At 38.1% G+C, this 59,423-nt stretch overlaps 1 protein-coding gene across 6 annotated transcripts; it reads left to right on the forward strand.

Annotated features, from left to right (window-relative positions):
* The first annotated feature begins 281 nt into the window (after positions 1-281).
* On the forward strand, positions 282-55,779 carry LOC117337827 (protein MTSS 1-like). 6 transcript variants are annotated; one of them, XM_033898949.1, is made up of 16 exons: positions 282-680; positions 10,571-10,632; positions 15,859-15,932; positions 17,479-17,563; positions 18,134-18,225; positions 19,279-19,359; positions 22,058-22,215; positions 23,075-23,230; positions 24,272-24,415; positions 29,573-29,698; positions 32,390-32,792; positions 36,428-36,558; positions 37,633-37,746; positions 41,974-42,157; positions 46,534-46,659; positions 48,632-55,779. In XM_033898949.1, exons 1-16 carry the CDS (start codon positions 612-614, stop codon positions 49,387-49,389), a joined length of 2,763 nt encoding a protein of 920 aa, XP_033754840.1. In that variant the 5' UTR covers positions 282-611; the 3' UTR covers positions 49,390-55,779. The 6 variants fall into 6 exon arrangements, with proteins under 6 accessions (XP_033754840.1, XP_033754842.1, XP_033754841.1 ...); XM_033898951.1 differs by having other exon boundaries at positions 46,552-46,659; XM_033898950.1 differs by having other exon boundaries at positions 29,576-29,698.
* The last annotated feature ends 3,644 nt before the right edge of the window (positions 55,780-59,423 follow it).

Genomic DNA, 59,423 nt, shown 5'->3' on the forward strand with positions numbered 1-59,423 from the left:
CTCCCAAGAATTCTCTCGTTCCGTTGTCGGGGAAAACAAAGAAGCTGTACCAGTGAGTGGTTTTAAAAGTCATTGAAAACTAATAGCTGGAGCCTAAATATGCACTCCAAATGCTCATTAAGTCCTTAATAGACCGCCAATTGTTTGTGTCGAGTTATATATATATATATATAATTAACAGGCCTACTATTGTACGATGAATGAGAGAACCCGTCTTCACGTCACTTTAGACTCAGCCAATCAAAACATCACAAAATGTCACGTGGTTTACAGTCGTGTGTGTAATTTTTCACACAGCGGAAACGGAGGAACACGAACCGCTGATTGTTCAGAAAATGTGGATAATCGCTGTGTATCAGATATGGCCGACCTGTCACTCTGCCTGTGTTGGCAGCGCAGCTCCTTGAGGTGATTCAAAAACTCAGCTGAATCATACAGTGTAGTGTTTGTTGAGAGTGGATTATTACGTAAAAATCATCGTCTTCATCTTTGTTTAGAACGGAAGTGTGTGTTAGGACTACTGCATATGTACACGGATCGAACGTAAAGGGCTTCAACAGTTTCCTTCGGGTTTCATAGTAACACATACACATACTTTAAAGCGATTAACCATGGAAGGTATAGACAAAGACTGTACAGCACTTGGAGGGCTTTTCCAAACCATAGTCAACGACATGAGGGTAGGTATCGCATTTATACAGCAGATTCCCTTGATTTTTCTCCCCGCGGGGGTCGCGCTGCACGGGTGCCGCCCCTTTTCAGATCACGCTGAGAATCCCGGGGGTCGAATGGGGAGAGTTATCTTGTGACATCGACAGCGCCCGCAGCTATCTCAAAGCCGACTGAGACACGACTAGGCACCATTGATTGTGTTGATTTTGGTGGCATTAATTTGACCCCCCCCCCCCCCCCCCCAACACTCTACGTAACGTTAGACAGTAATACTTTGTGTAATGCTATATTCCTGTATAAATCCATGATTATCTATATAACTCCCAAGGTTTGCAAATTTCCGGTGTGCGTTAGGGACAAAGCTTGACTTGACCAGAATTATTTACAGACCAGGATGGGAGGTTTCCGGAAGTCTGAAGTGCCTGTATCCCTATAGCTAGTCACTTCAACCCCAGACACATAATTTGCTCTCGTTTCACCAGTCCCCCATGCCAGTTTTGGATGATTCGTATACCTTCTGTACATGTATATATAGGACCTATTTAGGAGGCAATCTATAGTGACTGCATAAATCTAGATATTTGCATTTTGTTATAGATATATTCAGACCGTTTATTAGCTCCAATGAATATATGGTACATAATCTTCATATGTGCATATAACCAGCTGGGGGTATTTGAGCTAGCTATAATTGAAAAGCCAGCAGTTGAGGACCAAGCACTAGAAGAATTGATTTATACATTGCACGTAGACGTTGTGACAGGTAATATGGGTAGTCAGAATCTTTTCGGGTCACCACTGTTTTGTAAATAAATGAATGTGTTCACATGTACAGGTGGGTAAAGATATAGATTACAGGTGAGACAGCTGTAAGAAAACTAGGTCACAATGACAGTCACCACAGGTAGCTTCTAGAGGCTGATCACTTCAGGTGTGCACGCAATAACTGGGTATATATATATCTGAGAGGAGAGTTAAATACACATAACATGTCTGCAGTATCCAGCGTTTTTCTGCCTATAAAACCTGAGTGCCAGAGGACTCATTGTTAGCAGTAGGAGGAGTCGTGTAGGCGACTAGGCGGTGAACCAGTAACTAACTAACTAGCAACTTCATTCCCATGGCCAGTTTAAAACTCGCCTAAAACACACAGAAATATGTAACACAAGTATTACAAAATTGATAGAAATAAACAGTCAAGTGTCACAATTGGTGTGTGCATGCATGCACCATCCATATATCATGTAAAGCTAGAATTTACACTGCATTATTGAATTGGTAAACATATCGGTTTACGTTTATTGGATTTTCCCAGAATACCCAGGGAAAATGTAATTGGTGTCGGAGTCATAGGCCATATTAATTTGACTATTGCTAAATGCAAGTTGTTGTTGAAGAATTTTCCTTTGTGTACCTGTACGTGACTACAATAATTTTCAATCCATTTTCTAGCTTTTAACAATTAAAAATTCACTGAATAAGTAATTTTGTCTTCGACATTTCTTATTTACTAGTAGTTCAGAGAAATTATGCATGCTGCATTGCCATTTTAACCAAATACATGATTGCAAAATATTTGAAGATAAAAATATATTCAGCATGTGAAGATGTGCAGTCCCTCTTTTTGTTTCTGATTATCAATAGAGAATACATGGTCAGTATCTTAAAATATAAGCTGACCATGTATTCTATTTATCCTGCAACAATAAAAAAAATAATCATCAAAAATAATCATTTTGAAGTGAAACGGTGTCAAAAATGACAGAAATGTGTTCGCCTTTTAAACGTTGTTTCACTTTGAAGTAGGTCAGTCGAATTGACGCACGTGCCAAGATTCCAAAATACAGCTGTTTTCCGTCACTGCCGTATACAGCAAAAATATATACGGTGGGTGTATTCCGACAATGCGGTGACAGTTGCAGGATAAATGAATATATAGAGGATATTGAATGGTTTCCTGTTTAATATAATACATGTATATATTTCATGAGTATGACAGAATATACCGTATTTGACCTAATAAGGGCGCCTGCCCTAATAAAGGGCGCCCCTACCTTTTTTCAAGGAATTAAATCTTTGACCGATTGTCAAAATGGTGTTCAAAAGTAATAATTCTTGTGAAATGTTTTGCTACTTTATGTGTTCAATTTTCTTCAGCAAATTAAGTAACTGGAACACAAGTTTTCGCCTCTTCTTCAGTTCTTGTCTATTCCTACAGATGACATGTTACAAAGACTGAAAGAGATGACGTCATTACTGATTCCCGCACTTTTTGACACTTATTAATTTTCTATGTTTTTGATTTTGTTTTTAAGTTTATGAAATGCAATAAAAAGAAAATTGAATGGTTTCCCATTTAATATAACATATATTTCACTTGTATGACAGAATATTTCGATATTTTTCACTCGTGCTTCGCACTCGTGAAAATATTGATATTCTGACATACTCGTGAAATATATGTTATATTAAACAGGAAACCATTCAATATCCTATATATATTTCACTGGCAAAAATGCAATAAAGGATGCTGTCTGTTCTCTGAATGATTGAAGTCACTCAACTTATTATACGATAACTATGTACAACATTGAAAGTCTGTTAATTAGAAATGTATCTAATATGTATACTAGAACAGTTTAAACAAGTGATTCTTTATGATAGTTCTTGCCACAAAGAGGGTTTGTCGAGACAGGAATTTTCTCCAATTATGCATTAGGCACTTTCAGATTTTGTGCGTTATAGTACTTTGGTCTAATAGGGCTGTCATGGGTACATAATTTTGGCCCCAGTTACATGATTAATTTTGATCATATATATGCAAATCTTTTTGTTTATAAATAACAGATAAGAGATACATGTATATATAGTAAAATTAACATTTTGTGGCTTTTGTTGGCGATATATATGATACTGACTTTTTTTCATCCTATGTTAAGTAAGTACTGTAAAACTTTGCACACATAGTTCAAAATTTTTTTAGGTAAAACTTATCAGTTTGTAAATATTGACTGCATTTGCAGCAAGAAGCAGTGCAATATGTCATGTATAATCTCATGCAGACACCCTCTGGTGTTATATATATATATATATATATATATCCATATACCTTGGGAAAGATTGGCAGCACACATGTCTGGAATCAAAATGATAATAATTTTGCATTTAGATGTACATGTATATACATTTTGCAGTAAGATTTATAAAGCATATTTATCTGTAGTGATTAAGTGAAAACGATTATATTATGGGATCGATACCGTATTTGACCTAATAAGGGCGCCCCTACCTTTTTTCAAGGAAATAAATCTTTGACTGAGTATCAAAATGGTGTTTAAAAGTAATAATACATGTGAAATGTTTTGCTACTTTATGTGTTCAATTTTCTTCAGCAAAATAAGTAACTGGAACACAAGTTTTTGCCACATTTTGTCTATTCTTACATATGATCACATGTCAGTGCAAAGAGCACCCGAAACTAAACACACATACAAATAATAACTTACCATCTTTATTTGAAGATTAAGTAAAAGACTTCATTCTTGTTGATAAACAACTTTTGTTCAGAACAGAAAGCTAGTAAAAGACATTGTAAATCAATTATTAGGTCAAAGAAAACAATGTCTGATATGATCTGGGAAATCACCTGTGTCTATATATATATAAATAGAACACAAAAGAGTTCCATTTGAACACAAATGGTGGAACACACATTCTTTGGTCTAAAGATCAGCTGGCATGGTTTAAGTTTTAAACAGGAATATTCAATTTGGTTTGTTTGGTTTGTTTTTGTTTAACGTCCTATTAACAGCCAGGGTCATTTAAGGACGTGCCAGGTTTTGGAGGTGGAAGAAAGCCGGAGTACCCGGAGAAAAACCACCGGCCTATGGTCAGTACCTGGCAACTGCCCCACGTAGGTTTCGAACTCGCAACCCAGTTGTGGAGGGCTAGTAATAAAGTGTCAGGAACACCTTAACCACTCGGCCACCGCAGCCCCTAGGAATATTCAAGTGATATACAAGCTTAATATATAAATGATAATGAATAGATATCTTCATCTGGAATATTTTTATGACTGAATATTTTACCGTTTCCACAGCCTTGGGTATTCTGCTATAAGGTATATATAGTGTGTTTCATAAAACTTCAGAATAACTAATCTTAATAAGGGCGTCCCCCCGCTGTCAATTATCCGTGCCCTGCGCCCTTATTAGGGTCAAATACGGTATATTGTAGTTTTTTTCTTTTTTGACCTTTGACACACCAGAAGAAAGTGAGTTTACTATTTGAATGGATATCTATAACTAGCTGGTGCACACTTCAGAACCTGGTTTCTTGTCAAACCCCGACCCATGTCTCTAGATCTTAACAGCTCATGCAGTGCCACATGTAAAGGAACACAATTTTTACTTTTGACCATTTTGACAGGAGTTATGCCCTTTGTTGAAATTCTTTACTTCCACAAAATGCTTTAACTGTTTGGATATATAGTTATTAACAAGATATATTTGTACCCCTTAATGCAACATTTATACTGTCAAATTTTATGGGAGTATTATGGGATTGGGTTTATCCATCCGTCTCTTCGGCCAGCATAAACTTTCATTTGTCCAACGATTTCATCCATCATTTTAGGACCATCTCATTGAAACTTTGTATACATTTATAATCATGATATGAAGTTGTATTTCCCTGAAAATAATTTTGATGTGGATATTTTTTAAAGAAAATATTAAAGAAAATATTACCCCTTGTTTATTTCAGTATTTGGTATTTGTCTGGAAATTTTTACCAATTTCTTTTGAAACTTTATAATATATTGTGTTGTCTGAGAAGAATTTTGTTTTGATTATTTTTGCTGGAGTCGCTGCCCGCTTTGTTCATTTCTAGTACTTGAATCTTTGAAACTTCAAAGGCTTTAAAATCACGAAATAGAGAACTTTGCGTTTATTTTAATGAGTTTATTTTGAGACTTTTGATTATTTGTTTTCCTCAAACTGTTAGGAAATTGAACATTGACTTTGTAGTGCAAGGTGAGATTTATAGCATGCTATAAGCTAGCTAGTAGCCACTCTTAAGGTGATTCATATAATACTATATCTATAAGGACTATATACTGTAAATCATTTGATGGGCATATATTGTTCTGTGCTGTACATATGTGCGTACAGTACTCTTGTTTATTTTTGCTCTCTGAAGTCTTGGGTCGGCTATATATAGCATTTAGGTAATGTAGAACCTTTTACCGGACTAATCATTAAGCTGAAAATTATTGTCTGGTCATCCATTTTTGTTTTCGATGTTTGTGACATCATGGATCATCAATTGATTGGTTGGTATGGTATCTTTTCCGCCTCTAGTGAATCTCCTATCTGAGTCCTATCACACCATGCTGTACGTACCATCTTGGGTCTGGACATATGTCAGGGTTCACCCCAAGATTTCAGAAATATCTTATGGACCAAAACATAGAAAATTGAAGAAATTTGTTAGTTTTGGTGAGCCATTCTGGAAAATATGGGGCAAATGGCCCCATGGCCCCCTCCAGAGTTATCCCTGATATATGTACATGTACACCTTCCTGGAACGGACACACATAACGGACACACAGGACACACATAACGGACACACATACCATCTAAGGTAGACTTTTGTAGTCTTGATCTGCAGGCAGTCTTTTCCAATTCTATCAAACTTCCATATCAAATTATACTGATAAATTCATATATATATACAGTACTGTGGTACTCGGCTTAGAACTTGGATGTTGCATTATGATTCATATCCCAGGTTGGTGGTTCCTGTTGATAAGTGTATCAACATTCCAGATCAGCTCTCCACCACACATCAGCCTGTATAAGAGAGGCCACTGTTCAGACTTCTTAGCCACAGGATGTCAGCTGCTGTACAGCAACTTTCAAAAAGGGCATCTTTGTTTTAAATGCCATATGTTGTGTGCTTGTTAGATCCTCGTTTTTTTTTTATAGCAGTACTACTTTGTGTTAAGGTCCTTTGTTTAGAATGAGAAAGTATTTTTAAAAGTGTATTTGTATTTGCATTATGAAAATACTCTTTAAATGCTGACCCATATAAAAGGTTCAATAATAGAATTGTGTATACATATTTTGGCAGTCATAGTGATACTTATCACAGTACCAGGGTATAATGGTTGATATATATATCACTGTACCATGATCATGGTATAATATATATATCATGTTTCCATGGTTCCGATATATACATTTCACTGTACCAGGATTATGATCCAATACATACATTACAGCACCAGGGTAATAACGATACAATACATATCTGGTACCAGGGTTACGATATATATACCATGGTCCCAGGGTCAGGATAGTATATACCATAGTACCAGGGTCATGATAGATACGATATATACCATGGTCCCAGGGTCAGGATAGTATATACCATAGTACCAGGGTCATGATAGATACGATATATATACCACAGTACCAGGGTCATGATACGATATATACCACAGTACCAGGGTCATGATAGATATATATACCACAGTACCAGGGTCATGATACGATATATACCACAGTACCAGGGTCATGATACAATATATACCACAGTACCAGGGTCATGATAGATATATACCACAGTACCAGGGTCATGATAGATATATACCACAGTACCAGGGTCATGATAGATACGATATATATACCACAGTACCAGGGTCATGATAGATACAATATATACCACAGTACCAGGGTCATGATAGATACAATATATACCACAGTACCAGGGTCATGATAGATACAATATATATACCACAGTACCAGGGTCATGATAGATACAATATATACCACAGTACCAGGGTCATGATACGATATAATATACCACAGTACCAGGGTCATGATAGATACAATATATACCACAGTACCAGGGTCATGATACGATATATACCACAGTACCAGGGTCATGATAGATACAATATATACCACAGTACCAGGGTCATGATAGATATATACCACAGTACCAGGGTCATGATAGATACGATATATATACCACAGTACCAGGGTCATGATAGATATATACCACAGTACGAGGGTCATGATATATACCACAGTACGAGGGTCATGATATATACCACAGTACGAGGGTCATGATAGATACAAAATATATACCATAGTACCAGGGTCATGATATACAGTGTATACAATATATACCACAGTACCAGGGTCATGATAGATACGATATATACCACAGTACCAGGGTCATGATAGATATATACCACAGTACCAGGGTCATGATAGATATATACCACAGTACCAGGGTCATGATAGATATATACCACAGTACCAGGGTCATGATAGATACAATATATACCACAGTACCAGGGTCATGATAGATACAATATATACCACAGTACCAGAGTCATGTTACAATATATACCACAGTACCAGGGTCATGATACGATATATACCACAGTACCAGGGTTATGATAGATACGATATATACCACAGTACCAGGGTCATGATACGATATATACCACAGTACCAGGGTCATGATATACAGTGTATACAATATATACCACAGTACCAGGGTCATGATAGATATATACCACAGTACCAGGGTCATGATAGATATATACCACAGTACCAGGGTCATGATAGATATATACCACAGTACCAGGGTCATGATACAATATATACCACAGTACCAGGGTCATGATAGATACGATATATATACCACAGTACCAGGGTCATGATAGATACGATATATACCACAGTACCAGGGTCATGATAGATATATACCACAGTACCAGGGTCATGATAGATACAATATATACCACAGTACCAGGGTCATGATAGATATATACCACAGTACGAGGGTCATGATATATACCACAGTACCAGGGTCATGATAGATATATACCACAGTACCAGGGTCATGATAGATACGATATATACCACAGTACCAGGGTCATGATAGATACGATATATACCACAGTACCAGGGTCATGATAGATACAATATATACCACAGTACCAGGGTCATGATAGATATATACCACAGTACCAGGGTCATGATAGATACAATATATACCACAGTACCAGGGTCATGATACAATATATACCACAGTACCAGGGTCATGATAGATATATACCACAGTACCAGGGTCATGATAGATATATACCACAGTACCAGGGTCATGATAGATACAATATAATATATACCACAGTACCAGGGTCATGATAGATACAATATATACCACAGTACCAGGGTCATGATAGATACAATATATACCACAGAACCAGGGTCATGATACGATATATACCACAATACCAGGGTCATGATAGATACAATATATACCACAGTACCAGGCTAGGGTCATGATAGATATATACCACAGTACCAGGGTCATGATAGATACGATATATATACCACAGTACCAGGGTCATGATAGGTACAATATATACCACAGTACCAGGGTCATGATAGATATATACCACAGTACCAGGGTCATGATAGATATATACCACAGTACCAGGGTCATGATAGATACGATATATACCACAGTACCAGGGTCATGATAGATACAGAGCAACCCGCTTATTTGCATAGCCCTTTTTCCATGACAAAATATGCAAATAACCGGAGTATTCGTATAGGCGGAGTTGGGTTTTGGCCCCTGTTATACACATGTAGATTGTCAGGTAGGTACTCAAAATGGGCGCTATATGATTGTTTACGTTATTTGCATTAAAAATATATTTAAAAAAAATACATTATTTAAAATATAAGAGTAAATACGAAATACATGGGTTGTTATTCTTTGTAAATGTACAAATATTTGCATACACTTCAAATTCATCGTTTACTACTTGTCACTCGGAGTCTCTGGGTCCAATATCGGTCATACACGCGTGGGTTGGCACTACGATATACAATGTCATCGTTTCAATTAACATTCATTATCGTCTCGAGATGCGTTGTGTTCCTGCTATGAGTATATTAGTTGTTTGGTCATAGATGATGAACTGCTGAAGCAATAGACTGTCTTAAATGACCGTGACATGTTATTGTCGTTCGGGTTTGTTTTGGAAAATGGCGCACACACAGAAAAGAGTTGTTGTTCATTACACATATGCCCCCACAATGCAACGCGCCTAGAAAACAATCATGGCGATCGCAACCTGCCTCAGCGAGTGTTCAAGTGCACAGAACACAGGTTTGGATCGATGCTATAATAAATAAACAAATCTCATCAAAAGATGAGGCATATAGATATTTTATTCAGTAATTCTTCTGCACATTGCTACTGATATGGTCTAAATAATAACAATGTCGATATCGATGCATCGAACGTAACCTGTAATGACGAAGTGTGAACCAATGATAAGATAACGTTGTACATCGTGTCAAATCAATAATGTAAGTTAAAACACATAAATTTCATAAAACTTTTATTACGGGAAAATCACAAAAATACCCTAAAATCAATTAAAATTTTTTGATTTTTTTGAATTTTTATATGCATGTAAGCGGGAGTCTGTGTTTTAGTCGATGCAAATACACGGGATTGAAATACAAAGATGAAGAAAAAAATCGGGACCTGAGAATTTTATGCAAATAAGCAGGATATTCAAATAACCGATATGCAAATAAGTGGGCTCCTCTGTATATACCACAGTACTAGAGTCATGAGATATGAAACATATCACTACTATAGGGTCATAATACAATACAGGATATAAGGGTCACATTACCGTGCACGTAACAATCAGGGTCATTTCTTAGATCTCTAGATCTGATAACAAATATAACAAAAGCTGCTCGTGACAGAACTCAAAATAATAATCTTCAATGTATGATTGTCATACATTTATAGTTATGTGTTTATTGATCATGTTAATCTTATGTTTCAGGGAAGTGCATTCATATGGGAAGATTTCACCAGTAAAGCAGCCAAGCTGCACTCTTCCCTCAAGTAAGTTGATGACTAGACCCAGTGTCTGACCATAGCAGCAGTAGTGCATAAGGCCAAATTCAATCTATTTTTAGCTTGCCTGTTGTAAGTGTGGCCATAATATAAATTCCAGGTTTCTAGCTACCAAGCAAATGAAAACTTATGTGAGCTATCTTTATTAAGTTAGTCTCACCAATATACTATGCTGTGCCATCAATACTACACTGTTTATACTGATCTGGTAATTATATAACACCACTAACTAGGACACTGTTTATACTGATCTGGTAATTATATAACACCACTAACTAGGACACTGTTTATACTGATCTGGTAATTATATAACACCACTAACTAGGACACTGTTTATACTGATCTGGTAATTATATAACACCACTAACTAGGACACTGTTTATACTGATCTGGTAATTATATAACACCACTAACTAGGACACTGTTTATACTGATCTGGTAATTATATAACACCACTAACTAGGACACTGTTTATACTGATCTGGTAATTATAACACCACTAACTAGGACACTGTTTATACTGATCTGGTAATTATATAACACCACTAACTAGGACACTGTTTATACTGATCTGGTAATTATATAACACCACTAACTAGGGCACTGTTTATACTGATCTGGTAATTATATAACACCACTAACTAGGACACTTTTTATACTGATCTGGTAATTATATAACACCACTAACTAGGACACTGTTTATACTAATCTGGTAATTATATAACACCACTAACTAGGGCACTGTTTATACTGATCTGGTAATTATATAACACCACTGACTAGGACACTGTTTATACAGATCTGGTAATTATATAACACCACTGACTAGGACACTGTTTATACTGATCTGGTAATTATATAACACCACTGACTAGGACACTGTTTATACTGATCTGGTAATTATATAACACCACTAACTAGGACACTGTTTATACTGATCTGGTAATTATATAACACCACTAACTAGGACACTGTTTATACTGATCTGGTAATTATATAACACCACTAACTAGGACACTGTTTATACTCATCAGTTGTATGGTTCTGGTAACACCAACACAACGCTGTTAAACCAATACCAGACAGCTCAAAGTGAATAATTTTACCAGGTGGCCTATTTGGCTACTAATTCATAAAATCTAGGTGCCAATTGGAAAAGTTAGTTGCCTGGCCTAGCTAGCTATATAGCTAGTTGCAATTGTCTTTAATTAAAAAAAAAAAAACCCAAACTTTCAATTCTTTAGATCAGTATACCATCTCTCTGTAACTTTTTCGATTGTGAATCATTTTAGCATTAACTGCAACCTTTGAAAGATTAACCAAATTGCAAAAGTTACACAATCTTTTTAATGGCCATGCAGGCGCCTTATGGGTCAATAAATGGTCGCCAATGGTGAATTTAAGGCACCATGGCCACTAAAATAGGTGCCACTTTGAGCCCTAAATACTATTTACAGATCAGTATACTATAACTCTGCAGAAAAGTTGCTGTTGAAAAAGTTTAAATAGATCAAAGTTACAAGATCATGATGGCCAACTGGAGTGGCCGTCAGCTCGTACAGGTATACTGCTCATCAGGGTGAAAGTTTAATGTTAGGTTCATTTTGTTAAATATTTAATTTTGACCTTGATATTATTTGTTATCACACACTTAAATAACTTATATTAATACCTGTTTATGTTAACACTTACCTGATGTCCAGTTATCAATGCCAAAAAAATTACTGTTTTCTTTTATTTACAGTACATTTTTAGGTCCCCACATTACGGGTGCAGGTGCCCCATTTTAGGGTTAGAACCACACAGCTAGAGTTTCAGTGATAGAACCACACAGCTAGAGTTTCAGTGATGGAACCACACAGCTAGAGTTTCAGTGATGGAACCACACAGATAGAGTTTCAGTGATAGAACCACACAGCTAGAGTTTCAATACTAGAACCACACAGATAGAGTTTCAGTGATAGAACCACACAGATAGAGTTTCAGTGATGGAACCACACAGATAGAGTTTCAGTGATGGAACCACACAGCTAGAGTTTCAATACTAGAACCACACAGCTAGAGTTTCAATACTAAAATACTAGAACCACACAGCTAGAGTTTCAATACTAGAACTACACAGATAGAGTTTCAATACTAGAACTGTAACACAGATAGAGTTTCAAAGAGTTTCAATACTAGGAGTAGGACCACACAGCTGGAGTTTCAATACTAGAACCGCACAGATAGAGTTTCAATACTAGAACTGTAACACAGATAGAGTTTCAATACTAGAACCACACAGCTAGAGTTTTAATACTAGAACCACACAGCTAGAGTTTCAGTGATAGAACCACACAGCTAGAGTTTCAGTGATGGAACCACACAGATAGAGTTTTAATACTAGAACCACACAGATAGAGTTTTAATACTAGAACCACACAGATAGAGTTTTAGCACTAGAACCACACAGCTAGAGTTTCAATACTAGAACCACACAGCTAGAGTTTCAATACTAGAACCACACAGATAGAGTTTCAATACTAGAACCACACAGATAGAGTTTTAGCACTAGAACCACACCGCAAGAGTTTCAATACTAGAACCACACAGCTAGAGTTTCAATACTAGAACCACACAGATAGAGTTTCAATACTAGAACCACACAGATAGAGTTTTAGCACTAGAACCACACCGCAAGAGTTTCAATACTAGAACCACACAGCTAGAGTTTCAATGCTAGAACCACACAGCTAGAGTTTCAATACTAGAACGTTAACCACACAGATAGATTTGTAATACTAGAAATTGAACCACACAGATAGAGTTTCAATACTAGAACCACATAGAGTTTTAATACTAGAACCACACCGCGAGAGTTTCAGTACTAGAACCATTTTTTGCTTTGACCTTTGACCTTCCATTGACCCACTTTGAAGCTAACTTACATATTATATGTGTGTGAAATATTTTGTGAACATTTATATTTAGTATACATGTGTGATGCACAAAGTGACATGCACACATGACATATAGCTATAGAGCAGCTCTTGTTTTGTCAAATTATCCGATCAGGAATATTTTAAAAACAATCTTATTATAAATATGATACGTGGATATGATTGAGATTTTACTGTGTATGTTCCACTCAGTGATAACTATATTATATGTCCTTACATGTATTGTACAGCCACTATTAAAATAAGATTGCCCGTTTGTACAGGAAACTGACATGTGATAGTTTATAGTGAGCCACTTACAAGTTCCGGTGCTGTTGGTGGTACGGCACACTCAGCCACACCAGTGTTCAGTATATATACCACAGTATGTAGATCAGAGTGCTCCAATGTTTAAACTCAAGTGTTGAATACTTCAGAATCAAGATCAAAAATATCTGAGCTCGCTTGGTCTAGAGGAGTCTGGATTGAGATCATGAAATGAATAATCATGTATATGACATTAAAAATCAGCAAGCTGTATGAAATGATACTGAGTTGTAGACATTATGTAACTTGATCAGCTTTGAGAAAAATATTGACCAAGGACAAAATTAAAGTTCAGACAGAGGTTGATATTGTCTAAAGGTTAAAACTGTGTAAGTTATATATAACAAAGTCAAAAGGCTATGATAGTTTTATTATAAAAAAGACTTTTTTTATATTTTAAAGTCAATGAATGTATATATGCATATGTTTATATAAATCTATGTTAAATATATATAAATAGAGGCTATATATAGCTGCTACTATATACATATATTTGTAAATATTATATTTTTAAACATCACATGACACAATCAAAACTGTAAATTAAACTTGTGCATTAGAAATGAATTCAGTACTATACCTTATTCTGAAATGAAAGAATTGCTTTATCTATTTACCTATTTTAAATTTGATGAATTTTAAAAGTATAATTGCTTTCAAAATTTCAGAGTTGTTTTTCATCTATTGCATGCAAGCCGAAGGTATAAGAAATTAATGGACAATCCTAAGGGGAAGTAATTCGGAATCTATTTCTAGAAACGCCCATCATGATCAGTCGACCAACGTTCTCTGCAAGTTTTGCTTGCTTGGGCGATCAATAAAACTTTTTATTGTGCATCGATCATGTGACACTAATATTAGCTTATCAGGAAGTGTGAAAAACATATTTTAAAATAATTCCCAATAAAGAGCTCAAGATCTACATGTTGGTGTTTACCAGGTTCATACTTTGAATAAACTCATTTGTATTTATAAGAAATTGCATTTTTTTTAATACACCCTCTGTCTTTTTCCTGGGGAAGATGATTGATGTGTTACACATAAATGTCCTGCCAGGTCGATGGAGCTGCCTCTTTAGCCGACACTGTTAATTTAAACAGTTACCAGGATGATCAATCTGTTCTGAGCTGGTACAAAGCAACTTCAGTCATTGTAATTTAACAGTATTCATACTAAACAACAGAAAATTGTGTTTATAAGTTTAGGCCTATATATATTCTCACAATATGTGTCCTAAGCGACTCACACTTGTGACATCCAGCTGGGAATCTGTATGACCAGCTCCAGTGCCGATTGGTTATTGACATGGCCAGTTTAATTTTGATAGCCTATATTATATCTCGGGACAGCTGTTTGGTTATTGATAGGCCGGCCTATTTCTCGGGACAGCTGTTTGGGTATATAAATATTGACAAGCAGGTTAAAATAGACAGTTTTGATGACCTATATGTCGGGACAGCTGATTGGTTATTGATATGAAGGTTAAAATAGCCAGTTTTGATGACCTATATCTCGGGACAGCCGATTGGTTATTGATATGTGGGTTAAAATAGCCAGTTTTGATGACCTATATCTAGGGACAGCCGATTGGTTATTGATATGAAGGTTAAAATAGCCAGTTTTGATGACCTATATCTCGGGACAGCCGATTGGTTATTGATATGTAGGTTGAAATAGCCAGTTTTGATGGCCTATGTCTCGGGACAGCTATTTGGGTTATTGACAGGTAGGTTAAAATAGCCAGTTTTATTATTTTTTTAAACGACCGTGATATATCTCGGGACAGGGAAGGTGGTTATAGATGCTGTTTTTCGACATATAGTCTAACAGAGAAGTGAATGAATTCACAGTTAAAACATAAAAAATCATTGAGGGTACATTTTAAATGCCAGTGAAGAAGTCTTGATTAAGCAAAATCAGATGGAGATGTCCAGGTACAATTAATGTTATATACTTTTGTCTGTTACAGAGCCACTCTAGGTGCTATTGGTGCATTTCTGGATGCCTTTCAGAAGGTTGCAGACATGGCTACAGGGTCCAGAGGTAAGTCTCAGCATTGTTATTACACCATCCCATGAATGTTGTTGATCTGGTCGAACGACTCCTGATCATCGGCTTATACCTGGGCCACGATCGCTCATTCGGTTAGAGCGCGGACCACGCAATAGGTGAAGATCCAAAATGCGTGGCTTCCCATGTCGGTTTGTGCTTCTTGTGAAGCTTAGAAATGGGCCGGTCTGTGCTGTCGTGGTTTTGTCCTTGGGCAAGACACTTTACCCTTATTGCTCTGGATGACATGTGACAGACCTCCCTTATGTTGTTCAGTGAGGAAATCACCAAATAATACAAGGAGACCTTGCCTCAAAATGACCCTGGCTTACTTATACTAGTACAAATTTCCTCATATAATTGACCTTGGGCATTTTTCAAGGCCACAGACTAGGGGTAGAATAGGTAAAAAAGAATCTTTTGAGAATCTTCTCAAATTGAATAGACCTGGAGACCTTGTATTTAGCCATAACGTACAGGCCTGCTATAGGATGCTGTGTCAAAGTTTCATCATAACAGTAACCTAAACCTATTTTCAAGGTCAACGGGGTCAAATATGTTAAAAGTCATAATCATTGTGTCATCAGGACAGAGTGCTACAAAATTTCCTCATTTAAAAGACCTTAACATATTTTCAAGGTCACAAGGGGCAAAACAGTGAAATATGTAAAAAACTTAAATAATCTTCTTCCCAGTTTCATAAGATCCTGCAGAGACCTGATATTTGGCTTGTAGGTACCTACAAGAGTGCTGAAAATATTCAAAGTACAGTGTTCAATGACCTTGACCTTTGTTCAAGTTTGCATGGTTCAGATGGTTAAAATTCCTTGGAGAATCGTCCTCTCAAGTTCCTGAAGACTCGATCAGGGTACTGATATTTGACCAGTTGGTACCAGAGTTTTGTCATATAGATGACCTTAAGTTCAAGGTCACTAGTATTAACATTCTTAAATATTTCGATGGCTCTTGTGCAGCTTTTAAATCTTAAAAGTATGGATGCTCGTGTAAAAGACTTATCCTAGAATCAACAACACACTTCTCGTTGTTATGGATATCATATTGGTTATGTATGATTGATCAAAAGCCAACAGAGGTAAATTTTAGTAAAATTGATTGACAAAACACTAGTTAATCAGTGAATCAGTGAATCATATATCATGTCATTGTTAATATTGTATTCTTCCTGAAACAATCAACAAGAAATCTGGAAACAGCTACTTTGCTATTATTCCTTATAAGTACAGGGCTTTTTCTGGGCACTTTTTAGGGGCCGTTGATGGGCCCCATTCTCAATTGAAATTATTTCATATTTAAGCCAAATTCCCAAAATTCGCAATTTACTCCTGAAAAAATCTTTCCCAATTCACCAAATTTTCTTCCCAAAATGAGACAAAAAGGCCCTTTCCCAGAGCAGTGAGAAAAATCCCTGAAGTATTTTACTTCCTAGCTTTTTGAGCAATTCAGGCCCTTTGGGCCCTTGTATTTGAGGTGTGTTTGTTGTGCAATTGTTTACCATATCGTCATTTCTATGTCTTTGCAGGTGCTACAAAGGATATTGGCTCGGCCCTGACAAGACTTTGTATGCGACACAGAACAATAGAGACTAAATTGAAGAGCCTTACTATGTAAGACATGATAACATAACCTGTCTTCCTGTCATGATTTAGCCAGGCAGTGAATTCAGTGTCTTGTAATGAACCTTCGAAGTAAGGTCCTATGGATCCAATTTATATGAGTTATCGATTATGATTTTTTTTTTACGTTGGTCCGTACGTGTTACGTCGTCCATTTGCCATCTGTCTGTAAACAAGTACCAATATTGTTTTTCTATTTTCTAAAATTTCACTGATAGGTCCTCCTTGGTCCTTTGTTGGACATGATCAAATTGAGACTGATTGTGAAAACAATATGACTGACAGGTAGCCATTTTGAATATTGACTGCTGAAGTTTGTTACAGCTATTTCTCAGAAAGTACTGAATGGATCTTTCTCAAATTTGATTAAGTTTTTGTGTAAGTTCAGCACCAATAGTTAGCCAATAGATCCTTTCAAAAAACCAGTAAAGAAATTATTATAAATTCTGATGAAGACAAACCTAAGGACGACAAAGAGGATCCTCTGTGATCTTGAATAGTGACCATCTAAGGTTATAAAGGTATTGTTACCGCTAATTATGACCTTTCACCTTTTGATAGGTCAATCATTGACAACTTGGTAAACCCTCTACAGGAAAAGGGAGAAGACTGGAAGAAATCAGTTGCACAACTAGATAAAGAACATGCAAAAGGTAGGTATTAAAATGGTCAGGAAGGTGGAAAAATGAAATGACCTTGACCTATTTTCAAGGTCACTACAGGGGCCAAATATTAAAAAATCAATTTACTAATCTTCTTAAGTTCTAGAAGGCCCAGGGCACTCATCTTTGGCCAGTAGGCTCCTGCTATGGAGCGCTCTAAAAATTTCCTCACACCAATGACATTGATTTATTTTCAAGGTCAAGGGGGGGGGGGGGGGGGGGGGGGGGGGGGGAAGATATTTAAGTTCTAGAAGACCAATCTGCATAATATTTTGCAAGCAGGTAACAAGGAATGAGTACATGTAAAGATTCAACATATAGATGACCTTAAGGCATGTTTTCAAGGTCACCATTGTGAATTGACATATGTGACCATGTACTTTATATATATGTATACTACATCTGAAAATCATCAGAATTGCAAAAATGTCTCTTCACCCCTTCTCCATTCTTTTTCACAAAAAAAGTAAAGTTTCTTTGTACTTGGGTGTTATCAAGGTGAAAATGGTAAAGAAAGTTATATTTGGAGGCTTCTGGTTGCTTATTAGAGGGTTTTTGTGATCACTGAAGAAAATATGCAGTAACTGGTATACAGGGGGAATTAAAATGGTTGCCTACAACAGAGGGTCACCTTAGAGATGGTCACTTGGACAGATTTGACTCTACCATGTGGCGATAGGTACAAAAGTTCAAAGTCATGGCATTAAAATTTGTCGCTCTTAAACCTATGTTCAGCTCACATGGGCCCTAATGATAAAAAAATGCATTGTTGGTCCTAGAAGGCAATTAAGCGAAGAGAGAATACGAGGGAAAGTATAAAAGCGACAGTCAGATTGATAACATATCAAAGATCATTTACTGGATGGAAATCTCGTATTTTGATTTTGATCAATTCTAATTTTCTTTGCTAACTCATTACCTTTATACTTGTTGTGGCATAATTACATGATAGACCGGTGATTTTGTCAAGATTTTACTCTTGATGATTGATCCAGTAAAAATTAATAAGTTAAAAAACGCTGATAATTCTGTTCTGACTCCCAGAGTACAAACGTGCCAGGCAGGAAATCAAGAAGGCAGCCTCGGACACCATGAGACTACAGAAGAAAGTGAAGAAGACTACAGGTAAATTTAACTAGTATTAATATTATGTCAGATGTCTAACTAATAATAATATTTTCAGACGCCAAAATAATCATGATATTATGTCAGATGTCAAACTTGTGATAATATTATGTCAGATGTCAAACTTGTGATAATATTATGTCAGATGTCAAACTTGTGATAATATTATATCAGATGTCAAACTAATCATAATGTTATGTCAGATGTCAAACTTGTGATAATATTATGTCAGATGTCAAACTGATAATAGTATTATGTCAGATGTCAAACTAATAATATTATGTCAGATGTCAAACTAATCATAATATTATGTCAGATGTCAAACTAATAATATTATGTCAGATGTCAAACTAATAATGATATTATGTCATATGTATGTCAAACTGATTATAATGTAATGTCAGATGTCAAACTTGTGATAATGTTATGTCAGATGTCAAACTTGTGATAATATTATATCATATGTCAAACTAATAATGTTATGTCAGATGTCAAACTAATAATAATATTATGTCAGATGTCAAACTGATAATATTATGTCAGATGTCAAACTATTAATGTTATGTCAGATGTCAAACTAATAATAATATGATGTCAGATGTCAAACTGATAATATTATGTCAGATGTCAAACTTGTGATAATATTATATCAGATGTCAAACTAATAATGTTATGTCAGATGTCAAACTAATAATAATATTATGTCAGATGTCAAACTAATCATAATATTATGTCTGATGTCAAACTTGTGATAATATTATATCAGATGTCAAACTAATAATGTTATGTCAGATGTCAAACTAATAATAATATTATGTCAGATGTCAAACTAGTAATGATATTATATCAGATGTCAAACTAATAATGTTATGTCAGATGTCAAACTAATAATAATATGTCAGATGTCAAACTTGTGATAATATTATGTCAGATGTCAAACTTGTGATAATATTATGTCAGATGTCAAACTTGTGATAATATTATATCATATGTCAAACTAATAATGTTATGTCAGATGTCAAACTAATAATAATATTATGTCAGATGTCAAACTATTAATGTTATGTCAGATGTCAAACTAATAATAATATTATGTCAGATGTCAAACTAATACAGTCAAACCTGTCTATAGCGACCGCCCAAGGGGAGGCAGAAAAACGGTCACTATAGACAGGTTGCCTTTATAGACAGGTCAAAATTATTGCACCAACCAATTTACTTAAACCTGCCATAAATAAATTGTCATTGAACAGGGCATTCAGAAGACCAGTCAGAAGTTAAATAAATGCATAAACTTTATAAATCTGAAGGGTTTGATATTTAATGATTTGTGGACCCAAACACAAAATATAACTCAAAATGGTCTTATGGATAATTTTTTTTTAAAAATATTTTGTTCTGAAATAATGCTATATGTATCTATCAAATTATCTCCCTTTCTTTCATAAATAAAGAAAAAGAATACACAATAATTAATAAATTAATTATATTTGTGTTACTACTAATTATTTTGTGTTATAGTCTTACCTCTTAAAACCAAAATATTTTTTTTTTCTGACCCAAATTGAAATCCGGATATTTGTGTCAGTTTACGACTTTTTATTAGTATTGACTAATTAAAGATGGCGGCAGTACAAACGCTAGTACCGACAGCTACGATTAAGAAAGGCTTTATTGGCTTTCATGTGAGTAAATCTTGTTGACAGATATGACCAGTGTTTGTTATTGAAGTGATTTATCCTAGTTGTAATCACAAAATTAACTGACCGTGTCAAATGAAGCCACCTGTGCACAGTTGCAATGTAATACCGACACGCATGGTGACCCGACTCCTCTCTTACCGAGCCCCAGGCCAGGGCAGCTACAGTAATTATAGGCTAACAGGTGGTAGGGGTCTTTTGTTTGTATACTCAGGCCAGGGTTGTGGTGGTCCTTTGTTTGTATAATCAAGCCAGGGTCGATGTGTCTGAATTTTCCGGGGATTTTATGAGGGATGACTGCCGAGAGCAGAAGATGGCCGACAGAAATCGGTCGCTATAGAAAACAAATTAGCGACCGCTGTTCCGAAATCACCGGTCGTTAGCCACATTAGACAGGTAGTCGCTATACAGAGGGTCGTTATATAGTAAAATCTCACGGGGAATCTTAAAACCGGTCGTTATAGACAGGCAGTCGTTATATACAGGGGGTCGTTAGAGCAGGTTTGACTGTAATATTATGTCAGATGTCAAACTTGTGATAATATTATATCAGATGTCAAACTAATAATGTTATGTCAGATGTCAAACTAATAATAATATGTCAGATGTCAAACTAATAATAATATGATGTCAGATGTCAAACTTGTGATAATATTATGTCAGATGTCAAACTTGTGATAATATTATATCAGATGTCAAACTAATCATAATGTTATGTCAGATGTCAAACTAATGATAATATTATATCAGATGTCAAACTAATGATATTATTATGTCAGATGTCAAACTGATAATAATGTTATGACAGATGTCAGACTAATAATATTATGTCAGATGTCAACTTATGATGACAATTTGTTGGAAGTTCCAGGTATTTTTTTTTTAGTTTTGTTGTAACATTAATTGTGTGTTTGTAGGGAAGAGCGACATAGACAATTTTTAGGAAGTTCCAGGTATTTTTTTTTAGTTTTGTTGTAACATTAATTGTGTGTTTGTAGGGAAGAGCGACATGCAGATCAAACTGGACAGCGCCATGCAAGATGTCAACGACAAATACTTACTGCTAGAGGAGACCGAAAAAAATGCTGTACGAACTGCACTCATTGAAGAACGGGGGCGTTTCTGCCTCTTCATAAGCTGTCTCCGACCATTTGTGGTAAGAGGTTATGGGTACAATGATATTAAATAATGTCCATGATAATTCATCTACTGACCAAAAAAATTAATGTTTTTTTAGCTCACCGGTTATGAGTAACCGTGAGCTAATGCTGTCACCCCGGTGTCGGCTTCAGGTCGGCGTCCCAACCCACTTTTAAGTTTTTGGGACCAGTTTTTGGAAAGCTTCTAAGTCCAAAAGTATACACCTTACACCCTTCTTATATGGTTTATACATTCATTAGAGGTCTAGGAGTAATGTTATGGCAAAATCATGCAGAAAAAAATTGTGATTTTTTCACATTTTACCATTTTGTGAACTTGACGTTTTTGGCACAAAAAACCCTCTTTAAAGATTTTTGGGGTAAGTTTTGGAAAGCTTGTAAGTCCACACCCTTCTTATTTGGTTTATACATCCATTAGAGGTCTAGGAGCGATATTATGTGACGTACAATTTCAAAATGACATGCTTATACATACGTAAAAAATGAATGCATAGTGTGATTGCTGCCGCCGGTGAGCTTTCGCAATCATTGATTGCACTTATTTTTATACCCCCCATCTCAAAGTAAAGGTAAGCAGGGATACTAATAGCTTTGTCTGTGTATCATTATAGCACAAGGCTTCTGTATCTCAACACCTGGGTTTGATTGGATTAGGGGAGGTGTTTAACCAAACATTTACTAGTATACATGTGTTTGATTGGATAAGGGAAGGTGTCTAGCTAAACTTTTACTATTGTACCTGGTAAGGTCTGACATATTGTATACAGGAATTTGAGATAGGGCTAACTTCAGAAATCACACATGTATGTTTTATTTGTAGGAACACGAGATCACACATGTATGTTTTATTTGTAGGAACACGAGATCGGCCTACTTACAGAAATCACACATCTACAGGAGATTATGGACAGTTTATGTTATGGAGCCAGTGAACCAGACAAACTGCCCACTGCTAGTGAACAGTGCATCATAGATGTTAAAGGCCAGGACTCTTCGACATGGAATTTCCAGGTATTGACTAGGACATCTTAAATTAAAGGAGCTTCCCCTCTCCCCCCCCCCTATTCCCTTCACCTTACAAAACTGGGTCAGGTAGCCCCCCCCCCCCCTTCTCCCTACTTTCTCTGATTTTGGCCATCCCTTCTGAAGCCCTACCTGCAGGAAGGGTGTGAGAATTGTATTTGCTGCCTCCATTGCATGATCATAAGAAGTAACTCTATTGGGATATTATGTTTTCTCTTTTTTCTAAACAAGTTTCTTTTTCCTCGTGTCTCCTTTGACACTGCCTCACTTTTGGCCTTCACTTGAGCGTTCGCCGCTGTGAGGAAGGCTTTGTGTTCTGTCCCCTGCTCGAGACATACCCGAGTCTATAAAATGGTAGTTTCTGCTTAACGCTCAGCATTTTGTCAGTATAATGTGACAGGGTGGGGTGTACTGATTGGTGTCTTGACAGTATGCTTCAGTGAGATAGCACTATAAAGTTGGCATCAGTTCTGCGATATCACAAGAAGACAAACACGACATACTGCAGCCTCTCACAACACTCACACATCCACCACATGCATGTAACCAGCATCCTTAAATGACCTTAGTTGTTGATAGGACATCAGATAATACTAAGCATAAGCCTAAGGTTGCAGAGGTCAAATATGCTGAACTCTTTTAACAACTTCTTCTCAATAATCAAGAGACCAAAGACCTGATATTGGACCTATTGTATGCTGTGAAGAAGGATGACCAACTGGTTCAAATATATAATTTTGATCTACTTTGAAGATTATAGGGGTCAAATGTAATTTAAATGATGATTTCTCGAGATTCTTATATTTGAATAATGTCGTAATCAGCTGAGCAAAGTTGCATTAGAAGCAGACAAGTGATACAGGCTAAATGGGAATCTGGCTTATGGAAAGAACGAAAGCTCAAGTTTCAACATTATGGAATCACATGACTGTCAATGTAGACCTGTAGATTTGTGCTAGATTTATCTGTGACAGTAAAATATTCAGATAGATTCTGATTGGTGACATTTTGTTAACATTATTTTTGCAGCAACAGTCGCCACCCAGCTCTCCCAGTTCGCTTGGCTCCAGGAAATCCAGCATGTGTAGCATCAACAGTATCAATAGTTCATCCAGTGGCTCCTTCAAGTCACACTCTCCTAGTCATCTTACAAGGAACCGTAACTCTGTACAGGTCAGTAGTCTTCAGGAACTATAACTCTGTATTGTCAGTTGTCATCAGGAACCGTAACTATGTACAGGTCAGTACAGGTCAGTAGTCATCAGGAACTATAACTCTGTATTGTCAGTTGTCATCAGGAACCGTAACTCTGAACAGGTCAGTAGTCATCAGGAACAATAACTCTGTATTGTCAGTTATCATCATGAACCGTAACTCTGTACAGGTCAGTACAGGTCAGTAGTCATCAGGAACAATAACTCTGTATTGTCAGTTGTCATCAGGAACCGTAACTCTGTACAGGTCAGTACAGGTCAGTAGTCATCAGGAACAATAACTCTGTATTGTCAGTTGTCATCAGGAACCGTAACTCTGTACAGGTCAGTTGTCGTCAGGAACCGTAACTCTGCATTGTCAGTTGTCATCAGGAACCGTAACTCTGTACAGGTCAGTAGTCATCAGGAACCGTTACTCTGTACAGGTCAGTAGTCATCAGGAAACGTAACTCTGTATTGTCAGTAGTCATCAGGAACCGTAACTCTGTAAAGGTCAGTAGTCATTAGGAACAATAACTCTGTACAGGTCAGTAGTCATCAGGAACAATAACTCTGTATTGTTGGTTGTCATCAGGAACCGTAACTATGAAAGGTCAGTAGTCATCAGGAACCGTAACTCTGTACAGGTCAGTAGTCATCAGGAACCGTAACTCTGTACAGGTCAGTAGTCATCAGGAACGATAAATCTGTATTGTCGGTTGTCATCAGGAACCGTAACTCTGAAAGGTCAGTAGTCATCAGGAACCGTAACTCTGTATTGTCAGTTGTCATCTGGAGCCAAATCAAAGATATGATCCAAAGAGTCAGGATGACCTAGCCATAGTCATTGTGTTTCCTCCATCATTGTACAACGTGTGTCATCCGTAAACTTTTAAATTTTACTAGGGGGATTCAGATCAAACTTACCTGAAATGATACTCTGTTGATCTAGACCAAGAATTGTTATTTTTTGAGTCAGTAGGAAATCTAAGGCAGCAACCATTACCACCATATTGAAAACAAGTTTAAAACATATTATCCGATTCCATTGTGTTATTGATTTTTGCCCTGTCAAAAGAATCGACATGACAGCCACGATGGCCATTTTGTGACATGATTGTTCAACTGAGAGGTAAATCACAAATTCCAATTACACCAGTGGGATTTAGTGTAAACGTTTTAGGAATGTACCTGAGATGGTCCTGAAAAAGTGTTTTTACTTTTAAGTCTGTTTCAAAATCCAAGATGGCCACCATTTTGAACAACATATTCAACTTCTCCATGTCTGTCATTTTAAACATCATATCTTAAAAACTTCTCCAGTTCACCAGGTAGATTAAGTTAATCTTGGCTGGAATGATCCTGAGATGGTCCTGACAAAGTGTTGTTATTTTTCAGTCTGTTTCAAAATCCAAGATGGCTACCAATTTGAACAACCACAAATTCAATTTCTTCTCCATAGTGCTCCTGATCAAGAGGGTTTTTTTTCAAATTGGTCCAAATTGCAACATGTATCCCATAGCAGCCATTTTATAACATAACTGCTCAATCATTGTTTTAGTTCATTTTATTGACAACATACGGTATTGAACATTTGTTTTGGGGGACCACTATATACTGCTACTGAGTATGTATACTACAATAGTACTAAGGCATTTAAAGTCAGATGACTGTTCAGGCCCATAGGCCTCTGTATCCTATTCGGCTATTAGTTTATCATAATTGATAGCATTTGCATGCCGTCTGCAATTTAGAGTCGAACCTGTTTGAGAGACCACTTTAACAGCTAATTCTTACTTTATACAAACCTGTGGTAATGTATTCAACACAGTACAACTACGACAGGAAATTCAAATCTTTATCTTCAGATCAACAACACGTAGTGCATATGATGCATTGTGCTAATAATTAGATATATTTATATAACACAAATGATGAAGGAAGACAACTTTTTGACTAGTGTCCTGACCGGGCCTTAAAATCATGATCAGTGGCACCTAATGGCCTAGCCAGAGTTACCATCAGCTTAAACCATTGTGCCACATCCAAGTTCCTGTGGTAATATATATACCATGTCATGAATAATTCTTCTAAGGTTGTTCCTCGATACAGGTTTGATGTGGTAGGAAGATTATGTAGGTGGTATGTCCCATATTACTTTCTGGTGTTTTTAGCATGTTTGCATTGAATCATATCGAGAAAGCATCTTGGAAATGAAACACAAGTACATATGTCACTTTGGAAAATAGTTAGTGTTAAATACAACAGGGACTTGCCTATATTTCAGAAAAGGTTTGTGGGTAATTAAAAAATTTCACTAGCCAGCTATTTTGGTTTAGTGAAAAGCAAACTGAATTTAAAGGTGGTCACCGCTAAAATAAATGAAAATTGCCCCCGATAAATTTGAAAAAGTACAAATTAACAATTGTCTATATCCCAAACTAAATTCCTCATTACGTCTTGAAGATGGATAATTACACAAATATTTCTGGAAATTTCTCTCTGATCAGACTCTTCAGGCTGAATAAAATAGTGCATTTGGATTTACAATTTGGTTAGATTAGAGCTCCCACAAACTAATCCTTTGTGAATATCATTATCTCATGATTCTGAATGAAACCATGATGTACAGAAATGGTTATAATTGTAATATACAAGCTACTAATGCTGAATAGTCATCGGTTTTCAGGTCAGTATTCCCATCCCCCTCAGTATTCAAAATATTGGCATTTTTGCTTTCATATCCATATTATTAATCATGATATATAAATATTTTGGTTGTTTAAAAAAGTGTTTTCACAGATATTCGGATCATATATATATATATATATGTGTGTGTTCAATTGGAGAAAATATGCCCAGTTGGATAGTGAAGTTGCTGTCACTTAAGTGCTTGACCTGTGACACTAACATCTGTCACACTTGACTAATCAACATGCACAAATTGCACCATAACCTTTAAAATAACTAGCAGGGGTCATGATCAGCCTATTTTGACAAAGAGGCCCTATGTCAGGGGCGTGTAAAGTGTATAAGTAGGATGGACTACCAACATGTTCTGTCCTAAATATTTAAGATCTCTGTCCTTAATATTTAGGATGGTTAAGCCTCCCCTCATGGAACTATATTAAATATAATAGAAGATTTTAATTTGTCTGTCAGTTACCAGGACCTTTATATAGTCTCCTGCCTTCCTCTGGGATCATCAGATGGTGGGCTGTTTAAAACTCCCTATCATTAATCCATCATTATTCAGTCGATCGTCGCATCGTCATTCCATCAATTGTCCATCGCCATTCCATCAATTGTCCATCATCATTCCGTCAATCGTCCATCTGTAAAAATAATCTTATTATCGCTATTTCTTGAGAAGTATGTATACTGGAAGGATCTTTCTGAAATTTCATTTGTCAGGTCCTGGTAGTTGAAATTTTGTTGGATTTATATCAAAATGATAGTTTAAGCACATTTTTCTCATATTTAATTTGAAATATTTTAAACTTGATTCAAGTAACAACCCTGAGATGAAATTTTGATGCTATGAATATTTGGGTCCTGGCAAACTTCTTGGATTCATTTGGAATTTGGTTTTGGAAGCGCACCAGGTGACTGTTAAGACACTAAAGCCTCTTGTTTAACTGAAAAAGTGTTAATTTTCCCGAGGTGAAATACTGCATTGTAAATTTTAAAAATGATAATGTTAGTGTGAAAATTTTTTTTTTTCAGTTTTATGTTTACTTTTGAATTTTTTGTTGGATATGTCATCAGGGGCTGACACACTTCACTAGCAAAAGATTGTTCCCTCACTCTTTTGGGAACATGTTCTTAATTGTCTGGTGTAAAAAAACAAATCAGTGTTGCCATATCTTCAGATCAACAATTGAATCTGATATAGCTTGATCGTGGAAAGTCCTAGAATCGCCCAACATTCCATTATCTTGGAATTAAAAGTTCAAATAAAAAGTTTGGAAGTGAAAAAATCTGAATGATATTTGAAAATAGTTTACAACTGTAGCATTTAAGAACATACAAATGCAGCTCTATTGAGTAAAATTGATTTAATTTGCAGTTTTTAAATTGTGATGCTATATGAACACAAGATCATTGAAGGTTGGTGATACTGATAAACACAAATGGAAACAACATTGGTATTTTTCCTCAACATTTAGGAGGATTTATAGATATATACCTTGGCCGCAATGCAAGTTCAACCAGATTTAGATTCTGTCCTGACCTCGCCATCCCCTCTCCTGATAAAGATACACCCCACCCCCGCTCCTGATAAAGATACACCCCACCCCCGCTCCTGATAAAGATACAGTCCATCCCCTCTCCTGATAAAGATACACCCCACCCCCTCTTTTGATAAAGATACAGTCCAACCCCTCTTTTGATAAAGATACAGTCCACCCCCTCTCCTGATAAAGATACACCCCACCCCCTCTCCTGATAAAGATACACCCCACCCCCTCCTGATAATGATACACCCCACCCCATCACCTGATAAAGATAGAGACCACCTCCTCCCCTTATAAAGATACACCCCACCCCCTCTCCTGATAAAGATACACCCCAACCCCTCTCCTGATAAAGATACACCCCACCCCCTCCTGATAAAGATACACCCACCCCATCACCTGATAAAGATAGAGACCACCCCCTCTCCTGATAAAGATACAGTCCAACCCCTCTCCTGATAAATATACACCCCCTACCCCCTCTCCTGGTGAAGATACACTTCCTTTCTTGATAAAAATACACCCCACGGTCCCCCTCTCCTTATAAAGAAAGATACACCTCTGTCTCCTGGTAAAAATACACCCACCCCCTCTCCTTGTAAAGAACGATACACCCCGCCCCCTCTCTTGGTAAAGATACACCCCCAACCCCTCTCCTGGTAAAGACACACCCCAGCTTCCTCCCATGGTAAACATACACCCCCAACCCCTCTCCTGGTAAATACACACCCTAGCTTCCTCCCATGGTAAACATACACCCCCACCCCCTCTCCTTGTTAAGACACACCCCCAACCCCTCTCCTGGTAAAGATAGTGTCAGCTTTGTGCATGTAGTTTACATCTATGTTCATATATTCAGAACTGTCATACATGCATGTATCCATTTTATTTACGTCCAGCAGCACCCCCAAGTAGGTGGGGTTGTACGCCTCACAAGCGTGTCATCACAAGACTCCGGGTTCACATCTCAAGACACATTGTTCCTGCGACCGACTACCCCAAACTCTCTCAGTATCCGACATAAGGTAGGGCTCCCCAGAACTGTCGGGAGTGGGCACCACGTACACTTGTAGCATGCTAGTCCCAAAAACTGTCTGACACCTGTTCGTAGCATGCTAGCTAGTCCCTGTATGTTTAACACCTGTAGGGAGTGGGAACCAGGTAGCATGCTAACTAGTCCCTGTATGTTTAATTAACACCTGTAGGGAGTGGGCACCAGGTAGCATGCTAACTAGTCCCTGTATGTTTAACACCTGTAGGGAGTGGGCACCAGGTAGCATGCTAGCTAATCCCTGTATGTTTAACACCTGTAGGGAGTGGGCACCAGGTAGCATGCTAGCTAGTCCCTGTATGTTTTAACACCTGTAGGAGTGGGCACCAGGTAGCATGCTAGCTAGTCCCTGTATGTTTAATTAACACCTGTAGGGAGTGGGCACCAGGTAGCATGCTAGCTAGTCCCTGTATGTTTAACACCTGTAGGGAGTGGGCACCAGGTAGCATGCTAGCTAGTCCCTGTATGTTTAATTAACACCTGTAGGGAGTGGGCACCAGGTAGCATGCTAGCTAGTCCCTGTGTAACTCTAATACCTCACTGTATGTACCCACAACTGTATGTATGTGTTAACATAATATGCAAACTTGTCTTTCCCTTCCATCTGTATGTGTTAATACCCAAACTTGTCTTTTCCTTCCATCTGTATGTGTTAATAACTTAATACCCAAACTTGTCTTTTCCTTCCATCTGTATGTGTTAATACCCAAACTTGTCTTTTCCTTCCATCTGTATGTGTTAATAACTTAATACCCAAACTTGTCTTTTCCTTCCATCTGTATGTGTTAATACCCAAACTTGTCTTTTCCTTCCATCTGTATGTGTTGATACCCAAACTTGCCTTTTCCCTCCAATACCTTCTACTCTTTGTTGGTGTATTTTACACTGTATGTATACCCTAACACCTAGGAGCTCTATGTATATATTTGCACCTTTAATACCTAAAACATGTTTGGAACCAGGCCATAATATAAGTGTTATGATGTGATTATTTCCTTCGTACCCTTTTAACTTTGATGAAAGGCTTTGCACTCCATTTTGTCTGTCAACCTTGTATTAGAACCAGTACCAATCCAGAACAGAGGAATTAAAAAGGACAAATCAAACCCTTCACCTGTACTGAGGGTTAATTACAGGTAATGTTTGACTGGGGCAGAAATGGGTCAGTCAGACTATGTATAGTTGTTTGTTTACCTCTCCGAAGAGCAATTGAACCAATTCGATGGTGCAGTGTCTGTCGTCCATCCGTCCAGCCAACAGGCTGTCATCTGTTCGGCATCAACTCTTCCATTTAAATAACATCTCAATAACCAAGATGCCAAGAAATCTGATAATGAACTTGTAGTATGCTGGGATGAAGGGTTACCAAGTTTGTTCAAATGAAAGACCTTGACCCTACGTTCAAGGTAACATGTGCTGGGATTAAGGGTTACCAATTTTGTTTAAATGAATGACCTTGACCTACATTCAAGGTAACAAATGTGATCAGATATTTAAATTACTTCTCATTAACTAAGTTGTCTAAAGACCTGATATTTGACCTGTAGCATGCTAGGACGAAGGGCTACCAAATTTGTTCAAATGAATGACGTTGACCTATTTACACTGTCACAGGGGTCATATATGCTGAAATCTTTAAATGACTTCCACTCAATAACCAAGAAACCCAGGGACCTGAAAGTATGCATGTTGCATGCTGGATTGAAGGGGTACCAAGTTTGGTGAAATGAATAACCTTGACCTTCATTCAAGGTGACAGGTGTCAAATATGCTTAAATATGTAAATGACTTCTTCTTAACTAAGAGGCCCAGAGACCTAATATTGGACATGTAGCAGACTTGGATGAAGGGCTATCAGGTTTGTTCAGTTGAGTGACCTTGACTTACATTCAAGGCCACAGGTTCAAATGGTCTTAAAATCTTTAGATGACTTCTCAGTAACCAAGGGGCCCAGGGAGCTGATATTGGGACTGTAGCAAACTGGGATGAAAGGCTACCAAGCTAGTTCATATGAATGACCTTGACCTACTTTCAAGGTCATGGGGTGAAGTATGCGAAAATCTTTAAACAACTTCTCATTAACCAAGAGGCCCAGGGACCTGATATAAGTCCTGCAGCATGTTGGCCTGAAGTGCTACCAAATTTGTTTAAAAGAATGACCATAAGCTACTAAAAGGTCACAGTTGTCAAATGTTCTTAGATATCCAAACAGCTTGTGATATGCTTGCATGAATGGCTGCCAGCCAAGGGCATTGATGTTAGAATGAATGACATAATACATTTTTAAGACCATTGATCATTTTAGAAGTTTCACCTTAAACCTTTTTCTTAGATTAATGCCAGGTGAGTGCTACAGGCCAATTGGGCCTCTTGTTAATACTTGTCAGAAACTGTTGTAATACATGACTGTTAACTCCAGAGTTGGAGTTTGAGGCTGTTGTTTCTTTAAGGACATATTGTGTACAAAATTAGCTGGTATATCTACTTATGAGAATGGCCACATCACAAGTTCTGACAAGGACTATTATCTGTAGATATCATTTTCAGTGTTTTAGTATTAGTAAAGTCCTCATCGATATCAAGATATCCTCGGTGGTGTTTGTCAAAAATTAGTATGCTAAATTATTGAGGTTAATTTGTGATAGTCTTGTTTCTTTTGTTAAAGGATGTGGACAGCCGTAGCATGGGAGCGGAGACTCCGGAGGATTCTACACCATCGGACAACACTCCGTCAGCTAGCTCAACATGGACAACATGGCCAAACCCACCAAATCCTGAAGCAAAATCTGAGGCCCAGCGCCCTCACACCATATCCTCAGCTTATGAGAAATCACAGAAGCGCCCTGCATTGTCGACCAAATTATTTGAGCCATTGCTACAAGAGGGCGAAGACCAGACAACGGAGGCGCCAGTAATTCGGAACGAGAGGTCAAACAGCACATCTAATTCAGTGAATCCCTACTCGCGTCCCCAGTCGGCCACCATTAACAAACTTCAGCCCATGCTGCCTCCTCTGGCACCAAAACCGAAGTCTCGTGCAGTAGCTCCCCCAAAAGTCCCTGTTGCAGGTGAGATTTGACAGAAATTCAACACTACTGTATTTTAAATGGTGATACTGTAAATGTCTTTATAATGGCATGCTTAAACTTCAGTGCAAAAGCTAATAAAAATGACTTAGCAGAATGATCAATTGCCAAGACAGTAAGACCCCTCCACCCCGGCCATTAAGTGTGACTGGCTCCCTCCCACAGTAAGACCCCTCCACCCTGGCCATTAAGTGTGACTGGTTTACCCCCACAGTAAGACCCCTCCACCCTGGCCATTAAGTGTGACTGGCTCCCTCCCACAGTAAGACCCCTCCACCCTGGCCATTAAGTGTGACTGGTTCCCTCCCACAGTAAGACCCCTCCATCCTGGCCATTAAGTGTGACTGGTTTACCCCCACAAGTAAGACCCCTCCACCCCTGGCCATTAAGTGTGACTGGTTCCCTCCCACAGTAAGACCCCTCCACCCCGGCCATTAAGTGTGACTGGTTCCCTCCCACAGTAAGACCCCTCCACCCTGGCCATTAAGTGTGACTGGCTCCCTCCCACAGTAAGACCCCTCCACCCCTGGCCATTAAGTGTGACTGGTTCCCTCCCACAGTAAGACCCCTCCACCCCGGCCATTAAGTGTGACTGGCTCCCTCCCATAGTAAGACCCCTCCACCCTGGCCATTAAGTGTGACTGGCTCCCTCCCACAGTAAGACCCCTCCACCCTGGCCATTAAGTGTGACTGGTTACCCCCACAGTAAGACCCCTCCACCCTGGCCATTAAGTGTGACTGGTTACCCCCACAGTAAGACCCCTCCACCCTGGCCATTAAGTGTGACTGGTTCCCTCCCACAGTAAGACCCCTCCACCCTGGCCATTAAGTGTGACTGGTTCCCTCCCACAGTAAGACCCCTCCACCCTGGCCATTAAGTGTGACTGGTTTACCCCCACAGTAAGGCCCCTCCACCCTGGCCATTAAGTGTGACTGGTTTACCCCCACAGTAAGACCCCTCCACCCCGGCCATTAAGTGTGACTGGCTCCCTCCCACAGTAAGACCCCTCCACCCTGGCCATTAAATGTGACTGGTTTACCCCCACAGTAAGACCCCTCCACCCTGGCCATTAAGTGTGACTGGCTCCCTCCCACAGTAAGACCCCTCCACCCTGGCCATTAAGTGTGACTGGTTTACCCCCACAGTAAGGCCCCTCCACCCTGGCCATTAAGTGTGACTGGCTCCCTCCCACAGTAAGACCCCTCCACCCTGGCCATTAAGTGTGACTGGTTCCCTCCCACAGTAAGACCCCTCCACCCTGGCCATTAAGTGTGACTGGTTTACCCGCCACAGTAAGACCCCTCCACCCCTGGCCATTAAGTGTGACTGGTTCCCTCCCACAGTAACACCCCTACACCCTGGCCATTAAGTGTGACTGGCTCCCTCCCACAGTAAGACCCCTCCATTCCGGCCATTAAGTGTGACTGGTTCCCTCCCACAGTAACACCCCTCCACCCCGGCCATTAAATGTGACTGGCTCCCTCCCACAATAAGACCCCTCCACCCTGGCCATTAAGTGTGACTGGTTCCCTCCCACAGTAAGACCCCTCCATTCCTGGCCATTAAGTGTGACTGGTTTCCTCCCACAGTAAGACCCCTCCACCCTGGCCATTAAGTGTGACTGGTTTACCCCCACAGTAAGACCCCTCCACCCCGGCCATTAAGTGTGACTGGCTCCCTCCCACAGTAAGACCCCTACTCCCCGGCCATTAAGTGTGACTGGTTTCCTCCCACAGTAAGACCCCTCCACCCTGGCCATTAAGTGTGACTGGTTTCCTCCCACAGTAACACCCCTACACCCCGGCCATTAAGTGTGACTGGTTCCCTCCCACAGTAACACCCCTACACCCGGCCATTAAGTGTGACTGGCTCCCTCCCACAGTAAGACCCCTCCACCCTGGCCATTAAGTGTGACTGGCTCCCTCCCACAGTAAGACCCCTCCACCCTGGCCATTAAGTGTGACTGGTTTCCCTCCCACAGTAAGACCCCTCCACCCTGGCCATTAAGTGTGACTGGTTTACCCCCACAGTAAGGCCCCTCCACCCTGGCCATTAAGTGTGACTGGCTCCCTCCCACAGTAAGACCCCTCCACCCTGGCCATTAAGTGTGACTGGTTTCCCTCCCACAGTAAGACCCCTCCACCCTGGCCATTAAGTGTGACTGGTTCCCTCCCACAGTAAGGCCCCTCCACCCTGGCCATTAAGTGTGACTGGTTCCCTCCCACAGTAAGACCCCTCCACCCCTGGCCATTAAGTGTGACTGGTTTACCCCCACAGTAAGGCCCCTCCACCCTGGCCATTAAGTGTGACTGGTTCCCTCCCACAGTAAGACCCCTCCACCCTGGCCATTAAGTGTGACTGGCTCCCTCCCACAGTAAGACCCCTCCACCCCGGCCATTAAGTGTGACTGGCTCCCTCCCACAGTAAGACCCCTCCACCCCTGGCCATTAAGTGTGACTGGCTCCCTCCCACAGTAAGACCCCTCCACCCCGGCCATTAAGTGTGACTGGTTTCCCTCCCACAGTAAGACCCCTCCACCCCTGGCCATTAAGTGTGACTGGCTCCCTCCCACAGTAAGACCCCTCCACCCCTGGCCATTAAGTGTGACTGGCTCCCTCCCACAGTAAGACCCCTCCACCCCTGGCCATTAAGTGTGACTGGTTTACCCCCACAGTAAGACCCCTCCACCCTGGCCATTAAGTGTGACTGGTTTCCCTCCCACAGTAAGACCCCTCCACCCTGGCCATTAAGTGTGACTGGTTCCCTCCCACAGTAAGACCCCTCCACCCCTGGCCATTAAGTGTGACTGGTTTCCCTCCCACAGTAAGACCCCTCCACCCCTGGCCATTAAGTGTGACTGGCTCCCTCCCACAGTAAGGCCCCTCCACCCCTGGCCATTAAGTGTGACTGGTTCCCTCCCACAGTAAGACCCCTCCACCCTGGCCATTAAGTGTGACTGGTTCCCTCCCACAGTAAGACCCCTCCACCCCTGGCCATTAAGTGTGACTGGCTCCCTCCCACAGTAAGACCCCTCCACCCCGGCCATTAAGTGTGACTGGTTTACCCCCACAGTAAGACCCCTCCACCCTGGCCATTAAGTGTGACTGGCTCCCTCCCACAGTAAGACCCCTCCACCCTGGCCATTAAGTGTGACTGGTTCCCTCCCACAGTAAGACCCCTCCACCCCGGCCATTAAGTGTGACTGGTTTACCTCCCACAGTAAGACCCCTCCACCCCGGCCATTAAGTGTGACTGGCTCCCTCCCACAGTAAGACCCCTCCACCCTGGCCATTAAGTGTGACTGGTTTACCCCCACAGTAAGACCCCTCCATCCCGGCCATTAAGTGTGACTGGCTCCCTCCCACAGTAAGACCCCTCCACCCCTGGCCATTAAGTGTGACTGGTTCCCTCCCACAGTAAGACCCCTCCACCCCGGCCATTAAGTGTGACTGGTTTCCCTCCCACAGTAAGACCCCTCCACCCTGGCCATTAAGTGTGACTGGTTCCCTCCCACAGTAAGACCCTATCCTGCGCTTCCATCCGGCCCAAACAAGCATGAATAAGTTGGTATAACGCGATTGTTGTTAGATATATAAAGTTTATGTTAATTGAACAGGTGAATCCCAGGCTCTGTACGTAAACTTGACAGATCTAGCGAATATAGCCGCGGAGCAACAGAAGGACCAGGGTACTGACAATGACATGACCCCAACTGAAAGGAGTCCTCCAGCTACAATGCACCAGCAGGTAGGTTCTTCCCCCGCTAAATCATAAACCACTTCTGTGTAACTAATTGTAACAAAAAAAAAGAGGCATGTGTGTTTCTGTAACACTCCCTGATATATTCACGCTTATCGCCCCTCTCTGTATGTCCAGCACTGGATTGAGGACATGTTGGCGAGATGAAAATGAGGCATGTTCACGTGATATATAGTTGCATGCTAAACTGCTTTGAACTTCTGAAGAATTGGATGATTAAAGTCGTGTTGGATAAATAAATTTAATGTAATCAAGTTTAGCTGTATTTTAATTTGCAGAGTTAAAATTAGACTGACATCTTATACCCGTTATACACCAGTCAGGTTGCTGTGACAGGCGTGAATAGTGGAGGGGCAATGATCAAAAATGAGTCAAAAAAATAAAAATAAAATTGATCATCAATAACAAATTTGAAAAAGCAGTTAATTGGAAATTTCTGAAAGTGTTTATAAATCTTTGGCTTCATGTATTTTTGTAATGTTACCAAACCAAGAAGTAGTTGATCTTATATTTTTGCATTATATTAATTGGTCGTTTACAAGCAATTAAGGAGATTTAGATATATTAACAACCATTAAATGCTTTGTTTGTGTTCAGTAATGAAAATATTGATAACAAAGGCTAAGATGTGTAATAAATGTACTTAGATGTACATAAATTATCTATAAAAGGGCAGTTCTGTGCTAAATTTAGAAAACTGATTATAATTGATAATCAATTGATTTTGAGTTTCCGAATATTGATTCTGAAAGTGAAACTGATTCCCATTACTTTGGGAGGATACATTTGATAAAAGGTATCAATATGTGCTTTGTAAGAGTCACCATTGCTGAAATTTTGTAGAAAATGACCTGTAATCGGTCTGTAGACTAAAGAGGGATCACTCGTTAGTGGAGCGATTTCTGTGTATTTATGCCATCTGTAATAACTGTACCGTGTTACAATGTTGTAGCAATATGCTTGGAAGTTTTGATGTTATATATTAACCATATTTGGTGATTTTTTTTCTGTGCTTACGGCTGGATGGCTACAATTGTTACCTTGGTTACACATAAACACTAGTCCTTGTTTCGTCTAAACTTGGAGGAGGCCATCCGCGATCTGGACAGTTGCACAGCAGCACTACACACGGACTACAACCCGAATAGCCCTGCCAGTCAGAACACTGAGCAACAGGCAAGACACGCCCTCTTATCTACCCAATCAACAGTTATTTATATAGAAAATCCTTATTCACTTTCATCTATTTTCATAAATCATTTTTCACTTTCATCTATTTTTTTAGAATTGGTATATACTTTCACCGGTATTATGTAGCCACCATTTATTTTTGCAGTTTTTAGCTCACCTGAGACAAAATCCATATAGTTACCCATTCTAATTGCCTTTTGTCCATCGTCTTGCATTATCAACAGCTAGATGTAAACTTTTTCCTTTTCTTACTTCTCCACTAACCAAATTTCAATGAAATTTATCAGAAATCTTCCATGGCCAAAGATGCTCTAAATTTGTGAAATTATGATCCTAGCTAGACTCCAGAACCTTTGAAGTGAGAGATCAAAAGGGGTCAATTAGCTTTAATTTCAACCATCTTTTCTCCTGAAAGGTACCAGCACTGAGGGACAGAGGGGCCTCACTCTCTGCCCCAATATAGTTAGATTCGCTATAATTTCTTTAATTTCCTTCTCTAGACCCAGACATATTAATCGCTAGAATCAATACTCTTCAGTCTTATATATGTATGCAAGATACAGGAAAAGGCAATTTTATGGTTTTTAGCACACTGGCTATTAATATTTGTGTTGGTCATGTTTTAAAAACAAGAAATCATCTATCTTACTCAGGTGAGCATTAAGATGCCTTTCATGGCAGTATAACACTATATTCCTCTTTGGGTCCTTCACAACTTTTTCTTCTATACCCCTTTTGACATCCAATTTCTAAATATAGCTCAAAATAATCCTTATCTTAAGATCACTCTCTTTATTTTACTCAAAACTACGATCTTTGTGTTTCCCAGTTTTGTATATTTAAATTTTGGCTTAAAGTTGCTTGATCATATGAAAAATCACCCAGGTTTAAAGATTAACAGAAATTATAGCATTTATTCTAAAACTTGATTTGTGTAATCAGTAGGATAGCATCCCGGAAAGATTAAAAATGATCCCTTAAATATTGAGATGACAGATGCAGGCCCTTTGGATCTTTTGCTGATGAATTTATATCAGACTTCACGATAAGACACCATGAAAACATTTTATACTTTACAGTCCCTGGGTCACAGGGACTGATCCAGGCACATTTAATCGTCGAATGCCTTCAGTTCTATGCATAGTGATTTCTTGCTATAAAAACTTGTACACCTTCACATAACTTAACATTTTCCTTTGTGCTCGACAATGGTGTTACTTTTCTTGCAGTCTGATTTAAATCATCGGTTGTTGGCTTCATTTCATGGCTAAGTGTACTACTACAGGGGCAGATCGGGTTGCGTTTCAGTCATACCACTAATACTGTCGTCAACATTGCGAGTTTTACACTTAGAGAGGTAGAATTTCCAACAGGTAGCTTATGTAGCGGACATCTCAACACATGCATGATATGTAGAATATAGTCGAGCGGTGCTGGGAATCTGGACTTATTCCAGATAAAACTTTTTAGGTTTTATGCTCAAATTCTCAGAAAGCACCAGTGTCCCATCAAACCAGTAATGAATTGGACATGTGTTTTCTCAGTTCTCAGCAAGAATGTTTTTTTTTTTTTGTGAAAATGTCATGTTTTGGTAACCTTGAAAGATCTAATTCTTTCGCAGAATTTGCATCTTGTCTTGCAATGCATCAATATAATATAACAGAGCGCATGATTAATTCAGGTTAGATCACTGCCCCGTTAGCGTTTGAGCCAGGGACATCTTGATTACTAGTCTTGCGCTCAAGCGATCAAGCTAAAGAGAAGATCTCTCTAGCCGAGTGGTATATTGCGGCTGGTATTTAGCACTCGATCCTTTCAAAGAACGAATCGTTCTCAAAATTTTCCAGGGGTAACAGCGAAGCTTATTGAGCAAGCCTGAATATATTTCCCAGGTGCCTATACATATGGGCGCCAATGTAACAGAGCGCATGGTTAATTGAAGTTAAATTACTGCCTCCGCCAGGGATCAAACTCAGAACATCTGGATTACTAGTATTACTCTCAACCAATTAATTGATTGCAAGCTATTATAAGAGGACATTTTAGCTAAGCAGTATATTGCAGCTAGTTACCTGGTACGTGAATGTATACATGTATAGGGTTCCTTCATAGTTACTTCTTAAACATGGAGGTTTATTTGGATGGTTTTTGGGGAAAAAATTAAGAGAAATGAGTTTGCATAATTATTCATATACTGATCAAGGGATACGATAGGCATGTGATTTTGTGTAATGTTTGTTTGTATTCATCATTTTTAGCCCACCATCATAAGATATAATTTTGGATGAGTTTGTTGAGAATGCTGAGGTCTTGATCTTTTTGTTTCAGAGATAAGAAACTGATTTAAACAAGGATTATAAACTTTCATTGCATGTGTTTTATCTGCATGGTATTTATTATACAATGAATGTTATCACCGACAGCCTATACAATTGCCTGTCTTAAAAATGCATAGAATTGTACCCACTTTATTAAAACTATCTAATCGACATCTGAAATATGAAACTAACGATACATACTTAGTACTTGTATTTCTTGGTGTGCTGTTTATATGTACGTTTTTGTTTGTTTGTGGGTATTTGCTGTATCTGTTTTTTCTCCTCCTTTGACAATGCCTCACTTTTGGCCTTTAGTTGAGCGTTCGCTCCTGTGAGGAAGGCTTTGGGTTCTGTCCCCTGGCCGAGACATACCATAGTCTTTATAAATGGTAGTTGCTACTCCTGCTTAGCGCTCAGCATATTAGGAGTGGGACGACTGGTTTGCCCGTTGTCAGTATAATGTGACCGGGTGGGGTGTGCTGCTGGGTGTCTTCGGCAGTATGCTTCAGTGAGGTAGTACTATAAATCGGCAAAAGTTCCGGCCTATCACAAGGAGACTTAACACGAACATACCGCAGCTTCCCAAAACACACATACGCACTCACCACACGCATGCATGTCGCACGCACGGGAGGCTGTCCTTAAATGAACTTAGCTGTAAATGGGATGTTAAACAAAATAAACCAAACCAAACCAAATCCTCCTTTCCCCTATCAATGCCATCATCCTTTCAATGGAATTACTCTTACTTGAGAATTGACACAGACAGCGTTCAAGGAGATACTGCAATGGATATGAATATTAAGAAAAAACTATTTTGATTTTCAAAAATAATGTTAATAATCAAAATATGTAAATATATTTTATGACCTTAACTGATTAATTATATTTAACCTGGATGCAAATGAATATTTTGCAAGAAAGTACCTTTGGCAGAGTACAATAGTTTAATGAATTTTTCTCATTTGAATGACCTTGATTGATTCCAAGGTCAAAGTGGTCAAATATATTCCTCAAGTTCTACAAACCTGATGTAGGGTTTATGGTATCTACAATAAAGTGCTGTTCCTCATAACAATGACTTTAATCTCTTTTTAAGGATACAGAAGTCAATAATTTTAAAAATTTCAATCATCTTCCTCTGAACTTCCGAAAGACCTTTAACCTTATATTTTGCCAGTAAATACCTAGAAAACGGTGCTAGCTATTATGTTTCCTCATATAATTCACCTTGACCTATATTCAAGGTCAAATTGGTAAAATTCCTTGGTGAAAGTTCCAGAAGAACCCAAAGGCATAATATTTTGCAAGCAGGTATCTGGGATGAAATGTTAATTTTCAAGGTAACAAGGTATTTGGGATTTGTTTTCTCAAGTTTCAGAAGACACAGGGCTCTGATATTTGGCCAGGAGGTGCTTAGAAAAAAATTCAATGAAGTTTCTCAGTAAAAGTTACCCATGTCCATTACTAAATATTATATTTATTGTATTATTTTCCCAATACTTAATATTCATAATATAGATAAGTCCAATATTGATTTTATAAATATTTCATAGATAAGTGTCAAATTAATCAATTAACTTCATTATAAATATTAATAGATAAGTGTCGCATTAATCAAATACTAATTTTATAGATATTAATAGATAAGAATCATATTCATCCAATGCTTATTTTATAAATATTATCAGATAAGTTTTGTATTTGTCCAATACTAATAATAGAAATGTTACATAGAAGTGTGTCTTATTTGTCTGAGTTCTAAATATTACATAAAAAGGTATCCTTCCAAGAGCTTGCTATTTCTGTAGGCAATCATGAAGTATGAAAACACTTTCAACAGGAACTTGTTGGATATTCTTTAATAATATGTGAAATGTATTTTGATCGACAGCAAATAAAACAGAACTCCCTGGAGTTAGCGGAGGCTATAAAGGAATTGGAGGCTTCAACAGCCGCACTGCAATCCTCTTACGACACATCCAGCACCACAAGCCAGAATTCGCTCCAGTGCTCCAGCGGTTACGGTACGATGAACAGCACACCTTCGGGTTCCAAGGATACCATTGCATCTGGTGGTAAGTGTAATGTTTGTTGGCAGCTTGTTTGTGTAGATTTCTACAGTCTATCAGCATGTGACTTCTGCCTGGAAGGATTACCTAAAAACAGAAAAAAAGGCATGTTTCTTTGATCAAAAGATTTGTTGCATCCATTCTTTACTTCAGAGGAAGACATGTAGGTTGTGTTTTTTTTTTGTTTCTCCTACAACCAAAATTTGTAAAAGCATGGTATTACTTTTCTCACGCCCAAAAAGGCAGCTTTGTCATGTCTTCGCTTCAAAGTTTTGTGATTAGATACAGATCATTAAAGGTTTAAATTCCTATTTCACCTTAATTATCCCCCTTGTGTAGAGTCGTTAATTAATTAATTAATCAATTAGGTCTCTCCTAAATCTCCATACACTTACAACTATGATCTCTTTACTGAATTTGCATTTCAATATCTGTGATCCAAAATGAGGTCACTGTTACTATAAATAGATTTTTGTTGTCCTCGCTCCACCAACTTCGTTAATTATCGAATAATATAGTGCTGTTACTTCAAAAACACTTGCAACTATTATCTCCTGTATATATAGTTCCGCATATTGGTCAATGTTGAATAGTGAGGGGATGTTTATCACTTGGGATACCTTGTTGATGATCTTCATGAGTTGCATTATATATTTATCTTGGTAACAGGGGACATTAATTGTGATATCACAATGATTATGATGTCATAAACACAATATTAACCCAATGTTTCTAAAAATAGAAACACAAGGTCGATACCACAAAATATTGAGATTCACATGAGTATATTTTAGCCAATGAGAATTCAGGATAATGGGACATTTCTAATATTCAGATATACCAATCCAAGAGGTAGTGTGTTATATATGTGCATGATTTTGTTGGCATAGCTCTACAATTTGTACAGGAAATGAAGCTAACAACATAGGTTTCATGAATTCAGCATAATGGCTGACAAAACTTGTTTAGAAATACACTAAGTACTGCATAACATATCTGTCAGAAACATTGTCTGGTGATTAATTAGTGATGAAATTGTTAAATCTTTGCTGACACACCATTTTATATAAATATTCTGGCCTCAATATTCCTCTTACATGATAGAAACACATTCAAAGATGAGCTGGACATGCAAATTAAGTTCAAATTTTATCTACAAATAAAAAATCAAAATTAAATTCAAACAAATGATGTACATGTAATTCAATTTGAATAGATAAATATTAGTTTAAGATTAATTCATATGGAATATATTTATATTTTTTCAAAAAATATGTTGATTTGGAGTGCCCAATGAGTTGTGTTTGGAGTGCCATGTTTAATTTCCTTTTATAGGTAATCCTCTGTTGTAGTCTGCATCTATCTCTGTGTTCTCACACCAGTTTACATCTTTACACTTTAAAATCAAAATAGAATTTCCTTGTTGTGTTGTAAATATTTTCTTGCCTATGCATAATCAGAATCCTGCTTCAAACAGCATGCAATCATCAGTATGGTGATTAATGTTCCAGTCGCATTTCATGACTGGACACTTATTACACAGTATACTGTATAGCCGGCTATTTTTAGGTCCTCTGACCCATGGGTCAGGATGATCTATAGCAATCGTGCTCCGTCCGTCGTCGTCTGCCATGCGCCGTTAGACTTTTTCTTTCAAAACCCTACTCCATCTTAACACTTGAGTGGATTACAACCAAATTTAATGTGAAACATCATTGGAGGAGGGAAATCATATTTTATATAAATGAGGCTAGTGTGATTAATAGGGCCTGATTGGTTGGGTCCCAAAAGGGGAACTTTGCTGTGATTTTGCTTTAAAACCCTACTCCTCCTAAACCTTTCAGTGGATTACAAACAAATTTTGTATGAAACATCATAAGGGGATGGCAATCATATTTATATAAATGGAGTGACCCCTGGGAACAGAGGAGTGAGGCACCAAAAGGGGAACTTAGCTGAAATTTTGCGTTAAAATGCTTCCCTTACTTAATGCCTAAATGGATTACAAGTCAACCAAATAAGTTTAGCAATCATAATTTATATAAATGAATGAAGTCCGACCCCTGGGGAAAGAATGGCGGGGCCTCCAAAAGGATAACTTAGGTTTAATATTGCTTTTAAAGCTACTCCTCCTTAATTATTTCAACCATATTTAGTGTGAAACATTATTGGTGAAGGGCAATCCTAATTTATATAAATGAGGCTGGTCTGACACATAAGGACAAAAGGGCGTGGCCCCAAAATTTTGCTTTAAGATGCTACTCTTCTTTAAGCCAAAATGGATAAAAACCAAATTTGATCTGAAACATAACTGTCTGCCAACAGAAAATTTATAGTAATGATGCTGGATTGAGGGGTGTGTCTCTGCTGTAAGTGTTTGTCAGATGACCGTTTAGGCCCATGGGCCCCTTGTTTGGGGAAAAAATGATTTTTACTTAAAAACATCAGAATTAAAAATAAATTTCAACAAATTAAAATTCTGTGACCTGGCTAAAATAGGATATCTTATTTTCACGATACATAAAGAAACAAAATAAAAGAAAAACATTCAAACACCAAAATAAACTTAATAAACAATCACCAGATTTATCTTCAATATTTGACCTCTTGTATTATTGGCCAGGTGTAATGTGACTTTCTACAGTCTTTGTCATACTTGTTATACACCCCTTCGCCCCACCCCTCCCCACTTCATAAAGTTGTCATACTTGTTATACACCCCCTCGCCCCACCCCTCCCCACTTCATAAAGTTGTCATACTTGTTATACACCCCCTCGCCCCACCCCTCCCCACTTCATAAAGTTGTCATACTTGTTATACACCCCCTCGCCCCACCCCTCCCCACTTCATAAAGTCGTCATACTTGTTACACACCCCTCGCCCCACCCCTCCCCACTTCATAAAGTTGTCATACTTTTATACACCCCCTTGCCCCACCCCTCCCCCCACCCCTCCCCACTTCATAAAGTTGTCATAATTGTTATACACCCCCTCGCCCAACCCCTCCCCACTTCATAAAGTTGTCATACTTGTTATACACCCCCTTGCCCCACCCCTCCCCCCCACCCCTCCCCACTTCATAAAGTCGTCATACTTGTTATACACCCCTCCCCACCCCTCCCCACTTCATAAAATCGTCATACTTGTTATACACCCCTTCGCCCCCCCCCCCCCCCCCTTCATAAAGTTGTCATACTTGTTATACACCCCTCGCCCCACCCCTCCCCACTTCATAAAGTTGTCATACTTGTTATAGACCCCCTCGCCCCACCCCTCCCCACTTCATAAAGTTGTCATACTTGTTATACACCCCCCTCGCCCCACCCCTCCCCACTTCATAAAGTTGTCATACTTGTTATACATCCCCCGCCCCACCCCTCCCCACTTCATAAAGGTGTCATACTTGTTATACACCCCCTCGCCCCACCCCTCCCCACTTCATAAAGTTGTCATACTTGTTATACACCCCATCGCCCCACCCCTCCCTACTTCATAAAGTTGTCATACTTGTTATACACCCCCCGCCCCACCCCTCCCCACTTCATAAAGTTGTCATACTTGTTATACACCTTCTAACCCCTCGCCCCACCCTCCCCACTTCATAACGTAGTTACTTGTTATACACCCCCTCCCCCCCCCCCCTCCCCACTTCATAAAGTCGTCATACTTGTTATACACCCCCTCGCCCCACCCCTCCCCACTTCATAAAGTCGTCATACTTGTTATACACCCCCTCGCCCCACCCCTCCCCACTTCATAAAGTCGTCATACTTGTTATACACCCCCTCGCCCCACCCCTCCCCACTTCATAAAGTCGTCATACTTGTTATACACCCCCTCGCCCCACCCCTCCCCACTTCGTACAGGGAGTTATAATAAAGTAATGACTATAACAAATGAAGGGAAACAATAAAATAGAGATGACAATTAAGGATGTTAAGATTCCTCTTTAAATAGAGCTCTAGATCTATTGCAGGGATGTTCATAAATCTGCCTTCAATAGGCCCTGTGGCAGTTTTAATTGTTCATGAATTGTGTATTAAAGAAGAAGAAGAAGAAGAAAAATTACCTCCTAAAAATACAAAATTAAGATTTTTCCTCACCTGTTACAAAAGTCCAGGAAAGAAAATATTTTATGGTATATATAACTTCCAAATAAACTTACTTTCACAATGTTCTTATCAATACGGAAATGTTTATGTTGATTTCATTGATGTTCATCGAACCACACACAAGGACGTTAGTAGATTAAGTATGAAAACCCTGTAGGCTGCATGATGTAAATGTATGTAGTATTTTGATTTTGTTTGCACCCCTGTTTTGTGTCTCTCTGCACGTTTTGATTGCTTGTGTATGTTGTCTGTGTGTTTGTCCTTTACAGATTATGATTTATCAACAGAGCTGGATTACGTGCCGGAAATCGAGAAGTACTATACCATTCCTCGAAACTCAGAGATGGGGAATGTGTACAGACAGTTGCAGGCCACGCGCCCTGCCTCCTTAGCAGGTCTGAATCAGTATATATAATTGTTGTATATTTGTTTTGGGGAATTTTGGTGAATTAACATCTATCGGGGCCTGAGGATGGTTTGTAGAACACTTGGCTTATGAACTATTCTGTCTTAGAATGTTGTCTGTGTGTAGTAGCTTGATATTTAGTAAAAGTGAAATTTTCTTTTAATATTTTTTAAGGATAATTTGACAGATATATTTGACAGCTGCAGTAAAAATGGTATGAGTATTCATAGTTTGATTACAGGAATTTAGATTGAAAAGTGGGGTCATTTTCAGAGGTTAATGAAAAATGACGCATTCCAGAAATAGCAAAAATCTGTCGGTTTGATTCAATCAGTATTCAATAAATAGCATTTTCAGAACACCCTCTTCAGTGGAGGAAAGCCATCAATGTGGCCGCGAAGTTTGGGAGGTCACCAACTAATCTTCCTTAGTAATCACTATATTATCTATGAAAATAGTCTCTTAATTCACACGGGATGTATGTATAAATAGATTTACCATAGTTAAATTGTTCCATCACCAGCTGGTATACCAAACTTATAACCAATTTAATATGAGATGGATTTACCATAGTTAAAATGTTCCATCTTTAGGTATGACAGACGTATAAACAGTTTAATGCAAGGTGGATTTACCATAGTTTAAAAGTTTAATCTCTAGGTATGACCAACATGTTATCAGTTTGATACATGGTAGATTCACCGTTTTTGAAATGTTACATCTCTATGTATGACAAACATATAGCCAGTTTGATGCGAGATAGATTTACCGTATATAAAATTTTCCATCATTCGCATGCCAAACATGCAAACAGTTTGAGTAAAGAATACTAATCGCATGATGTGAACTTCCTGCATGTCAAAATCACTCATTTTATGGCAGAGTAAAAATAAAATTTATATGTACTCTCATCATGGTCAATAGCAGTGCATGTTTGACCTGAGACTTATCAGAAAATACCAAGACAGGTGAGATGGCTGTCTGGAAGTTTGTGAAATTATATCACTTGTACCTTCAGTTGCATTTACCACATCTGTCCAAACCTCAATAAAACGGCCTGGTTTACCACCCATATTGGATAGCTTCCCTTCACTCCTAAAATTCTGTGGGGCTGCGATAGCTCAGTCGATTAGAGCGCTGGCCGTGTAATCTCAGGTGTAGATCTGAGGAACATGGTTTGACGCTCCCTAGCTGTGTCGGTTGGTGTTTCTCGGAAAGCTAAGAAACGGGCCTGTTTATGCTGTCATGGTGGTGTCCTATTTGGCAAGACACTTGACCCTAATTGCTATGAATGGCATGTGAGGGGCCTCCCGTATATATGTTGTTCAGTGAGGTAGTCACCAGCTGCAACAAGGCGACCCCCTCCTCCAAATGACCTTTGCTGTTCATGAGGTGATAAACCCAGCATACAAACAAAACCTAACAAACCTAAAATTCCCCTCTCACAGAATGTTCCCTAATTTTACATAAATAGTACCATTTTTATCTTTGAACTTTTCCTATTTCAAAAGCAGTATTTTTTTATGATATTTCAGGTGTATTTGTATAAAATAGTCAATCGAAAAAAGAAAAAAAAAAGATAAATAAATAAAAAGAAAAAAAATGACCTTTACTTAATCAACTATTTTTAAATAGGAGCTTTTACTCTTCCAAAGTTGTAAGGAGAGCCAATCACACTGTGCTGAAAAGCTTAAAAAACTTTTTTTAGGCAGGAGGCTAAACACCCCTGGGACCCTCTCTAAGGGTGTTGCCGTGGACCTGTCAGGGGTCTGTACATGTGGCCCCTTAGAACAAAAATCCCCCTAGTCACATAAATGGACCCCTACAATCTAAATTGATCACTGACAATGTTTAACAAAATACTGTTACACTCATTAATTGTACAATTAGTGTTTTATTTGCATGATACGATATTTCATGGATACAAGAACTTCGCTGATTAGCTTCTTTCTGTTATACAGGTATTCCTGTGTCCAGCTCCCAGGTAGCCAGACGGGCCTCAATGAACACTTCCAAACCACCGCCTCCTGTGCGAAGGTCATCGTCCATCAGTACTGCTGCAGCCCCGCCTGTTGTTCAGCGCATGAGGAAGACCCCACCGCGTGATATGACAAACAAGGTCGCTCAACCTGTTGCGGCCGGACACCGTCGCAGTAGCAGCTCTGGCGGTCTCTCGGAGCCCGCCTATGCCGAGCTACAGACCATCCAACAGAGCATCCAGTTACGTCATCAGCAGCAAGAACAACAAGGCCACTTACTACAAGCTAATCCATATGCCACCACGGGCACCCAGCACATTATAATGTCGGCACCACCTACACCCTCACAACACATGCCACAGCCACTGCCCCCTGGTAGCATCAATAATCAAAGGGGACATAATCCACTTCCCAGGCAGAGTGCCACTCCTCATAATAAAAAAGTCAGTGGAACTGAAGCCCCCACAATTCCTCCCCCAGGCATTCCAGGGCCTGGAAGGAAAAAGCCGGAGAGTGCTCCACTGTTGGAGCCACCAGACATGGACATTGACTTGCCCCCACCCCCTACAGACTGGGAGCTAGAGGAGATAGAGAAGGTTTATAGTTGCCCCCCGCCCGTCAAACCTAAGCCCCCTCCCCAGGGGTCAAATCCAGAAAATGTTCGGGCTTCCTTATTGTCAGAACTTAAACTTGGACCCAAACTACGACGAGTGACTTCTGAAGATGGGTCAGAATGCTAAGACAGGAAGTGCTTTGTGATTTTGTTTTTATTCACCTGATATTTTTAATATTTACTAGTGTTCAACTTTTATGTGTGCCCAGAAATGCTGGTTTACACATGGTTATCTCCTGCTAGCAGCAATTTTAAAATGCATTTAACTTTTCTTTTTTTAACTCACCAGGCCCTTTTGGCCAGGTGGGCTGATGCCAGGGTGTCATCTGTCAATGCATCTCTCTGGCTTCAACTTTTTATCTCAAGATGACCTTTCTCAAAAGAGGCCAAGAGCCACCATATATGGCTGGCAATTTCCTGGGATTAAGTCAAATAAAGTTTGTGAAAGAAATGACTTTGACCTATAATCAAGGCCACATGGGTCAGATTTGTTGATATAGTCAATGAACTTTTGTTGATTAACCAAAAGTCCTAGAATCAAGATATATTTGGCTGTTAGGATCCAGGGAGAATGCCTGACAGACTTTGTGCAAAGAAATGACTATAACCTGTATATTGTTAGATATTTGAGAAGTACTGAATGGATACTTGCCATGCATGTTTGGGAAAAAGTTTCCAACTGGCAACTATCTTGCTTCTGACAAATTAAATTTATGTCGTTTTATCTTGTGTAATCATGTACAACAAATAATTAAGAGTAAAGAAAACAGAAAATATCCATGTAGCTCATTGTAGCTGGCAAACAGGGTTTAATTGGCTGAAATGCATTTTAGGATAAAAGTATGTTTGTGACAAACACTGAATAATGCCAGGAGAGCAATACAAGCTGAATAGGTCTCTTGATTTGTTTCAAACTTTTCTTTTCCATACAACATACTTATAATAAATAAGCTCTGTTCGTCCGTCCATTCCGTTTGTCTGAATAAGCATTTTCTGCTCCACAGCTCAAAAAATTGTCCAAACATCAGGCTCGTGTCTTAAATTTAGACCAGTATCCTAACCACAAGCTAGTGTCCTAACATCAGGCTAACTGTCTCCTAACATCAAGCTAGTGTCCTAACATGCTTGTGTCCTAACACATCATGCTCGAGTCCTGACACATCAGGCTAGTGTCCTAACCTCAGACCTGTGTCCTACTGTGTCCTAAATCACCAGGTTAGTGTTGTAACACATCAGATAAATGTACACATCGCTGGCAAGTGTCATAACATATAAAACTAGTGTCCTAACCATAGATAAGTGTCCTGACACCAGGCTAGTGTCCTAACACATCACACTAGTGTCCTAACACCAAACTAGTGTCCTAACACATCACACTAGTGTCCTAACACTCCAGGCTAGTGTCCTAACACATCAAAGAAAAATAAACTATGGTGAATGATCATTAGTGTACGTTAAAAGTCACCAAAGTTTTCATTGGTCGAATGTCACCAAGGTTTCCATTGGTCAAAGTCGAACTACATTTCTAAACTGTTTTTCTGTATTGTTTATGTGTATCACTGATGACAGGACTACAATGTACTAGGGGATCTTTACATATTAAGTACTGGAATATGCAGCAAGGATATTACTTAAATTATACCTAGCAACATAACATTTTTATGAGTTAAAAAAAAAAAAAAAAAACACTTTAAATTATTTACCAAGATTTGCATAATCCATTGTTCTTATGAAAATGCCTGGTATGACAACACTACTGTTATTGTGGACAACTGACATCAGGAATATGTACTGTATGATTTTATCGGGACAAAATTAGCAGTTTTGGAAGGCCTTTTCCAAAGAATGCATGCATTGTCTATGGTCTGTTTAAGATAAATTACTCACACTCTGACTGATATTAATTTGGATGCTGCGATGGAATTTGATTTCTTATGATTAAGACAATTGCGTTCAAATAAGTGAGTGCTGGGATGCTTTTAAGTCCACAGGGATGAATGTATTGAAACTGTAAAAATCTAAAAATCTATAGCCTTAACCTTTTCTATGATGCATTTGCTTCTTACTTTCTGTATTGTTTGTTTTATTGAATAGAAATAATTTAAATGTCATATTTTTGTCAATTTTTTTTTCTCTCGAAGATAATAGAAGTGTGTCATGGTGTCTGTCTATAATCAACATAAAAGTGTGCCATTATGTGAGTTGTGTTGTCGGAATTTGTATGTAACCCCCGTGTAAGGATACAAATGTTTATTCCAGTAAAATCGGCCACACCATATTTGGTTATTTTATATTATTTTTCTGTTTTGCAGTAAATCATACTTTTGGCTCAAATAACACAAAGTGCCAGTGAGCTTATGGTATGGTGCATGAATGGTCGTCTGTCTTCTGTTGGCCTTTAGGCAGGAGGTGCATGTGGAAGAATACATTTAAGTTCCCTCATACAAATTACCTTGACTTCTTTTCATGGTCACAGAGGCCAAATATTTTAAAATTAATGTATGAATCTTCTTCACAAGTTCTTAAAGATGCAGGGTGTACATCTTTGGCCAGTACATCTTTGGCCTGCTGTGGACGATTATGGAATTTCCTCATATCAATGACCTTGACCTGTTTTCAAAGTCACAAGTGTCAGATATGTTAAAAACTTCAATGATCTTCTTTTAAAGTTACAGAAAACCCAGATGCATAATATTTCCTTCCAGCAGGTAATAAGTATTGAGTGCTTTTATAAAGATTCAGCATGCAAGTAATTTTGACCTCTTTTCAAGGTCACCATGGTGAAATATGAAATATGACCACTTACACTATTTGTATTACACATGAGCAACAACTTGCTTCACATCACGCTTCAGATAGCTACATGTTATCGGTTTCACATTGGTTATGATTGATTTAACAATAAAACACCAACAGACTGACGTAATATTTAGAATTCCCATACCATACTGACTTGAGACAAGTCATCTTTATAAATCCTTCATTATGGTTCACCAATGCATCAGTGAATTATATCACCTCTGTTAGAAATATTGTATCCCATTTCCTAAAACTTCAATAACATATTATGGTCAACATGAAAATTGGAAATTGAACTTTTGCCATAATTCCTAACTGGCCATGGGAGCAATTCAGGCCCTGGTGGCCTCTTTGCTAATATAGGTACCTAACATCTGTTAAGAATTGTGAGTAACTTGACAGATGGTACATTTTTCCTGTCTCATTGGTACATTAACACTGCCTGTCTGGTATATTTCTATCTTGATCATCTCAGTGGTAAGAGACACACGGCCTGTCTAGGACTTCTAAATAGCCAACAGATTTAGTGTAAGGTTGGGTCATTGGCTTGGTGGCTTACCAATAAACCACCAGTAATAATTCTCAAGATCAGATTAAAATAGAAATATAATTGGTTTGGCGTAAACCGGCCAACCCTGAAAAAATTCGCCTATTGTGAAAAATAAAACAATTTAAAATTTTTTTTTTTTTTAATGACTTGACTGTTCCGGATATTTTCCGGAAGTTGCTTTGCAAATTCGAAAATATGTCTCGCAAACCCAAATAACCTTGATTTGTGTTTCTTTTGTTTAAGACCACAGAATGAATAATGATTTCTGGTCTGTTTTTGTATCAAAGGTTGAAAATCTGTTTTCAGAACTGAATAAAAAAAAGTTCAGCACTACCTACCTACCAAATGTTAATCCTCCTGGTCGGGTTACGGGCAAACCAAGATATTTTTAACGATGGCCTCTGAGAAAATTGGGGATACAAGCCTGTTGTGTTTGTTAAAGCATCAAGGTCAGAGTCAATGAGTCACACTGTTGTCAAATATCTGCATCCCATCAAAGCCAATGGTCACCAAATGAAAGAACCATCAAGTTCATTAGATAATCATCAGATTTGTAAATCATTTGAGTGGGGGACTGCATCTGTAAAATAAGTCGATTTCCATTTACTTCAGAATACCCAGAAAGACTGGAACACGGTTTTGGGTCTGTAGCATACTGCAACAACAGGCTATCAAATTTGTTAAAATAAATTGCCGTGATCAACTTTCAGGATCATGGGGCTGATTACATGCAAACCTTGAAACAATTTGTGAGTAACCAAGAGGCACTCCTCCAGATTTACCTTGTATAATTTGTGCATTAAAAGACACAGTTGATTGAAAGTCATCATGAAGATTTTGTTCAGTATCAGCTGGGAGATGCAGGTCCATTGTGCCTCTTGTTATATAATGCACAACAAATGTAAGCGATCACGTGACATTGTGAATAAGATGAAGTTGCCCAAGTGATGGGGGCATCCTTGATATCATTTCATTAGCTGGGTTGTAAATTACCAAATTGCCTGTAACCAGCAACTGTATAATCCTATATTTTGATCAGTAGAATTGTTTGTTGGTGTGTGTAATTATGTGATCATATAGCTGGAGATGTTTAATTAGCCAGGGATGTGTGAGAATCTCTTAATTAGTATAGAAGCCATTGAGGAAGATGTGTAAATACAGATCCAGACTTATGTTTGATATACCAGAGTGTACACAGTTTTGTTATTTATTGGTATGCCATTAATTATCATGATATTACATTACTAGGTAATTATATTACATTACTAGGTAATTATATTATATTACTAGGTAATTATATTATATTACTTGGTAATTCCCATTAGCATGACTATAATTTTTCATTACAAAAGGTCGAGATTGACATTAAATGTCATTTTAACTTATTTTGTGTCCCTATAAGCCTTAGAATGTACTAGGTCCGTCTTTGATTTCAGATTTACCTGGTACAAAGCAGATCTTATCCAATTTTATGAAATTTGTCGTTTACAAATACATAATATGGTCTTTACTAAGTAAATTGTGCAGTATGTGTGATAATCTGATTGTTTTTAATATTTGTTTGGGAGTTATATCCCCTTTATATCATAATATCAATTTTATCCAAAGTACTACTGCTTATTGTTTTGACTGATGTAAATTTGCATACAGTACCCAAAGTAAAGTGATTGTGCCATTGTGATTTTTATTTCCACCCCCTCTACGACACATATACAGGAATCAAAATATTTGTCTGTCTGTCTTTCCGTCTGTCTGTCTGTCTGTGTACGGCCTACACCTTCAAGAATTTTTCATATAGATTTCAATGAAACTTCACACATAATTGTTATTTATGACCTGTTGTAGTGACTCTCTGAAAGTTCCATCAATTTTTACCGGAGTTATGGCCCTTGATGTCACTCATGAGACATATCTTGTCTGGACTTCAAATCAAATTGAATCAATTTAATAAAACAGAAATATAAGGGAATATGTGAAGATGTGCATTAAGGTTTTTTCCCCAGAAATTTTGGTTGTCATGGTAATCAGGTCACTATACACAGGTTTTATGTAATGGTTAATATCCCATCAGCCCTTAGATGAATCTTATTCAAACTAGGTCAAGTGGTGTAGCTTATTAATGCCTATTATTGAAGACATTAGATATTTCCAGAACCGTTCCTATAGAAACATAATGCAGGCTTCTGATTTGTCTATAAATTTAGATATTGTCTCATGAAGCTAAATATTGGTATATTAATGTTTTGAAGGATAGCAAATACAACAGTGCTATTTTTCCAAAATTTGGTTGCCATGGTTGCGGGGGTGGGGGAGGCAATATTTGTTAGCTGTTGGCTTACAGTTCTAGTTTTATTTGTTGTTTTTTTTATATAAAATGTTTGTCTCTGTCTAATTTCTGCAGAATTGAGTCAATGTGTTGTAACATTAGTTACTGTACCAATATTCCTGAAATTTTCTACTCAAAATGAATACCCAGAAAACTACTATACTTGTGTATATTTTAAAAGAATGTTGTCCTTTGATGGATTTTTCTTCTGTTTGGAAGTTTTAACTGTTTATCTTGCTGACATAAAACCTGTTCATCACCTGTACATGTGGCTGTTTCCTCCAATAGTAAACATTTCCCCCTCAACAGTAAAAATGCTGCAGACAGTGTTGCCTACTTCTGGCCATAGGTCTACTTCTGACCATGTGTCTTCATTTCCTATCGCTGTACTTTAATAAAACTTAATGCCACATACTCAGTATATAACCAAGTGGTGTATAATTCCTTAGATCCTAAAAAAAAACCAGTTTCATGAAACCAACCATGTTATCACGACTGTCAAAAGTTTAATCTTAGCCCCAAGGGACATACAGTTGTAGGATTGCATGACGTTGCACAATGTGTGGTGTGCACACAAAGCCGCACAATGTATGCATGTTGGAATATATGTGCGATTGTATCGTGCAGGCAATACCGTATGTGCACAATTAGTGATTGAAATGAAGTGTGCTGGATAACTTATCGTGGTTGATATAAATCTAGGAATTTATTATGAATATGTTAAAACTCTCTGAACTGTTTTGATCATAAGATTGTATACATCATTTCTGTAATAGCCTACATGGAATTAGATGTAACCCGATCTATCCTGGATTTTATTTAAGAATAAAAATAAATTTTGTCAGAAATTCTTTCTTTCTTTCAACAAATACCTTCAGTGTTGGCTTGTAATCAAAAGGGACAGTGTGACCTTCAGCGTTGGCTTGTAATCAAAAGGGACAGTGTGACCTCACTTATTATTACCACCCAATGGAGACATGAAATGTCAGGTGACCATACAGAAGCTGTACCGAATAATCACTTTAAGTGTGAACATAACATCAGAACATACAACTGAATTATATAATGTTGTGTTAATACATGTAACATCAAATTTGCTGATTATACATTCAACACAAATTCCCTAGACCATCATTCATTCCCTAATCCATCACAACTGTATCTCGATATATTTCCCCACTTAATACATAGGGAGGGGAATGCTGTGGAAGGATTATAGTTTATTTCAGATTAACTTACCTGTATTTACCTGTATTTTACCTGTGGTAATCTAGTATGCTTCCTGTGTCATATTAAGGTATACATTATTAGTAAAATTTCCAGGATATTTGAATTTATATTAATTTCATTATCTGTGAAATTTTAATGAATTTGATTCAAACTTTGAAAAATATATGTGTATAATTGTTTTCATATGTCAATACATTTTATATCAATTACCACATTTTTTATAAGAATGGGGATGGTAACAGTTCACACAGGTAAAAATATTGGGGAACATCAGGTGAAATATGAGGAAGTAAGGAACTGACTATAATTGATTTCTTTGGGTTTTTTTCAACACAAGAACAGCCTCCCCCTCTCCCCTGATAATGCACACAAAGAAGTCAATATTCTGCAGAGTATTAGGCTAGGGGTCAAATGCACAGAGTAGTCATTTTCCTGTGAGCGTCCTTAACCATGAACCCTGAGTAACTTGTGGAAGGCTGGAATCAAGAAGGCTTCTTCCTATTATACCCAGGCTTTTTAATATGTAACCACTTAGAAACAATGTCTCAGCATAATAATATATATTATGATCAATTTTGCCGTGATTTTAGAGCTTGTGCGCCATATGGAAAGTCAACAAGAAATGTCTACTGTATATATACATGTACCAAATTATTAAAAAAAAAATTATTGTATCAAAATTTTTGACATATAAAGTTATGAATGTTGCATGTGATTTTTCTCAGTTTCTAAATTGATGCATAATGATGTTTGATAATTAACTTGTGGTGATTGACTGTTGTTAGCCTCAGCATTTAGTTAACAATATGATGGGAGAAAAGATACTCATATCTATATAGGGCAACTAATGTAGACCTATTTGAATGATATTCTGAAATATTAATTCTTGTTCTCTGAAGAATGAATGCAATCCTTGCAATTACAACCCTCACCCTAAACCCTTGCCCTCACCCAAACCCTCACCCTAAACCCTTGCCCTCACCCAAACCCTTACCCTAAACCCTTGCCCTCACCCAAACCCTCACCCTAAACCCTTGCCCTCACCCAAACCCTTACCCTAAACCCTTGCCCTCACCCAAACCCTTACCCTCATCATAACCCTCACCTTGCTCTAACCTACATTCAAAGCCTAAACCTTGCTGTGGTAGAAGAATAAGCCCAATGGCACAAATTCCCTTAATTGCCGTGGTAAGTGTCTAGTCTGAACTGGATCCAACTGTTTTGGAGCTGAATACAAATCTGTAATGACTTCCCTGGTGGCCATCTTGAAAATATATCCTTTGTTGAATAATACTTTGATTGTTTTAATGACTGATTTAAATGGAAAGTGAATGGTTATTAACCAAGTTGATTTGAAATTCATTTATGTTTCTGTCATGGAAAATGTAGAATTTTGGGGTCAGTTGACAAGTTCAAAGGTCATACTTAACCACCTTTGAAGAAACATTATACAGATGATGAATTCCTTTACTAATGGGGGTAGATCTTTGTGTGTCCCTGCTGAATTGTTTAGTGATGGTTTTAAAGACAATATGAATGTCATTCTTAAAATTCATAAAATGTTCTTGAAAGAATCATGGTTCTGAACAAATACATTTATTTTAATTGCTGTTTACGTGTGGTTTTAACGAGGCACTGAAGCTGAGAATTCGTGTTTTGTGACTCGCGTGTATTGCATTTGCTTTTGTTGTTTTATCGTTATCCTCTACTTACTGAAATATTTGAAATGTTTCAAAGAATATTGTATGTTTTCAATATTTAACGAAGAGAATGAATATGTTAGCCAGTGTACTTTTTCAATAGTGCTTATTGTTTTATTATAATCAAATTATGGCTACACTACATTGTAAGACTTGTGTACAACATCATAGTGTCGTCAATCAGAAACCAAAGCTATTCACATCAAAAGTACTCAGATTATTATACTCGCATATCTGCCTATCCAGAGTACTACACCAGATTGGAAAGAATAACCCTTCAAAGAGTAACATATTATATAGATTGGCTTACCTGTCCGAAGAGTAAGTAAAGTTTAAGATGTACATGTGGTGTGTTGTTCGTCGTCCATCTAGTGTCAACGTTTTGGATTTTAAATTCACTTATACCTATAACAAAGGTACTGAGAGTAACGATAGTGGACTGCTAGCTTGCTTCGGTATAAGTCTGAGAACGTTTTCAAAAAGAAATTACTTTGACCCATATTTAAGGTCACTGCAGCTGGGTGAAAACTTATTATGAACACTTAAATTACTTCAAACTAACCTAAAGGCCTAGAATTGTGACCTTTATTAAAAGGACTAAAATCGTGACCTTTATTGAAATGCCTAGAATCGTGACCTTTATTGAAATGTCTAGAATCGTGGCCTTTATTAAAAGGTCTAGAATTGTGACCTTTATTGAAAGGCCTAGAATCGTGACCTTTATTGAAAGGTCTAGAATTGTGACCTTTATTGAAAGGCCTAGACTCGTGACCTTTATTGAATTGCCTAGAATTGTGGCCTTTATTGAAAGGTATAGAATCGTGACCTTTATTGAAAGGCCTAAAATAATCGTGACCTTTATTGAAAGGCCTAATATAATCGTGACCTTTATTGAAAGGCCTAGACTCGTGACGTTTATTGAATTGCCTAGAATCGTCACATTTATTGAAAGGTCTAGAATTGTGACCTTTATTAAAATGTCTAGAATCGTGACCTTTATTGAAAGGTCTAGAATTGTGACCTTTATTGAAAGGCCTAGACTCGTGACCTTTATTGAATTGCCTAGAATTGTGGCCTTTATTGAAAGGTATAGAATCGTGACCTTTATTGAAAGGCCTAAAATAATCGTGACCTTTATTGAAAGGCCCAATATAATCGTGACCTTTATTGAAAGGCCTAGACTCGTGACGTTTATTGAATTGCCTAGAATCGTCACATTTATTGAAAGGTCTAGAATTGTGACCTTTATTAAAATGCCTAGAATCGTGACCTTTATTGAAAGGTCTAGAATTGTGACCTTTATTGAAAGGTCTAGAATTGTGACCTTTATTGAAAGGTCTAGAATCGTGACCTTTATTGAAAGGTCTAGAATTGTGACCTTTATTGAAAGGCCTTGACTCGTGACCTTTATTGAATGGCCTAGATTCGTGACTTCTTCTCATTAATAGAAAGGCTTTCTAAGAATCGTGACTTCTTCTCATTAAGAGAAAGACCTAGAATCCTCTTACAATACCTGACAAATTTGCAAAAAGAAATAACTTTGAACAATATTGAAC

This window comes from Pecten maximus, chromosome 11, assembly GCF_902652985.1.
Source record: "Pecten maximus chromosome 11, xPecMax1.1, whole genome shotgun sequence".
NCBI classification, from domain to species: Eukaryota; Metazoa; Mollusca; class Bivalvia; order Pectinida; family Pectinidae; genus Pecten; species Pecten maximus.

Bases quoted from the DNA above. Each gene is read 5' to 3' on its own strand.
- LOC117337827 (XM_033898949.1), top strand. From the start codon at position 612: ATGGAAGGTATAGACAAAGACTGTACAGCACTTGGAGGGCTTTTCCAA. The intron at 23,231-24,271 runs GTATTGACTAGG...TTATTTTTGCAG, and splicing joins CTTCGACATGGAATTTCCAG to CAACAGTCGCCACCCAGCTC. The intron at 37,747-41,973 runs GCAAGACACGCC...TTTGATCGACAG, and splicing joins GTCAGAACACTGAGCAACAG to CAAATAAAACAGAACTCCCT.